Source organism: Phaseolus vulgaris, chromosome 4 (assembly GCF_051622355.1).
Source record: "Phaseolus vulgaris cultivar YP4 chromosome 4, ASM5162235v1, whole genome shotgun sequence".
Classification (NCBI taxonomy): domain Eukaryota; kingdom Viridiplantae; phylum Streptophyta; class Magnoliopsida; order Fabales; family Fabaceae; genus Phaseolus; species Phaseolus vulgaris.
The window spans coordinates 6,862,163-6,917,560 of NC_143501.1; the positions used below are offsets into that span (position 1 = coordinate 6,862,163).

Sequence of the window (55,398 nt, forward strand, 5' to 3'; positions counted from 1 at the left end):
AAGCTCGTTAAACAAACAAAGGTATCCGAACAGCTCTGATACCATATTATCCGAACAGCTCTGATATAATATTGAAGGTTGAAGGTTGAAGGTGTACCATATTGAAGGTTGAAGGTTGAAGGTGCAGAGCAGAAAGAAAAACAAAGGGAAGAAAAAAGGTAAGAAACTGTGTGTGCAAAAAATGGTTAATGGCAAACCCTATGCATTGTGAACACAAAGAGCAGGGAAAGAGATAGAGCATAACACAAAGAGCAGAGAAAGAGATAGAGATAGAGTATAAGGGAAAGATAGAAAGTTTAATTAGGAAAACCTAATAGGCTCGTGTGTATTCATTAATCAATTGCAAGAGTACATATATAGAAAATGAAGAGCCTAGAAGCAAAACTGAAAGAGAATACAAAATGGGTCAAGCCCAACATTAAAATAAAAGCCTTTAACATCCACTTCCTAATCAAATAAGGCAAATGCTTCCTACACCCAACACTTTTGAACCACCCAATATAATTTCAAAAATTCCGAAAATACCCTTTATTCTGGAAATAAAAATCCGGAATTAAAAATAATGCATTCTGGAAAATAAATCCAGAATAACTTTTTGTGTTTCGGATATAAAAATCCAGAAAAAGAAAATCAAAATCCCATTCTGGATAAAAAAAATCCAGAACTGAAAATAATATATTCCAAAAAAAATTATCCGAAAGAGATTATTGTGTTCCAGAAAAGGGATCCGGAATACAATTTTATATGTACCCTATTTTTTTAAGAATATTTTCGGTTTTTTCCCCTGTGGGTGCAATGATATGGTGCAAGTAGCAATTGCCATCAAATAAGTGTCAAGATTAAGGCTTTTCAATTTTATTTTTATAAAACACGCTCTTATACAAAACTTGACTATGAGAATCTAATCAATAATATTTTTAAAAATCTAAAAGCCTTTAACTTTAAATTGTTTCATAGCAACATTTTATGCATTAAAAAATCATTAATGGTCTACATTATACATTAGATATACATAACAAATTAGTTATAAGTTTGAACTTAATATCATCTTTTAAGAATAGTCAAATATTTGAACATTTAATTAATGTTTTTTATGTTTTTAGTAAATAATAAATATGTCAGATTATTATTATTAATTAATTAATATGCAATGATTTAAAACACTAACTGCCCATTTTCTTCTTTTATATTATTTTCTAATTGCATGATCATGTTTTACAATATAAATAAATACATATACAAATGAAAGACACTCATTTAAACATTAATAAAGAGATGTGTCTTTTATATTTTATGTATATAGTTATGTTTTATATTTTAAAAGTTTAATATGTTGGTTTGTAATTTATATATATATATAAAATATGTTTTATTTATTGCAAACAGATAATAGGTTTACTAACATTTATTTAAAATTTAATTTTAACTTTTACAAAGAAAAATATTTTTTATGGTTTTTATAATTTTTAAATATATCACTTTTTATATTTTAAATTTTTTAAATAGTACTTTATAAAATAAAATAAAATAATAGTTTAAAAAGTGTTTAGATTTAAAAAAAAATATATATGACGCATTTTAGAAATAAATAAAAAATTGGACAACTTTTTTTTCTGAAATAACTAAACTAATGGGCAAACGAGTGTTTTTATCATTATAATTGTAAACTAGTATTGATTTAGTTATTGAAAAACAAAAACTAATTTAATCTTTAAATGTGTAAATAAATAAAAATTGGTTTCTAAACTTTATTATTACATAATATCCAATTATAATCCTTAAAAAATATAAGTTAGTATCAAATTGATTCTTAAGTTTTTTTAAATAAAAGTTTTCATATTAGGCATCACTATGAAACTTGACGTCTCAGTTATTTTGACACCTCAAGTAACAACAATCATTTGTTATCAGATAAAAAAATATATTATTAAAAAAGAAAAAAAAATACAAAAATATGGGGGACTAAACCAAAACTCATATATTAACAAAAACGATACATAGGTAGATTATATTTATTCATAAAGAATTCTAATAACAGACTATACCAATTAAAAGATTCTCTATGAATAAATCCAAAATTAGCCAATTTATCAGCACACACATCCCTTCACGGAAAATATGAGTAACCCTAAACCTGATTTTCCCACAGTAATTAAGACAAGTACTCTATCGATTACGAAGCAACATTTGTCCTAGCAACAAACGCAACACAAACCAAAGCAGAATCACATTCTAGCCAGACATTAGAAAACTCCATCTTTTGAGCTTCCTCCATAACATGTATAACCCCATAAAACACAGTAATCAGTCTGAACTTCAAAAAACACAGAGAAAGTTCCAATAAATTCTCTCATACTCTCATGAAAAATACCTCCACAAGTAGCAAGACCATGATATCTCCTAGCAGCTCCATCAGTGTTAGTTTTAACCCAGCCTAGTGAAGGAAACTCCCATATAATAGGAAGAGGACGAAGAACTTTACCAGTACGAGTATTAATACAAAAAAAACTTGATCACATTGAAATCCAACATATCATTCTTCATTTCATTGAAGCTTTAGATGAATTACCCACTAGACAAGTTAAATCTTTAATAACTGAAATTGTCGTATAAACCTCAATCTTATCCTGAAAACAAGCATAATTCCTCATACGCCATGTCATCCAAATAGAAAAAGTTATCACAGCAAACTTAGTCAATTTAATCAAAGGACTATCATCACTCTTAATAAAAGAGAGAAGATCATCCTTATTAAAGAAATGAGAAGTAGGAAAAATCTGTCGAACCCAACTCCAAATACGCAAAGCATTAGAACATTCAAAAAATAAATGTTGAATAGATTCTTCGTGCTATTCACAAAGCGTACACATAGAACAAATATGTTAACATTTATTTTTAATATGTTGATCTGTAGTAAGTCACCCACGAAAAACTTTCCAAAGAACCAGAGTTTTGGAAGGCGGAAGATATGAAGATAAAATAAATTTGCCCCAACCACATGGAACTCCTGGATCCAAGAAAAAAGTCCTAGCTGATTTCAGCGTAAAACGACCAGACTCATTTAAAATCGAGTTAGAAATATATGATTCCGACCTAACCTGATATGACTAATACTTAAGTTTAATTTTAATGATAAATATTGTTACAAAAAGTCAGTTTTTATTTTTGTACACATTGAAATGCTATTTTTTTATGTTTTCAGGAATTAAATTCACAGCATATTATGGTTTTTAAAAATCAAAATGATTAAATAAAACCGAAATTTAAATATATAGAAAAATAAATATATTTTTTCTTATAAAAATAAGAAAAATAACTTATAATGTTATGGATTGACTTTGATATGTTTTTAGTTTGGATTTTCTTTGCAAACTGTGTTTGGTCATGTCGGTACAACACGTTACAGCCCAACTTAAAATGTGCAACAAAATTATTAAAGTAAAAAAAGGAAACAAACAAAGTTTCATTCAAATTCCACTGCAAAACTACAAACAAAACAAGACATGAAGTGACAACTTTTCTTAGATTAGTTAATAAAAAAAACAGAAAAATAATTATTAATTAAAAAAACAGAGTGTTTCCATTTTCAATCCGACCAACAATGAAAACCTCCAAATATGAACACATAAATTAACTCTTACATTATTCAAACACATTCTACACACCACATATAAATATTCATTATAATATCATATATAATATAATTTTTATTTTTACTTTAAACACATTATAATTTATTTTCCTATAGAAACGTATTTTCTTCTCTTGTCCGGTTTAGCGGATAAAATCAGAATATTGATATTGAATGTCGGTCGATCCACATAATCTATAAATTGCACAACAAATTAAATAAATATATATTATTATTATAATATTAATTGTGCAGAATATCAAATATTTATTATAATATTAGAGAATTTTTTACAAATAGATTATTGATCATAAACCTGAAATCGAACATTAGGAGAAAAAGAAAAAAAATTAAAATAAAAAAAACCCAATTATTCAGTTGACAATTACTTTCTCAATCTTAAATGAAATATAGATTTATATGTATCTGTATATACGAGAGACACATAGAGCATGCGAGTCATATTATTAAGTTTTAAGAGATTTGAGAAATATGAGAAATAAAGTGAGAAAGAACGAAGAGAGAAAGAATACTGCTAAAATCCCAAAAATTCAAATTGAAAAACAGCTTGAAAAACAGCAACAGTTTGAAAATAGAAGAAATGTAATATATTTCAGAAAATTAAACTAAAAAAAACTACTCTACATTCAAAATTACTAACGGTTTTAATATATTTTAGAAAAAATAAAAAATAACACAATAACCATAATATAATAATAAAATTAAATATTAATATAAAAATAAACTAGAAAAAGAATTCATATCAATTAAAAAGAATCATCATATAAATTATATATTATATATAGGTATAGATAATTATAAGATATCTAATAATTAATTTTTCTTTATTTTTAAAAAATGATTTATATATATATATATATATTATAAATGATTATATTTGAAATAAATTGATATCACATACAATTTAAACATATATTCTCTTACATTATGTTTCAGAGAGAAATCTTAGAAGATAATAATTGTTATGATTTATTTTGTTTAACGAAAAGAAGAGAAATCTTAAAAGATATTAATTATTATGATTTATTTTGTTTAATGAAAAGAAGAGAGCAGTTGAATTTTAAAATTAAAAATTTAAATTTACCCTTTTATTTTATTTTTAGTTATAATTTTGGAAAAAAAAACTTTTTTTAATCTGACATAGGTAGAGGATTAATTTCATGCTTTGTATTGTTTAAATAATTAAAAAATATTTTTATATATTTTAACTTTGAAAACCTTCTTTATATTTAAAGTAATCTAACATAATGTAATTAATTATTGTATTTAATTTCATATAATAGTATGTTTTATTATCTTTATAAGAAAGAAAAGCTAGATAAAATTCATTCAACCAATTTATCTATCATTTGTTTCATATGAATAAATAAGTAAGAATTATATAATCTTAAGTTTTTAACTAAAAATATTATGTATATCAACAACAGCTATTACTTTTTATATTAATTTTAAGTGAACTTAGATATATTCTAATTGGGCATTAGAGATGAACTTTTAAAATATTTTTTTTTAAAGGAGTAATACTTTTTATTAGATATTTATTAAAATTATATATATATATATATATATATATATATAATTTGGAGAAAAACTCTCTCTTATTTTGAATTTTGAATTATATTAATAATATTATTCCCCCCTTTATTTGTATTAAAAAAAACAGAGGTGAATGTTGCCTGTGTTGATTTTTTTTAAACTTAAAAAATATTATAATTTTTTTATTAAATATTGTAACTAAAAAAGTGATTAAATAATTTTATTTTAGTATATTTTAATTTATCTTTTGTGTTTATTCAATGTAAAAATATTTAAAAATAAAATTTTAATAAAGTAATTGAAGAATAGTTAATTTTATGTCTCTTGTAGTTAGAAAATATAATTCCATATAAGAGTAATTTAGAGAAAAAGTTGTATTATAAATTATCTGACCATTTTAATGATGCTGTCAAAATTTATGTTTTATTGACTAGTTTCTTTTTTATATTTTGTATTTCTTTAGCTTAAAGATATTTTAGTTTTTATTTATCTTGACATTTCATTATATTTTACATTTTTGTGTATAAATAATAATAATCTTATCAAAACTATGCTCAGAAACCCCTGAATGAATAATGGTCAAAACATCACTTTAGAGATTGTATATAACTATTTTTTTTTCAAAATAATTACTAATTTTATTTTAGTTTAATTACTCATAAGATTGTACAGTTGTATATATTTTGTCTTTTAATTTCCATACTAAGAATTAATTTCTAGTTCTTATATATTATTTATTATTTTTTAATCTTTATAAATTAAAAAAACAAAGATTAAAACTATTGTATACATTTATATATGTATAACTTTATTTTGTCTCATTGGATAAACTTCCGCAGAATTTTTTAAAAGAACAATAAAAAAGTTTAAATTAACTTACATATAAGTTAATATATAAAAAATATCTGATATAATTTTTTAAAACTTTTATTTTAACTCACATAAATTTATTTTAATTTATGGAAAACTAATTATTATTTTTAATTTAAAAAATGTTGGTCTAAAAACAAACACATATATATATATATATAATATAAACCTAAAGAAAAAAAAATATACAAATTTTAATATGGACTGAAAAATAAATTTTTTAAAAAGGGAGAAATTAAGTTACTTATTTAAATCTTTAATTTATACATAAGAAAAGTAAAAATTAAAGGTATGTGTTATCAGGTAGTAATGATTTAAGTAAAAGGTGCAGAATCTTTTGTTCGATTCAACTTCCAAAAACAACCCAATTTAAAAATGGACACGTGGCGAACATAGAGAGACTGTGACCATGAGTCGCGTTGCACGCAATCATTCCCTCCTCTCGCACGTGCCACCTTCTTTATCAGCGCCAGAAATCCCTCCTCTCAAAATCCACGCTCCCCAACACAGCTCATTCACACCAAAATCCAAAAAATATATATATAAAAATTGATTTCTTGAAGAATATTTTATCTACAATTTTAATTTTAAAATTTAAACTTAACAAATTAAAAATATATTTGAGAATTAGTTTAGGGATTTGAAATATATGTTTCTCATATTTATTTATTTTTAATCAATAAAAATAAATAAATAAATAAATAAATATATATGAACCATTTCAGGATAGTCAAATTTTTATACATAAATTATACACTTCTTGAACATAAGAATATAATTTTAAAATAAGAAGAACATCTAAATATCTATAATTTTAAATTAGAAACAATATCTTAATTCTTTTATATGAAATATTTATGTTTTATCAAATCTTATAATGTTTTTTTTTTTAGAGAAAATTGATTAAATTTAGAATTAGAGTATTACAAAAAATATGTTATGCAAATGTGAACATTAAACATATACTTAAATACATTCTTATAAGTATTTTTAGGAAAAAAAGAAAAGTAAGATAATTTTTTCTACAAGTAAAAGTTAATTTATATATAAGGTCTTTTACATTGATTTATTTCGAAAATGAATATTTGAGATTGTTTTTGAGTTTTGATACTTTTAAGAAAGAATGAATAGACTTTGGAAAAGAAGAGAAGTGAGTGATTATCCAAAAAGAAAAACCCTAAAATAAGACGTTAAAACGCTACTTTCCTTTTGTGTTTGTCTCTGGAACCAAACACTCCCTAGGCCACCACATGAATATAATCACTCACCTCCACTCACACTCCAAAACCTTCCATTATTAATTCATTCTCAACAATCAGCTTCAGTGTTTCAAAATTAGCCTAAAGTTTAATTTTTAATTTTACTTTTTAATTTTTAAAATATTCTGTTTCTTTCCTTTTTTTTCTCCGTGTTTCGATGGGAGCGGTCACGTCGTCCATGGCGGCCAAGTTTGCGTTCTTTCCGCCGGATCCGCCGTCGTACACGGTGGCGGAGGAGGCGGAGGGGAGGGCGAAGATGGTGGAGGTGGCGACGAGGGAAAACGTCGACGTTTTGAAGGTGCGCACGGAGAGAGGGAACAGCGTTGTGGCGATGTATATTAAGAACCCGACAGCGTCGTTGACTTTGCTTTACTCGCACGGTAACGCCGCTGATCTGGGTCAGATGTACGAGTTGTTCAGCGAACTGAGTCTCCACCTCCGAGTTAACCTCATGGGGTTATTTTCTCAAACCTTTCATTTTTTTTTTCCTTTATCCATTTGTTCATTCAGTTATAAAGCAATTTTGGTTATTTGTTATCTTATTTATGTAATTTTGCTTCCATATTTAGATTATCTTTACCATTTTAGACTTTTTATTTGTTTCTTAATTACTTCGTAGTGCAAACAATTAAAGTTTTTTTCATCCACATGGTTCTGAATGAAATTTTAAGGAAACTGAAGCTAGTTTTGGGGGGAAAGAACTTCTACTTTTCATGTTTCAAGTCAAATTTGTTCCTCTTTCACTATATTGGCAAAAGACCGAATAATTTCTTAAATGGCAAAATTAGGTCGTGAATTGTGAGAGAGATAGCATAGTTTTCTTAAATTTTTGGAAAATTGAAATTGTCACATGGTTTCCTGAAATAGCATTTGTTGATCGAATTATACCTTTGATTAATTGTATTTGGGGACCTGATTTTCTTCTTTAAGGATTGAATTTTAGACTACACCCATTCCTCTTTTTAGAGAGGTGGCTGAAATGGGGTTTTGTTTGTTCTATTTCTGCACCTAACCGGAAGCCTATGGCAATTTCTGAAAAAATGTCTGTTGTTTTCCTCTCTGTAGTTATGACTATTCTGGATATGGACAGTCATCTGGGAAGGTATGCATACTTGTATTATATATTTGTATTAGTAAGTTTAATATGTAAGAATCTATTAGTTATTCTTAAATATATAAAACAATATTTTATATTTAGAATAACTAATTTAATTTTTAAACTATGATATAAGGTTATTTTAACTGTTGGTAGTTTTTCTGTAAAAAAGTATTGAAATTTAATTTAGAATTAGGTACATGTAATTCAAAAATTAATATATAAATACATTAATATTAATTAATAAAATAAAAGAAAAACTGTTTTGTATGGGGGAAAAAGGAAACTAGGTTGAGATGATTTAGTTTGAGAGTTTTTTTGTTTAGGTGCTGGCATTCAAAAGAAAGAATATTGAAAATATCTCATTGAGAGTGAGAGTATTGCTTTCCAAGTTGTGTATTTTTATTTATAATTTATTTATAATATAAGAATTTTTTTCAGGCAGATTTTCTGAATTTTAAAAATACTATACTCCTTAGTGTGTGTTGGATAATAGTTAGGAACTTGACATGAGTTGAACTTAATGAGAGTTAAGAGAAAGTAACTCATTGTAGCGTTTAATTAAATTAAAGTTCGGGTCAATTTTGCTTTTTGTTTCTAATATGATGGAGAAAAAAAAATGTCAAATATGTTTGACATAACGTGCGATGGAAGATTAAAGTTGGTTTGGAACTGTCAACTGGTATTCAAACACATTATTTCATTTAAACTTCAAATACTAACCGTTATTTTGACTATCATTTTAATTTAATAGTAAGCTTTAATTTAAATAAGTGCAATAAATTATTGTATTAACACAGAGATTTTCATGACTGTTTAATGAAATCTTTATAATAATAAAATTTTACTCAGATTTTACTTAAGTAACTTCAACGGAAACTGTATTCCCCTCCCTTAAAGATGTTTGTATTACATCCTCTTCCCGTTATATTTTAGAATACACAGCTCTCATGAAATACAAATATTTGAGTTCATTTTAATGTAAGTAAGTTTTAGAGAGATTTCCCCACCTAATGTTGATTCCTGACTCGATTAATTATAATTAGTCTTGAACAGCTACCATCAATTTTGTGATTGTAGACAAATTTCAAAGTCGATGTTAAATGTATTTAAAACTTTATTATATCTTCTAAAATAGTAAAATCAGTAATATGGTGTTTAGAACTAGTTGTTGATGGCACTGAAAGTTGAAACAAGATCAAATGTCATTAGGAGAAATATTATTCACTTCCTTTTAAGAAGCTCGTATGTATTGAAAAGGATTAAAGTGTAACTCATTCATCTCTTAGGGGGACAGTATATTTAAAGGAAAAGGAGGGAGAGTATAATTTTAGAATCTCTTAGGAAAAAGATAAGTAATTTGTTTTAAATTTAATAAAGTTTTTTGACTGAAAAAATTTAATAATGACAGAAGAGGAAAAATGAAGAAAGAAATTGGGTATATAAATCAATGAGAGATTGGTTCCTGCATGGTAGCATAGCATGGGTTAACAATTTGATACTTTTTCTTCTGGGCAGCCTAGTGAGCAGAACACTTATGCAGATATAGAAGCTGTTTATAAATGCCTGCAGGAGAAGTATGGTGCAAAAGAGGAAGATATTGTTTTGTATGGGCAATCTGTTGGTAGTGGACCAACTATAGATTTGGCTTCTCGTTTACCAAACCTTAGGGCAGTGATTCTCCACAGTCCAATCTTATCTGGTCTTCGTGTTATGTATCCTGTGAAGCGCACATACTGGTTTGACATTTATAAGGTTTAACCTATTTCAATGCTAATCGGTTTGACATAATCGACAATGTTCAATTTTCGTCCATTTTAATATTATTGATCTGCTTTTGATGCAGAACATCGATAAAATTCCCTTGGTGAGTTGTCCCGTTCTTGTGATTCACGTGAGTATTCTTCTCATTTCTGACGGTACTTATATTTATAGTTAGAAAGTAGATATACCATTGCATAGAAGATGCTGCAATATTGGAGTAATTATATGACTTCTTTTCTATAGTTTCTTGTTAAATACTTCTTTGGTCAGTGTGTATTTTGCTTACGTCTACTCTCCCCAGACCCCAATATGAAGGAGCCTTGTGCACTAGGTCACTTTCTCCTCCTACTTCTCCCTAACTTATATTTGTAGCTGGTGTTTATAATTTTGGTTTGGTTTCTGTACATGCTCTTATCATTCCCACTTAATAAATTCATTGGACCATATGAACTTGCTAATGTTATTTTAGATATTCTGATTATAAATTAGGTGGTCAATTGCTGATTCTTGACCATTGTTGTTGCTGATCACTGATTGAGCTTCCTATATGCATTTTCCAGCCACAATTAACTTGTCTGTCTCAAATAGGCCAAAGTATTTGAAATTCATGCTCCAATTAGTATGATGGTATCATGTTATTGGTCAGCGTTTCAGCCAGTCTTTGTATTTATATATTTTGGAAATATTTATGGGTTAGAATGTTCTTTTGAGTGATCAACTGTGATGTGAGTACACCAATTGCGTGCATATGGTCAGTATTTATTTAGATATTTGGTAACATATTTATGGGTTAGATTGTTTCTTTCCTTGCTCAACTATGTAAGTGTGCATACGAATTGTGAGATGCAACTAAAGGTTGTGTTTCAACTTCACTTGTGTTTATAGAGTGTGATGGTTCTTTGTATTGCCTTTTATATTTTAGGGAACAGCTGATGATGTAGTGGATTGCTCCCATGGGAAGCAACTTTGGGAAAATTGTAAACAAAAGTATGAGCCCTTGTGGATTAAAGGAGGAAATCACTGTGATTTGGAACTTTACCCTCAATATATAAAGCACCTCAAGAAATTCGTTACAGTCATCGAGAAGTCACTACATCAAAAAACTGGATCTGGTCATATTCCTGATCCACAGGACAAACCTAGGAACAGCATAGATTTTCGGGAGAAATCCAGACCGAGCATGGATCTTAGGGAGAATTTGAGGAGTATTGATCACAAAGAAAAGCCTGGTGCAAGCACAGTCACAGACCATAAAGAGAAGTCAAGAGCCAGCATAGACCGGAGAGATAAATCAAGGAAGAGTATAGATCGCCCTGAGAAGGCATATCATGGAGCAGATATACCTGAAAAAGCTAGAAATAGTATTGACCGGTCAGATACAAACCTTGTTCAATGTAGTTTAGCGAGTTAAATTGATGCAGTGATGATGTTTTTTTTTTTTTACTTTTCTGTTTTGTGGTTGCAGCTTTGGGGAGATGGTGAGATCTGTTGGATTGTGCAACATCGATTGTTTCAGGCCCACAGCCACTCATGCATAAAGAAGATGGTGGAGCGTATGCAGAGCTTGTATTTTTCTCATTAATTATTTGATTGGTTGCCTTTGCCAAGGCTTTGTGCCCTTACCTTGGAAAGAGGTAGCCTACCCTTTAACTTTTTCTCTTTCCCAATATATATATGATTGGTTGGTGGGTTGTCTGGGGTTAGGTATATGTTTCATTGTGTCTGATTGATAGGAAAGTAATTTAACCAAGTAGATCATGTAGCCCAAAAATCACCTTCGAGTTCAAGCTAATAATCTAACCTTTGTGGTCATGCTAACATATATGCATTGAGTTTGATTCTATTCTTGGGTTAAATTAGCTTTACATAAGTTCATTTTTTGTTTTTTCAATTGAAACGAGCTTTGCCAAACATTCTAGTCTTAGTAGTTTACCACGATGATTTTGGCTGTCTGACCAACCGAATGTGGGATCAAAATCTTATAGCAAGGGGTTGCCTCTACCCAGGTGCTTTTCGTTTATTGGGTTAATTTTGGTTAAAGAAAAATTTATAATCTTATGTTGTAGACTTAATGTTTGTTGCCATAAAGAAGGAATATGTTCTTGAGCCAAAAACAGAAAGAAAGGAGTATGTTTCAATATATATTATCAGCAAATTCAACAAATTAAAAATGTGAACCCTCTCAACAGGTGAAACCTGCACTGGTCAAGCACTATGGTGTTTTATCCTCTATAGAATATCTAATATTATGAACTTGTGCAAAGATGTTGATATTTTGGTTTGGTGAAGCACTATATTTCCATGCACACAGTGTAGTACAAATCTATGATATCCTCAATTGCCAAGAGTCAAAGATGACCCGTTTATTATATCAACTCAACAATAAATGAACTGAGAAAACTAGCAGATGGTGTAAAATTGTGTTTGTACTGATGTGACCACTGACATATAAACTACAACTACAAGTTCTTGTTCTTCATTGCCTTTGGCGATAAGGACAACGAAAGTTGTGTCTATTTCAATTGGTACAAGTTAGTTTGTACAACAAAGCTTGTTGTATTAACCTGGCTTGAGCACTTTGGAATAGCCTTCTATTTCTCTGTTTTTTATGTTTTTAATTACAATCATAGTGCAAAGTGTTTTTTCAATTTATTAATAATTGATCTAGGTTTAAACATGCTTTTAGCCTTTAAATTTAGGTCACCTTTTCTTTTAGTCATTCATATTAGAAATTATCTTTTTTAGTTCTTAATTTCTTAAAATACTCACATTGGCCCCTTGGCACTGTAGGTGTTGCTCTTGTTGTTGGTGAGACTAACCATTTCCACATTAATAATGATAGATATAACTAAAATAATAACATGAAAATTCACTTTTTCATTTGTTGGTTAAAATATTTTTTTAATTCACTGAATTTAGGTAAAATTTTATTTTAATCTCTCAAATTTAAAAATGATTTTCTTAGTTCTTCAAACTTTAAATTTGATTTTTTTAGTCCACGAAAATTAAAATTGAAGTTGTATTCCCTCAAATTAAAAACAAAAATGATTTTTCAAAGAGAGACGTAATAAAGATATTTCGAACACGATTATAATAATCTTTTTCAAATAAAAAAACGTTTTAGCTAAGTGAACAACAATACTAACTTTAAAAATTAAAATGAATTGTTTTCAAATTAGAAAACTCTAAAAGCCACTCATAAATTTGAGAAGTATAACTTTATAATTTGGAGGACTAAAAAAATCACTCTAAATTTGATCGACTTAAAATATCAATTTTAAAATACGAAGGACTAAAAACACCAGTAGCAAATTTGGGTAACTAAAATAAAAGTTAATCTAAATTTTGGGTACTAAATATTTAGTAAAAGAAGATTTTTACTCATCAACAAGTGTAACGTGAATAGAGATTGAAAAGTGTATTTTATTTTTTAAATTCAATGAAAAAAAAATTAATTAGATGACAAAGAAAAAGAAAAACGTATAAAAAACAATTACAAAAGTTTGTATCTCTTTTATGGATTCAAATATGTTGTTTCATCGTTGTTCTTATGTTAACATGTTGTAAATAAGTATGGTGGAAGCTGAGCAGGAGAAGAAGAAGGAATCTAGTTTCAGAATAGGGTTTAAGAGCCCTAATAACAAATGCATTAAGTTAGCGTACTAAGACATCAAAATGATATGTCTTATTAGGATCTCTTCACTAGTTTTAACTCTATCTCTAACAAACATCTTAAACTAAAACAAAGTTTAAATTTTTAACTTTAGAAAATGAAAAGCTCAAAAGAGATCAAGCTACATCTAGTGAGAAGATATTATCTTTTGTGTAGACTAAAAAAACAGATTCTAAGAAATATTGAGTAACTTTTTTTCTTTCTTTATTGAATAAGTTATTTTGTTGTTTAACGGACTAAAAGAAGGAAGGAAGAATTTAAACTAATTCTTACAAGATTTCTCAAATCTTCTACTTATATGTTTATCGCTTGACAACATTTTAACAAACGATATTAACGAAAAATGGTAAAATTTTCAAAACACAATTCAACTCTTCCTTCTTGTGTTATTTCTTGTTTTTCACATTTGGTATTAGAGCTCGACCTCTAAAAAGGTTGAGTCGAGGAAAAAGATCCTTTTTGTAATCATGAAACCACAACTAATTAAAGAAGGAACTTCACTATCCATACCTCCTACATTCCTTGAAGAGGACTTTCCACATTGAAAAGATAGAATGGAAATGTACATAAGATTCACATATCAACTGTGGTGTGGTAGATCATTATAAAAGGAAATATAAAAATCACAACTTCAAAAGAGGATTGGGATGAAGAAGACTACAATAAGATGCAACTTAACAATAAAGATAAGTATACACTTATTTGTGTGCTTTGCAAAAAACGAATACAAGAAAGTGTGTAGATTGAAAACTACAAAGGAGATATGAGAGTCCTTAGTGGTCAACTATGAAGGAAATGAAGACTCGACAATATGAATCCTTCACCAAGAAGGAAGAAGAAAGTGTGGATGACATGTTTAGAAGAATCTAGATTCTTCTAAATGGTTTGGAAGCCCTTGGACATAACTATTTCAAGGTTTAGATAAATCTGAAATTGTGTACTACCGGATAGCCGAGAAGACCGACATGGTCAAATGACTCTCTTAATCCAAACACATCCCGTAAACCTACAGTTAACCATAATTAAGTCAATTTAGTTGTAAATGGTGATTAAGGCACGATTGAACCCTCTTTTGGACCCACGAGCAGACCTATGACAGCTAAAGCCCATCCAAAAGGTATAAATATCATAAGAAGCCAAGCGACTAAGGTAATTTTTTCTCTCGACTCACCTGCACATTGTACTTGGACTAACTTGATCATCAGAGTGCCTTTTCAGGTTTCACCCAACTCATTCGGTGAAGGGAAGAACCAATCAAATATCATTGCACTTGTATGCCGTGAAGACCGAAAGCAAAAGACAAAAAGAGTCACTATAGGAGAACAAGACAACAACCATTGTTGAGGCTATACTTTAAGAAGCTTAAATAGGACGAACTTATTTGCATTTTGAGAGTTCATGAAATCCACATACAAGACAAAGAATAGAAGGAGACTATGACCATTATAGAGAAATGACTACAAGAAAAATCCTTCTCAAAACATACAATCACCAATCGAAAGGAAAACAAGGGACTTATATGAAAAGGAGTTAAATTATTCAACATTTGACAAAGTCTCTCTCATATACAAAAGGTTTAAGCAATCGCTTAAAAGAAGGGAACAAAGAAACAAAATATTTCCTATTAAAAGAAAATAATACTTTTATAGGCAAAAGGATGAAGACTCGTTAGAAGACATTTTCTACTTCAAATTCAATTAGCCTGGATACATGAAACATGAATGTCTCTAGATAAGAAGAAAGCATGGGCCAAGTAAGCAAAGTCTAATGACTACGTAGGAAAACTTTGACTCACACAAATGAATATGCCAACATTTGTCTTATGGCAAACAAATAAAAGACGTCGTCTAAAACTGATTTGTACCTTGATATTACATATGATACATCATGTTTATCGTTTAATGATATTTCTTTTGATGATCTCCTCACTAATTATAACTCTCTTCGTGAACAATATTTAAGCTCAAACAAAAATTGATATTTATACCAATTTTACAAATGAAAGAAAATATAATAAAAAATAAATTTTAATTCTAAAAGTTACAATCAAAAGTGTTGTCTACTTTACAAATAAACAATTTTATTTTTTTAAAACTAATAAAAGTTCTTCCAATATATGTATTCTAAAAATAGTTACCAAGCTATTTTTTTTAAAATACTTGATCCTAACATTAAGGTACAAAATTTCTAATAAACTATGTAAAACATATACCTACCTATAGATTTCTTATCACTTTATTTTATGGAATTCAGAAATTGATTCGAAGTTGCCATTGGAAATGGTTGATAAAAAAATTAGAAACTTTCATCCATATGTGTGCTTCTTCTTATCATGAAGAATGTATTCATTCATGGTCACATTACCCTTCTACCATAGCTTCCATTATGCTTAGTGAAATAAGTGTAGTCACTCACATTAGCTCTTTAGTCTCTCTTTATTCTATTTTTTCCTTTCAGTTGTATAAAAGAATTTAATTAGAATATATGAATATATTTTATTTTTAAAATATGGTAATTTTACTTAAAAATATATGAATAAAGATAGATTTTAAAGATTTATTTAATCAATTAATGTTTAACCTGATTTTAGTTTTATTACAATAAACTGTTATAAAATTGTGATATAAATATTGTCTTAATCATAAAATCAATATCTGTTTATTATTTAAAAAATTCAACTGATTAACTTAATTAGGCATACATTTATTATAAATGTTTTTCATTATAGTTATATTTTCAGAATTAAAAGAATGTTAAGATATAGATAGAATAAATAAATTTGAAAATGATGCATGAGACCATTTTTTGTGTGATAAATATATACTTCTATCCATTGATAAAATTAAGTGGAAAAAGAACAAATATGATAATGATAAGCAAAGCGACATTTATTTTAATAAAACATAATAGGTTTTTGTTTTCAATAGAAGAACCCTAGCAAAGGGCAGAGAAGAAGAATTTGCAGAGCTAAATCAAAATCTCAACAATGGGTGAAAGTAAGAAACGAAAGAGACGCGGAAGCCAAAAGGGTAAGGAGGAGAAGCAGACTATTCCTTCTCCTTCTGCTAAGCGCACAAAGTCGAAGGAATCCTCCACCTTTTTGGAAAAGGTACTGCATAACCAAAACACAACCTTTTATTTGATAAATTTGTGTTTTTTTTTCTGGGTTTGATGAGAATGGGTTCTTTGTCGCAGATGAGAGCGAGGTTGTCTGGTGGGCACTTCAGGATGATTAACGAGAAGCTCTACACTTGCACGTATGTTCTTTTCTGTTGTTTGTACGCCGGTTTTATTTTCTTCTTTGATTTCTGCATTTTCAATGCTTTTGTGAACCCTGAAATTTAGATTATTTGTCATATGTTGTTTGTTGTGTTGTGTCATGTCTTTTCAGTGGGAAGGAGGCTCTAGATTATTTCCAGGAAGAACCATCGCTATTTAACATGGTAAGGGCTGTTTTAGTTTACCTTCTTTAGATAAAAAAAAAGCTCACTATTTCTTGTCTGATTGAACGTATCACCTTGTTGAATCTAAGGCCATGCCCTAGCCTTCAAAATGGATAATGTAGTTCGATCAATGGAAGAACATTAAACTGAAAGGTTGTGACAATTTTAGACTCCAAAAATATAATGACCTGTATTTGTTGTTTAAAGTGCAAAAATGTATGTTGTTATTGATATAAAGGGCTAATTAAACTCACTTTCCTTGAGGTTTATTCAAACTTTGACCGATTACATTACATTGGCCTAGCACAGTCCTTGTAGTTCTTGAGAATAAGGAGAGGTTTCTGTTACTGGGAGCAGTATGATTTGCTTTTTATTATATAAATTAAAAGAGGTTTGTGTAGAGTGAAAGAAGGGAGGGGTTTTGGTTGAAGTTTCATTAAACTGGATTTGAAATTCACAGATGAATTAATTTTTTGGGTCAGATTTGTTTTGTCTTGCTAGACTAGTGATTGAACTGCATAACCTCTTCTTTGTTAGTCTTATCCTTGAAACTTGCTTCAATTTTTCTGGCATGGATTTTAATGTTTTTTATACAGTCCATTCTTATTGTCTGTCTCAATTTGTCTTTCATTTATCTGGCTAGTATCATGCAGGATACCAATCTCAGATGTCCAACTGGCCTGAACAGCCGGTTAATGTAATTATCAAGTGGCTGAAAAAACAGAGCCCTTCTTTTGTTATTGCTGATTTTGGTTGTGGTGAGAAGTTACTCTGATCTTATTGCAAATTTTAACTTTTACCAAATGCCTAAGTTCTTTTGCTCATATTTAGTACCGTCATGTTTCTGTTCTAGGGGATGCACTCATTGCTAAAAGTGTGAAGAATAAAGTCTTCTCTCTGGATCTTGTCTCCAATGATCCAAATGTAATTGCTTGTGACATGGCAAATGTATGTTTTCCTTCTTGTAAGGCTTCAGGTTTGCATATTTTGTGAGTTTCAAAATATGTGAAGTAGAACTGTCTCTAAGCATTTATTTGAATACTTTATGGTTATAACCAGATTACTTACTAGTGCTTCTGTGAAATATTGGCAGACTCCCCTTGTCTCCAAATCTGTTAATGTTGCGGTCTTCTGTCTTTCATTGATGGGAACCAACTATCAAACTTACATTGAAGAATCAAATAGGGTGTTAAAACCAGGGTTTGTTTTCTTTTGTCTGATCTTAACTTCTCTTGGTGGACATTGCTTCTCCACTGAGGATCTGACTTGTGTAGTTTTTTTAACAGTGGCTGGCTTTTGATAGCAGAAGTAAAGAGTAGGTTTGATCCAAATACTGGAGGAGCAGACCCTGAAAAGTTTTCAAATGCCATTTCTGAGCTTGGTTTCAACTCTGTAAAGAAGGTGTGGATATGTTCATTTCCTTACAATTAACTTGGATTTGAGTTGTGCTAACTGGTATTTGCTATGCAGGACTTCTCAAATAAAATGTTTATTTTGTTCTACTTTACAAAAAAGGTATGCAGAAAATTGCACTGAATATGATTTCATTGTTTTTTTCTCTCTTCTGTTATATATATTTGCAGCATGTAATCCTCGAACTGATTCAGCTCACTGTTATGTGTGTAGGAAAAGCAAATTCCTAATAGGAAGGAGATTGAATGGCCATCACTTAAACCTTGTTTGTATAAGCGTCGATGATACTTCAATAATTTTTTTTCCTTTTCTCTGATGTACTCAAGTGTTACCTGGATCAGTTAAATGGTTCATCTTTTTTTAACGTTAGAATACTATATAAATTAAAACGTAATAAACAATTATTTTTACAATTTTTTAACTTGTGTTTGTATAAATGTATAAATTAATTATTTGTTAACAATGAATATAGTTTGTATATATTGTTGTGTTTAGTATCAAATTGTTATTTAAAATGGTTATTTCTTACATAAAAATATATATTTAGGTGTGAGCAGGGAAAGGAATATTTAAAATTAAGCAAAACTATAATTTAAAAAAGCAAATTTTAGTATGAAAAGGCTTAGTTATAATATTCATAACAAACCATTTTACATGATATAGGGCTAAAAGTAACACTTAGTAAAGTAATTTAATTTAACTCAATAAAAAAATTATTTGTGAGAAACGTATAAAATATAATTTAATAATAATAATAAAAAAAAATATTTAGTAATAATATTTATCAATATTTTTACCTTTAATATTGACATGACAAATTGAATAATAGAAGTACATTTAGCTTAATAATAATAACTTTATAAATTAGTTTAAATTAATAACAGCAAAATTGCTAATTCTTTATTTAAGTATAAATTCAAAATTCTTCAAGTATATTAAAAATTTTATTTTTTATTTTTTAATTGAACGTTTTATACTTTTTATTTGATACTTACATAACTTTTATTATAATAAATATTTAAAAAAAATATTTGTTATGGTCATAAAAATGATTTGAATCAATAATTATGTCAATAATCTAAAAATGGTTAAATAAAATAATTCGGATTCAACATCAATAATTACTTTATAAATACATTTTGATAATAATAATAATAACATTATAAAATGTTTTAAATTCTGAATAACTTTATATCAAAATATAAATTAAAAAATGTGCTAGTACTTTCTTAATGTGAATTAAATTAAATTATTTTTCATTGTACACATTAATGATGGATTCTAAAAATTGGAAGTGTACTTGAAGTTAAGCGAGTTTTAAATGTAGTTGAAAAAAAAGAAAGAGGTGAATTGGGTAAAAATCTGGGTTGGGAAAACTTTTTGAAGAAAAGGTTTATCTGGGAGAAAAATTGGAGGGTTTAATGTGGTAGATGGCTAAGTGGCGATTTCGCAAGATCTAATCATCTCTTCTCCCTCCGCCGCATTTCGCCTCCGCCGCCCTCCCTCCGTCGCGCCGAGTCCTATTCTCTAGGTTTGTTACCTTATCGGTCTGTTTCTGTAATTCCCCAATAAACATGGATTATTTATTTGCCCTAGTTGGGATGATTTGAGTTCCAGTTGTTTAATTTTAATTTCGTTTTCCCATTTTGTGTGCGAGTCTAGCGTCCTTGTTGTTAATGACACAACTTACTTAGGTCAGTGGTCGTGAGTTTGTGATCCATCTTGTTTATGTTCCACCATCCCTTTGAAATTACATGTTATCAGCACAATTGTTCTGGATATTGAATATTGAACTTAGAACTCAATGTATTGTGCTCTCCGTTTTGTTGAGGCCTTTGTTACCTAGATTTTTATATCTTGATTATTTTCGTTGCATTCACAATACTTAATTGTTTCGTAAACAGGAAAGGTATTCACAGAAGAAGTTCACATTAACGGTATGGTGGTCTCTAGTACAAATCCCCACAACAAGGAGATAGCCATCAGGAGGAGGATTTGTAGCATGTAATTGTTTTCTTTTTATTTATCTTCTATTGCATTGTAATGATTGTTCTTTGCTTGTTTAGTATATCTGACATGCGAAATTAATAATGCATCGGATGTGATGTGTCTCTTTGGTTTTCATCCTGTAGAACGAAAATAATGCAAACACATTTAATTTAGACTAAAATATTTCTGCAGAATTTTCACGGTAAATTGTTACTTTCTTATGAAAAATATTGAAGTTGCAGTTGTTGGAGAAGTTGATATAGCGTATATTAGAATAATGTCATTTATTGGTAGGTAGTATTGCATTAGTTATTGCTTTCGTTTCTTTCTTTATTTCATGTTATAATATGCTGCACTGATTCCCCACCAATTTTCACATAAAAAAATTCCAATTAAATTAATCAATTCAAATAGAAAAACCTATACAAATTTGCAGAATGTGTTTACTCATTGCTGAAGGGTCCAATTGTGCAGGGCATAGGACCATATGCTTGGTTACTTTGGTTGGTTTTGTGTCTTGGAAATGAAGAGCTGGGATATTGGCATGAAATGTAGAGTTTTTTTTTTTGTTTCGAGAGCCATGCCTTCTAACTTATTTTCTCAATCATATTTAGAGGTCTTAATGAATAGATATACTAAATTACACATATTTTGTACTATAGAAATAAGTATCATGATCTTGTTATGGCACTATATTCAGCATTTTAATTCTTACTGTGTTTGGCCATTTTAATTCAAATTCATTCAATTGTCTAATTGTGCTAACTAAACTCTAAATTTATAGATTTAATAAACGTGAAGATGATTTCCCATCTTTGAAAGAATATAATGATTACTTGGAGGAAGTAGAGGACATGAGTAAGCTTCTATTGTCTTGTTAACATCTGTTTCACTTGATAACTTTTGCTTTCTTTTCATGATTTTTCGCACTTTTTCCCCATTGCAGCATTTAACTTGATTGAAGGAATAGATGTTTCAACCATTGAAGAAAAAATTGCTAAATACCAGGAAGAAAATGCAGAACAAATAATGATTAATCGAGCTCGGAAGGTACATTTAAGATTAGACTCTTCATTTATGGTCTCTTTCATACATGCTCTTTATACATCTCAGTAAAATGTAGAATCATACGAATCTTTTCCTCAATCACAAAAAGAGTGCAATTTAAGTTTGTTATGCAAGTATAGTTTCCTGTCATTATTTTTAATATGTTGTTAATGTGATATTACTTAATCAGGCTGAAGAGTTGGCTGCAGCTCTGACAGCAAGTAAGGGACAACCTGCACTAACTGATAACGATGTGGTGAGCATTGAACTTCTATAAATTGATTAGTATTGCTTTTTGGCACAGTATTCAAACTTTCTTTAGCTTAGACTGTTATATGGGATTGGGCTTTAGTTTTATCATGTTACTTCCTCTATATATATGTGTGTGTGTGTGTGTGTGTGTGTGTATATATATATATATTTGCACTAACTGATTCTTAATACAACTACTTCCTCTGTTTCATTTGTGAAAATTGTTGTTTGTGTTTCCTTAAGTCAGCATTTGGTGTCTTTTTGATCCACATTTGACAGGAAAAAAGTATGAATCCTCGAAATCCCATACAACACAATCAGATTCCCTTAAAAAGAAAAACATATGGTTGTTAAAAAAGATAAAATGAGCCAAATTATCACTACATAACAAGCTCTGGGGCATAAATTGGCCAACAGTTACATAAAAAACTCTAGGACATTTAATGGTTGATGGGTTGCTCGTGTCTATATATGAAGCAACTGTGAAAATTTGGATTCATTGTAGATGCAAGTGTGTATAACGATAACATATATTATTATTGTGGTTTGCTAGCATACCCCAGCTGTGAGATTTTTAATTTGAAACTTTTATAATAACCAGTATAATTAAATTTTTTATCACTGTGGCCTTCAATACCAGTAAAACTTTTGCTTGAAGCCTTTTCTTTCTTTTAGCAGTTTTATTTTGGTTAACTATGTTTGAATTAGCCAATATGATTTGCACGTTAAAGTGTTTTCTCTGTTTTGTTCCAATATCTAGTTTGCTACACAATCATGGAGCACATTTGCGAAATTTAATATTAATATGTGAGATTTCAAAAGTGTTGTGTTGCAGCTATGTTGAAGGTAAACCTCATCTAACACTCTCGCCTTAACACTTTTGCATTGAAAAGTGGAAATTGTCCTTTCAACTGGATTTCAACAGTTTTAAGAACACACCTAACTTACTCTATTCTCTAACTTGAAAGGAATAATCTGAATGAAAGATTTTTTTTATTCAATTGAAATAGTACACTGTTAGGTTCCCAGACAGCCTAACATACACCAGCCTCTATATGTAGAGAACTTGAATCCTAAAGTAATTATTACAAAGAGATCTCTAAAATATACAGCTTCTAACAACATCTAGTAGTATATTTAATATCCTACTAACAACACTCCCCTAGGCTAGTGAATGGATATCTATCAAATCATTCAATGGAAAGACCTTTTGTAAACAAGTCTGCTAACTTAAGCCTAGATGGGTCATAAGAAGTAGTGATAAGGCCACTATCCTTTTCCTCGTTACTAAAGTGCTGATCTATCTCTATAAGCTTGGTCCTATACGTAGAACTAGATTGTGAGCAATGCTAATAGCTGACTTATTTTGACAATGAAGAATCATAAACTCTTCACATGCCACTTTAAGATCTTTCAGAATAATTCTCAACGATTACAATTCACACACCCCATGTGCCATAGCTCGGAATTCAGCCTCTGTACTATCTATACCTAGCAACAACATTTTGTTTCTTGCTTCTCCAAGTCACCAAATTTCCACCCAATAACATGCAATATTCTTAGGTGGATTTCCTATCTGTGATAGACCATGCATAATCCGCATCAGTATATACTTCCATTCTTAAATTTTCATTCCTCTTGTACAATAATCCCTTTCCTGGACTTGTTTTCAAATATTGAAGGATTATGTTCACAACTTGTAAGTGTCTCTCCCTTGGATCATGCATAAATTGACTAACTACACTCATTTCAAGCTTAGTAGCAAGCTTTTCTTTCAAGATTTGTTTCTCATGTTCATCTTCTCCTGCAACAATCATATCATCAACATAGACCTAGAGTAAAGTGAGTTTACCTTACGGGGAATGCTTGATGAACAGGGTATGGCACCTTGATTTTGTCGATACCCTAAGGAGATAATAACCTAAGTGAGTTGACCAAACCAAGCACGGGGAGACTGCTTGAGTCTGTACAAGGCTTTCTTCAACCTGTACACTTTATTCCCTTCTTCTGAAGACCTAAAACATGGAGAGATTTCCCTGTAGACTTCTTCCTCTAATTGTCCATGCAGGAAAGCATTTTTCACATCAAATTGTAGTAATTCCCAACCAAAATAGGCTGATAATGAGAGAATGATTCTAATATTATTCGTCTTTGCCACTAGAGCAAATTTTTCTTCATAATCAACACCATAAGTTCAAGTATATCCTTTAGCAACTAACCTTGCTTTGTAACGGTCTAATGAGTCATCATTTTTATATTTTGCATTATAAACTCATCTGCATTTGACTGCATTTTTCTTCTGTGGCTTGTCAACAATTTCCCATGTCTAGTTCTTTTCTAAGGCACACATCTATTCATTTCTTGGCTTGAACCCAATCCTCATCCTTCAATGCTTCTTGAACTGATGTAGGGACTCTAATTGCATCAATGGCAGAAAGGAAACCCTGGTGTTGCGTAGAAAGGTGTTTAGTGGTCACAAAATAAGAAATGGGATACTTGGTACAAGACCGATTCCTTAGGTGCTTGTCTATTGATTCTATTCTTAGTTCCCAAGTTGTTAAAGCTGTACAACCTTCCTTGTTCCTTAACAGTTCCAATCGTCTTCCCCGTGACAAGTGTTTGAAAAACAGAATGAGTGGGAAAGAAGGTTCCAGAACGGTTTAGGTCATGAGTAAGTTTTTGAACGTAAATGAGGTTATTAGAATGTTTTGGAATATTGAGGACATCTTTAAGGTTGAGAGATGACATAAGAGAAATATTACCATGTCTAGCTATTGTGATACAAGTCCCATTGACAATAATAATGTGATTACCAATAAGGGAAACATGATGTTAGAAGAGATGAGTGAGGGGTCATATATGGTCTATAGCACTAGAGTCTAAAACCCCAGAGTCCTTATATAAGATTTTTGAAACATTAAAAGAGGAATTGGAGTTCTTACTAGTCATGGTTAGAGAGTGAGTACCAGAAGGTGGTTTACCGATAGACTTCAAGAGAGATTTTAGATGTTCAATGTCAGCACGTAATGCAGACATTTCATCTTCAATTGAAGAGGATGAAGGAAAATCAGCATTGCTTAGTGGAGTTGCGATGCTAAGATAAATAATATGGATTTCTTAGTCTCCCTCAGTAAATTGAAATAGTAAGACAAAAAAAAAAATACTCTGGTGCTGGTGACAGATCTTGCAGCAATGATGGCTGTGGGTGGTGATAGAACCACTAGTTGGGTGCACTTTAGGCAAGCCCAATAATCAAAGGAAATGGGTGCACTTCAAGCAACCCTAAAAAGAATAGTATCTAAAATGGTAAAGAAGAAATGTTCCCAAGATCGGGAGCTCTACTAACTTGAAAGGCAATAATTTGAATGAAAGAAGATTTTTTTTTATTCAATTGAATTAATTGAAATAGTACACCAGTCTTGATATATAGAGAACTCTAAACCTAAAGTAATTATTCCAAAGAGATCTTTAGAATCTTCTACAACTTCTATGAACTTCTACTATTACATTTAAGATCCTGATAGTTATTAGGACGCTTCTAGTAGTATATTTAATATCCTACTAACAACTCTCTATACTCTTGATGCAGGCCACAAACCAAAATTCTCAAACAGGATTTGGTGCTGTTCCTCAGGGACAGTATGCACCTACATTTGCAGGAGGACAGCCTAGACCCACAGGTATGGCTCCACAACCTTTACCACTGGGAGGTGACATGCTGGGATTTGCAGGTGATGAAAAGGAAGCAAAGAGGCTACAAGCTGAGAGAGGAGCAAGAGCTGGAGGATGGAGTGTAGAAATAAGTAGGAAACGGGCACATGAAGAAGCCCTTGGAAGCCTGTGGGTTTGTTGAGACAATAATAATAATATCCATATAAGGTAGGACATGCCAATTGGTGTTCATGCTAATTCCAGTGTCATGAAAGCTATTTGTTTGCATGGATATTTTGATGTATATGGTGTAGAATGTAAGATTTGTTGCATTTTTGTTTCGTCAAACAATAATTCATTATATTTCAAGAGGCATTGGCTATGATCGGCAAGAACTAGCTGCAAGGTTTGTTGAAAACTAAAACGTTGAATTAACTTGGCTTATCATATGGTAAGTAATTTGGTATATATAGATGTTATATATATGTTAATGTAGCTGAAAAATATAAAATGATGTAAATAAATATATTATTTTTAAAAATTTTAATTTTTAATTACGAATATATATATTTATCTTTTTTTTTATTCTACTATTCATATTAGACTGTATTACTATGTATAGAAACCTATTAAACCACACCTAAGTTGGGACCTCTAAAGCTAATGAGTTAGAAATTAAGGTGACTCATTTATCAAATAAAAAAAGTACAAGATATAATAGTTTTTTTTTTTCTAGTTCCTCAGTTGCTTCATTATGCTTTATTTTTTATATTAATATTTTTTATTGTGAATTTTGTATTATAACTATAAAATGTTATTAGATGTGAAAAAGAAAATCTGTATATATTATTAATTATTTTATTTATAGTTTCTCTTTAAGTAATAAGATAAATGTTAACAGATTCAACTTTGTTGATTGAATATGATGACTGGATTGTTATAAACTACTCTTCAATCTCTACAAATAGAAAAAAAATTACACGAATATGCGAAATAAAAGTAATGTATTTACTATGAAAGGAAAATTAATTTAATCAAATTGTTTCAATATATCTATTGATGATTTATATGAAAAAAATTCTTAAACTTTAATGATTTTGAAAATTATTCTTACGAGCAAGTATTGTTCTTTCCAAATGAAAAGAGTGAGGTCTTTGAGAATTTAAGTTTGATCTTTTGAGACGTCAACTTATAAGAAGATACTCTTTTTGACATTGTTATTTATTTATAGATTTTTAGATTCCTAAATTAAAAACTTAGATAACCAAAAAGTTATAGTTGACTATGTTTAGTATTTGGCAACATTTTGAATCTTTGAGTCTGGTATACTATTATTCATTTAAGTTGCATAAAATAATTATTTAACATACAGAATACTAAAATATAAGACTATATCAATTAACGTTTTCTTAAAGTAAAAGATACATATAAAAAAATGAAATTGAAATAACAAAAATGTAATTTGAAAAATTTAAAGAAATTTGAAAATATGATTGAAATTATATTTATAAATATTGACCTTTTTATCGTGTGTTTGTCAATGTATATTGTCTTTTAAGTCACGAAACATCTTCCTTTCTAAGTCATAAATCATCTTCTTAAGTCAATCTTTATAAATTTTTTATCTTCTTTTTTAAGTCATAAATCATCTTCTTAAGTTTTTTAAGTGTCAATCTTTATAAATTTTTTATTTGGATAAGTAATTTAATCTTGTCTCGTGATTCTTCACATTCTAAACTTTGGTGAAGAGCTTGTATTTTTTTTTATTAAATGTGTGACATTAATGTTAGTTTTGATTTCTATTGCGTCATGAATAATTTTTTTATTTGCAATTTGAATCCAATGTTGGTAGTTGATTTTTGTCACTTTTTTACAATTTTCATAGTTTAGTACTTGAGTGACTTTGTGAAACAATTGAGAGAAAGACTAAACCCTAAACTCCGAACCAGTACTAAATGGACTTCATTCTAAGGTTACAACATTTGTAAGTAAGGACATAATGATATAGTCGTCGAAGTAAACTATTATTACGGTAGAAGTGATATGTTGAGGTTTGTGGAAGAACTTGTTGTAGATTGGTTTAGAAGTATCATAATTTATGTAGTATACACCTTCGTGATTTTGATCATTTGCAAACACAATTACTTTCTATGTTATCCTGTCCCTGGTCGGTATTAAGGAGGTCCGAGACTTAAAAACCCTTATTCGAATAAAACCTAGGACATGAGTAGACAAAGGTCGATGATGAACAACACAAGGAAACGAAGGTTAGGCGATCAATATATTCTCAAAACAAAATAATATCAATCCCAATATCTTGTTTAAAAAAGCAGAAATACAAAAACATGATTTTCTTTATTGTTTAAATGCAATAATAACGAAAAAAAAAAGGATTGAATCAACTATGAAAGAAGAAAAGTAGTTTTCATCCATGATCCTAGTCGGTTAAAAAAGAAAAATGAAGAAATTTTTGGATGAAGAAAAAAATTATCTATAAAAGAAAAAATTGAAGAAGGAAGTAGGGATCGAAAAATTATTTAGGCATGGAAAAAAATAAACTCTAAAATTCAGAAACATCAACACTTTCGTTAATGCTTGATTTCACTTACCATTGTTTAGTAGTGAAAATAAATTTGAGATAATAAATGTTAAGATATAAATAGAATATTTTTTTTTAGAATAATTCATGGCAACCTTTTTAATGATAAATATATACTTCTATCCATTGATAGAATTAAGTGGAAAAAGAACAAATATGAGAATGATAAGTAAAACAACTTGTACTTTAATAAAAAATTATAGATTTTTATTTTCTATAAAAGAACCCTAGCATTAGTGTGGTGAGCAGAGCAAAATGCATAGAAGAAGAATTTGCACTATTTGATTTTATCAGAAATGATTTTAAATAATTTACCATTTAATTCAATTTTTTAAATTTGAGTTATTTAAAAAATATTAATAAATATTTAAAACTTCAAAAATTGATTTTCTTTCTCGTAACAAAAACAAAGGATAACATGGAACCCTCTATACATTTCACCAAACCAGTTGCAGGTGTAATAATATCACAACCGTTTATTATAATATATAAATATATCTAACGGTACCAGATCGTATTTCATCGGCGTGTCACACATTCTGGAGATTCTCCCTATGTTTAGAAGATCTGTTAAAATTAAGGGTGGTGTGAAGTGTGTGTTCTTCGCGCACCGCGTAACAACAATTTATCAAACAGCGTCGTAGAAGGTAAAGGTTTTTCAGTAGTTCGTTTCTTAAATCCGGTATCGTTGTTTTTTTCAATCGCTCATATTTCTTTCGAATCGGATTTGATTCGCAATTTTCGATTCAAATAATGGCAACTCCAAGTCGATTTTAGCTGGTTATTGAGAGATTGCTCTGTGTATTTCTTACGCTTCTGTGTTGAACTAAATTAACAATTTCTAGTCAATTGATCGGGTTTCACTTCCTGAATCGGGCTCAGACTTTAGCATTGGTGTTTGTGTGAATTGCGAGAGTGTCCGTAGCTGAATGTTGGATTTCAATTCTCTATCTTAGCGTTTAAAGAGTATTTTAGCAGAACTGCATAGGCCACTACCCTAAATCGTCGCTATTAATTTGTTTGAATTGCAATTATCTATTAGTGAATGAATTGTGCGTTATATGATATGATGTTATATGTTTTGATCCCTTTATTCTGTTAAATTTTTAGAAGCAGAATGGGGTTTTGGTGCAGTATGGAAACTCTTCATCCAATTTATGAGAAGATTGTTAGTGTTCGATTTCTGAGCTTGCAATTACATTGGGTTGTTGTTGTTTTCAAATTACTGCAGTTTGGACCTCAAAACCAACTCTTGGTTTGATTGTCGGCTTGTCAATTGGTCAAATATATGCTCTCCAACTATGGATAACATGAAGAAAGAAGAACCTCAAGATGGGAAGCAAGATCAACTTGCTGAATCACTCGATGATCTATTCTGTAGCATTTCCACCATGATCAAATCCGAGCTTCAGGTGAAACTCCAAATTCTTTCTTCCTTCCCTCTGACATCCTATTTTTCATATGTTCTCAATGAAACACTTGGTGAATTGAAATGTATCGTTGTTTGAAAAGTTTATTGTGATTTTTATTTACTTGTTTCGTTATAGTGTGATGAGATTTTATGTTAGGGGACAAATAATCACCTAGAGCTGTTGGAGAAGATGAATGTAAGGGTGGGAGAAGAGTACAAAGGGTTTGGTGACTTGGCTTCAGGGTTGAGGGTTTTTGTGGAGCAGTTGAAATGCAAGAGTGGTAACTTCAATGAATATGTTGAGCAGATTGATAACATAGAGAAGCAGGTGACTGAGTTTGAAGCTGTGGTGTCTATGCTTGACAAGTATGTCGCTTTGTTGGAATCAAAAGTGCAATCTGTGTACCTACCCAAAGTCCATCTTCCTAATCAACAATAATGTAAAACTTTTACTTTTCGTTATTAACATTTAAATTGTTTCCTAGTCTCAAGTGAATGAATTGCTAGATTTACAATCTTGTAGATTTCATATGTTCACCTTTGTCAAAACAAAATGTTTTGAAAGGCCTACCATGATTTATGTATTCAATAATCTTTCTCTTTCTTAAACTCATTCAAAGATCCGAACACTAGCATCCAACAGAATATATAATTAAATACATCAAGAAAATCATGTTTAAATATCAATCTTACTTTCCATATGTAAACACAAGACCAACATTGTACAATGGTTAATTAAAGCATGTATTGCAATCTTTCATCTTTTTTGTTCCTCCACTAGTGATCATCCTTGCAAAAATAGTTATAAACTCTTAGATGATGAATAAACTAACATATGTAGATTGACAAAAACAAAATTCACATCACATTATTAAATCTCTTAGATTATAATGAACTCACCAATATTTGTAAACTTTTGATTCAAAACTTTGTTGTGAACTTTTGTGATGTAAGGTTGATCCCATTTTGAACCTTTGTTTTTTCTTATAGAAAAGCTACTAAATTTTATAATGAAATTATAGCTCAAAATCAATTTTAAGGCTAAGTAAATTTAGGTAGATGTATGAAAGACGAATGAAATTGTGGGAAATGAAATTTATGTAATTCTTATAGTGGTCTAAGTTGTGTTAGAATCACAATCATTTCAGTAACTTCCACATTGGGGGGTGCAGGAAGCAATTTCCTATACACATTCCTGTATAGGTGTTATCCATTTTTAAAAAATTATCTTCTATTATTCATCCTCCTACTTTCATTGAAAAAAACTTATGATTTTTTTATATCCACGGTTAGATACTTGCAGATATTTTTATTTTTACCTTCTAATGTTTAATAAAATTATTCGAAAACAATTCTTTAAAATATAAACTTAGATAAAAATAATAATTTTAAAATATAATTCAAATGAAATTACATAAGAAAATATTGATATAGGTAGATTTGGTTTCTTTAAAAGATAAATTTAAACAAGCTGCACCATGAAAACAATCCTTTTAAAAACAACTTCAATTTCTTTAGTTTAAATTAAAAATATATAAATTATATTCTAAACAATTCATCGATATTTCACCAATAACTTTATTTTGATTATTTAATTTATTTTTAATATATTTCAATAAAATTTATTAACAACAATAATAGCAGTGAGCATGTAGTAAGTATCTGTGGGTAGGGTTGAATCCGAGCCGAGAGCCACCCTCTCAAGAAAAGAAGTGTGAATTGTAGCCATGAATATGGAAGTTTTTGTCAGCTTTTTGCTTTTGTATTGCAGAAAAGTCTTGTCCCTCAGCTCAAGTTTAGGTGACTATACTAATAAAGCAGATTTGGAAAATACTAGGAATATGGAGAGAACTTACACGTGAATCACCATTTTTCACTGACTTCTTGTCATCTTTTTCTCATTGCTGTCTATAAATCTCTTGCCCTCGCTACTTTTCACTTCATATTTCCTTCTTACATTCTTCACATTTGATATCCCAAAACATTTCAACAAAAGTTAGAGCTCATCACCATGTTTAGTAGCAGACTCTATCACTTTTGTGTGGCAACCATTTTATGCATCTTTTTATCTCATGCAAGTTTCCATGCAGAGATGTGTGCGGAGATAGAGAAGCAAGCTCTTCTCAAGTTGAAGGAAGGTTTTGTTCATGAAACGGAGCTTCTATCCTCCTGGAACGGTGATGATTGTTGCAAATGGAAAGGAGTTTCATGCAATAATTTAACAGGTCATGTAACCTCACTTCATCTCACATTTTCAAATTTTACAAAAGTTGAAGATTTAAACTATCTTGTGGACACAATGCCAGTGATGGAATTTTTCAGTGGCCCTAGAGCATTGGGAGGTAGGATAGATTCTTCAATATGTGAACTGCAGCATCTCAGTTTCTTAGATCTCAGTCATAATGACTTAGTGGGAGAGATCCCAAAATGCATTGGTTCACTTGGTCAATTGACACATCTAAAACTTGCATGGAATGGTCTTAATTCCGTTTCAGATGCTTTGTCAAATCTTTCCAATTTGCAATATCTTGACCTTGAGAAAAATGATTTTGTTGCAAGTGACCTTAATTGGCTTTCTCACCTTTCTACTTTGAGATACCTTGATCTTTCAAATAACAATCTTGGTGCAGTTATTGATTGGCCATCATCAATAAGTAAAATCCCTTTTCTATCTGAACTCTATTTAAATGATTGTAGACTCCCTCAAGTCAATCCTAAATCAATCTCCCACATCAATTCTTCCACTTTCCTCCAAATCCTCAGTCTATCAGGAAATAATTTTGACTCTTCAATTCTGTCATGGGTGTTGAATGTTAGCAAAGTCCTCACAGTTCTTGATCTCTCACATAATGAACTTGATGGTAGCATAATAATGTCCTTTAACTCTTTGTGTCAACTTAAGAAGTTGTACCTGGGTTCCAATAAATTGTCTGATCAACTCAGTGATTACTTACCAGAATTTTGTTCTGCAAAAGATTTAGAGGTGTTGAATCTCGACCACAACTCATTTGTTAATGGGTCACTTCCTGATTTTTCAATGTTTTCATCCTTGGAAAGACTATCACTTCAAAATACCAGTATTGTTGGGCCATTATCATTTGGTCACTTGCCTCGTCTTAAAGCTTTGGATCTTAGTTTAAACTATTTGAGTGGATCATTGCCTGTATTCGAGGTTACTAAATTTTCCTCATTGCATTTTTTGGATCTTTCACACAACAAATTGAGTGGGACACTTCCATATACTATTGGACAACTTTCTAATCTCTGGTTTTTGTCCATCTCCTCAAATGAGTTGAATGGGAACATTAGTGAAGAGCATTTATTGAAACTATCTGGATTGAAGATACTTGATGTGAGTCAAAATTCTCTTTCATTTAACTTGAATTCAGATTGGGTTCCACCTTTCCAACTGGTGGGATTGTATGCATCATCCTGCATTTTGGGGCCTCAATTTCCAATGTGGCTTAAACAGCAAAGGAAACTTCAGGTTCTGCAAATCTCTAATACCCACATTATGGATGTATTTCCTGAATGGTTTGGGGACATATCATCAAGTTTGTTATACATAAATGTTTCCCGTAATAAACTTAGTGGAGTCTTACCAAAATCATTATCTGGTATTAAAACAGGGATTCTGAGTACATGGGATTTTAGTTTCAACAATTTGTCTGGCCCATTGCCTCCTTTTCCTCCAAAAGTATATGAACTCTTTCTCTCAAATAATATGTTCAGAGGGTTTGTATCCTCCTTTTGTGAAACATCCCCACTGTCTGTAACTTATCTTGACCTCTCTAGTAACGCACTCACAGGCCCCCTTCCAAATTGTTGGCAGAAATTTCAAAATTTGGAGGTTCTGAATTTGGCAAATAACAGTTTATCAGGGAGAGTGCCAGAGTCATTGGGCAATTTACAAAGGATTTCGGCAATGCATCTAAATAGCAATAACTTCTCCGGTGAGATTCCATCTCTGACTCTTTGTAAAAGTAGCTTAAGATTCGTTGATTTTGGGGATAATAATCTTGAAGAAACATTGAAAACATTGTTAGAGTTGGATCATTTGGTTGTATTACGTCTACGAGGTAACAGGATCCGAGGAAGCATACCCACCAGTCTATGTAATATATTATCTCTTCAAGTATTGGATCTCTCATCAAACAACATTACAGGGGAAATACCACAATGCATCGGTGACATAAGTGCTATGTCAGATAATGGATTTGAAGATGAAACCATTTTCTATGGAACGTCTGCACCTTTAATATTTCATGACAGTGGAATTGGGTTTTTTAGTGATAAATTATCATTGACATGGAAAGGAAGAAACTCTGAATTTCGGAGATTTTTTGGATTTTTAAAAGCCATTGATATTTCTAATAACCATTTAACAGGAGAGATACCGCAAAGTATAACATCACTAGTGGGTTTATTCTTCTTAAATCTTTCAAGAAATAATCTTACAGCATTCATTCCCGACAGCTTTGGTCGTTTGGTGAACTTGGAATCACTTGACTTGTCAAGAAACCATCTTCATGGTAGAATTCCATCAAGCTTTTCACAATTGCATTTTCTCATGGTCTTGAACTTGTCTTTCAACAACTTAACAGGATTGGTTCCTGTAGGCCCCCAACTAGACACCTTTGATAACTCTTCGTATGTTGAGAACATCGGGCTTTGTGGCTTGCCACTCGAAAACCAATGCCCAGGAGATGTGATTCCACCAAGAGGAAGAGTTGAAAAAAATGAGGATAAAGTCTTAAGCTTTGAGTTTTATCTCAGTCTGGGGTTGGGATTTTGTGTTGGATTTTGTAGTGTTTGTGGAACTTTAATCGTAAAAAGTTCATGGAGACGTGCTTATTTTCAGTTGTTCATCACCGTAAGCGATTGGATGTATGTGATTGTTGTTGTCTTTATAGCCAGAATGAAAAGAAGATTCCGAATTTGACTCCAAAAGGTAAAGATTTTGGCATCTCTTTGTTATAATACCATATCCTTTTTTAATTCTTGTAGTACACGATGAAATTTGTTGAAAAGCTTGAAATCTGGTAGTAAACTTGCACCCTTTGAGTAATGCTTGTTTATAATTTGAAATGATTGAGATTCCATTTTTTTAATATTTGGTAGGGAAAGCATGGTGAGAGGGATATGAAGCAATGTTTTGGTTGATTTTCAAGGAAGACATAAATTCCATTTCAACTTCACAGGAATCACAAATAAGTTTCTAGTTGTGCCTAATCTCCCAAACTGTTTCATCGTTAAGACATTATGAGTGTGTCTCTCTCTATATAGTTTATGTGGTATTATTATATTTTAAATGTGCTATTGGGTATGTGTATTTCTATTTTTATTATATTAAAATTTAATTTTATAATTTTATAGTTTATTATTTTTATAAATAATTAATTTTAAAAAGTAGGATATTTCAATATATATAATTTTGTAAAAATAGTATTAAAAATTTATATAGCTATTATTTTAAATAAAAAAATAATTATTTTAAAATAAAGAAAAGCTATTCAATATTATTAATTTTATTAAACAAATAAATAAAAAGTTCATGGAGACGTGCTTAATTTTGTCTACATGGCAAGGAATTTCTTTGGCCAATGAAAACACCTTATGTAAAATAAACTGCGATCTTTAAACAAGCAACAATTATATGTTTTTGGATTCAATGACCATATATTTTAATTTAGAACTTGTATAAATTACTCGAATATACATCAATCTATCAATCTACCAGCCAAAACTAAATGTTATATATATATATATATATATATATATATATATCTTTGTTAATTTTAAAAACCTGCTTAGATAATTAAAATTTATATTTTTAATTAAAATGACTTAATTATATCTTTATTTCCATAAATTAATGAAATTCAACTTTGGTTCTTATAAAAAAATTATTTGTTTTTATCCCTCAAAGGTTGGAATTCTACTTTGCCGTACAATGTAGAAATGAGGTATAAAAGGTATATTTCTTGGTATCATTTGGTTGCCTAGATTTAACTGATCTTCGATTTGATTAGGTTATCAAATAAAAAATAGAAAAAAAAACATTTGATCATATTTATTGATAATGCATAGATGAATTTTGTCATAATTAGATATACCGTATATATAACACTCATATTTTGATATGATGACAATTTTTTTTTTATCAGCTTGATATGATGATAATAAATAAGATAAAAAAAAATTATGTTTATCCAAAATCATTTAGTATGGAACAAGTATGAGACTTGATTAAATAAGCATAATCATAACAAGTATTGATTAGGTGAAATATGAATTCAAATTTCTACACACAAATTTGTTGATTGGACGATATTTTTTAAGCCAAAATGGCACAAGTAAAGTCTAGACGATGTCTCACAAGTGTTGGATGTATTTCTAATTTTAGACACATATTTATGAAGATTGTATATATTTAGTATAAATATCAGACGAAAGTGTTGCAAGAAGCAAGAATCGTTAAAATTGAGTACAAAAGATCATATATGAGTCTTACATATGAGTCTTGTACTTGTACTGTATAGAAAAAGTGGGGATAGTACCTATAATTGTTGATGTGTCAATTGTTTCTTCGTTCTTCGTTCCAAGTCTTCTCCTTAAATTGTTGATGCTCGGTCAGGGTTGACCCTCCGACGATCAAGTAAGTACTATGTGTTAAGAGTATATAGTGAAAAACTAATTAAAATGTACCTTACACCTCTGTGGAAGGTTTATTTATAGTGTTTAATTATGGGCCTATGCTGTGATGGAATCAAATCTGTCAAATATCAGTGTTGCCTGATTTCTAGCAATATTCCCTGATTTATAGGGAGGTATATTTTGATAATATCTTTAATAAATCAATATCTTCCACTAAATCAGTGTTTGCTGACTTTTCGAGAATATCATCCGGATTTGGTGGAACATGATCTCGATTCATATGGAATTTCCATAATTGTCATTGATGTCATTTATTAAGCATCTTAAATGTACCCTGATGCAGTCAGTTGGTCACTGAGGTCGAGTGACTGGCTCGATCGGTACCAACCGAGACACTTGTCCCCTGGCTTGAGGAATGATTATTTTTGAAGAGTCAAGATATGACTTTTGGATGCTCGAGGTGAGACGTGACTAGGACCCATTAAATGCAGCACTGTCAGAGACGTGAAGTGCGTCTTTTCAACACGTCGTTTGAGCGTGCACTGTTTGATCAAAGAGATCTAACGGTGGTGAAGTCATGTCATTTCGAATGTCGAGTATTGTGTGCCCTTGGATGAAAAGCAATCTAACGGTGCCGAGAGGCGAGCGTCTCACTCTCTTTCTTCATTGCTTCTTTATAAATAGAAACGTTTGGTGAACTTGCAATGTTTACTGTCACTTTCACGATGATTGAGTTATCAAGAGTTTGTCCAAGTGTCGAGTCTTTGTTCAACTTTCTTCCTTTCGCACTTTCATTCAAAAAGGTTAGTAATGTCTTTTCTCGCTGGGTCTGCTAGTATTGTTTCAAGTTCTTCTTCGTCTTCCGAGTGTACTCACTCCGCATCTGGCGGTTTGAGAGATGTAAGCGGTTCAGATCAGGTGGTCAACCTTGATAGCTGACCGTCTGATGGTCCGAACTATGAGTGAGTTAACCCACACGTTTTGGACATCCCTACTTGTTGTAGGGATCCTAATGCTTTAGACGGGTTTTTTTTTGTCTAAAGTGTCGATTTTGAAGCTCGACTCCCCCTCGAACGTGGTTGCAGCTGATAGTTGTAATCACACCGATCAGGTCTGTCATGGTCGGGAAAACGCCCCACAAGATTTCTTCTTTGTATATGTTTGTCTTTTTAATGATTTGCATGTCACGCTACCTTTTGATTCAAAGAAGAAACTTGGATTTTTTCTTGATCATCTGTAGCCGCTTCCTCCAGACCATCTACAAAAGTGCCTAATCTTCATAATTTGCATCAGACTCGTTCTACACCTTTATCTTATTACACTTGATGATTCTAAGGTGTTTTCTTTGCTTGAACTCTCGTAGATGTGTTGTTAAACCATTTACTATGTGTAACCTCTAGACTGTTTAGTCAGACCTTCTATCTAGTGAAATATTAGACCATTTACTGTGTATAAAAATAAAAGATTAGGATAAATAACAATTTAGACCTAAATAAACTCAATTAGATTAATCTTAGTTAAAACACCAAATTTATTCATAATTAGACTCATAAAAATTTATGATTAAAGTTTGAAAGTATGAGTTAAATTATGCTCATGATAAGATAAATGTTATCATGTTCATCGAAAATGATGACTCAATTGTTAAAAACTCCTTATAGAAAAAGAAATACACGAATAAGCAAAATAAAAGTAATATATTTATTATGAAAGAAAAATTAATTTAATCAAATTGTTTCAGCATTCTATTGATGATTTATCTATTGATTATTCTTATGGTCAAGTATTGTTCTTTCCGGTCGAAAAGAGTGAGATCTTTGAGAATTTAAGTTTGATATTTTGAAACGTGAACACTTATAAGAAGATACTCTTTTTAACATTAGTATGTATTTATAGATATTTAGATTCCTAAATTAAAAACTTAGCATAACCAAAAAATTATATATGTTTAGTATTTGAAAACAGTTTTGAATCTTTGAGTTTGGTACCGGTTTGGTTAAGATACTATTATTCATTTAAGTTTCATAATATAATTCACTACAAGGAAAATTACATTTAGCTGAAAAAAAAAGTGATGGTGTCATTTGTGGACACTAAATAGTGTCAGCTTAACCTTCACAATTAAAGAAAATAAAATAAAGTGTGGGAAAGTGTGGGTTATCCTCACACAAACTTAAAAAAAAATAAAAAAATTAATAATAATAAAATTGAAGGTTAAGCCACGCTATACCTACTTAAATTTGAAGTTTAAGTCCACACTATCTCCATTTTAATTTTTGAAGGTTTAGCCCTATGCATTTTAAAATTAAATTTAAATAAACAATTTGTGAAAATCAAAGTACGCAACAAACGGTTCCATTTTTGAGGGCGTAAACTCATTTTGAATTTGAGCTTCAACATTTGAGCAACTGAGTAGTGGACGTGACTGAGAGCATTTGAGTGAATGAGAGCATTTGAGCAATGGAGCGTAATTGAGCAGTGGAGCATTTGAGCGAGAGTAGTGAAACGTGACCGTGAACGTGATTGAGCAGTGGACCGTGAGCATTTGAGCGAGAGCGATTGAGCGATTGTACTCATAGTGAGTTTTCCTTCTCCTTTCTTAATCTTTCGCACTAACCCTAGCTTCTTGATTTCAGATTGTGTCTACTTATACAATCCAGTGATGTAGTGATTGTTGCTAGAAGTCTGAGGACAAATACCTGACATCAGAGGGCCAAGATAGCAGGTTAGTGCTGAATTTTATTCTGTGTTTGATGTTGATCATATTTTTTTAGACTAAAATGTAAAATAGAAAATGGCTTGTGAGTATTTAATTACATGAGGGTATATGAATAAGATTAGGTTAGCTTTCACAAATGTCCACAGCTTCCAACCCATATCCACTAGGATACTGAGGAGCCACTTGCTTCTCATTCTCATAACCCTGCTCTCCACTGTATCCTTCACCAAACCCACTTCCAACACCAGACTCAACATAGTAATCATCTTCATGGTCACTTTCCTCGGTCTCATTGTCTTCATCTTCATGCTTGTTGTCTTCAACTTTCCTTGGCTTCTGTAAAAGCATATTCTTCATGATGGAAAATAAAATAGAAGAAAGAGTAGAAAAAAAAAAGGAACAGAAAGTTCAGAGAAATTTTATTTTTCTTTTTCTTTTTTTATTTCACAAAAATTAATGCAATATACTTCCTAATTTATCTTTCACTATACCTGAAATATAAAGTAGAATAGGAGGAAAGGTAGGTATATAATGAGTTCTCTTCTTTGTATAAAAAAAATTAACAGCACGTTTTCTATTTTTTTTGTTCTTCTCGTTTTTCTTTCCTCTTATTTATATATTGAAAAAATAACTATAGAGAATGAATCAACAAGTAATATTCTTGTTCAGTAAATAATCACCCTTTAGAGCACAATGTTTGTAATGTTATTGTAAGGCCACGTCACCAAGATCAGGGCAACTATTTAAGCATGCATGTCTCTCAACAATTTCACTACTGTCAGTTTGTTATTGCAATTCATGATTTGTTACGAAATTTAATATACTAAAGCTATGACTCTTTAATCACGAGTTCAGTTATATTATGCTAAAGAAGATGAAAAATATATATTTTATGATCATTATATCAAAATATTTTTATTTGATCTGATATTAGAAAATTTATTTCAAGCAACTCAAAGAGGCAACTAGCTCCAATGAGCTACATGCTTGAGATTTTGTTCAGTGGAGGAGTTTGAAAATTATGAGGTTCCTTTTTTTTCTTGTTTTCTTTTATCCATCTCTTAAGTCTATCTTTTGTATCAAAGTTTGACTATGTTTGGTAAAAGAATTTGATGCATGCAACAAGTGCAAGTGCATGGTTATTGTACAAGTAACACATGGTTGTTGATCAGGTCTAACTTTAGTTTTTAGAGGAATGCATAAATACATAAGGACTTCAACTCCTTCAATGAATTTTTTATATCTTGTTTATACTTACAGGTTAGCAGGTGCAAATTTGAAGTGACTGTCGAGTCTCTTAAACACATAAGGACTTCAACTCCTTCAAAAATCACTTATAAGATTCCTCCAGTGGTAAGCCCTTCAGGTCAATTTTGTAGTTTTTCTATTGAGATAAGTATTTAGGTTTTGTTTATTCCATCTAATATATTATTGAAGCAAACACACAAATCTTGTGGCTTCACAAGACCCTCCAATTAAAAAAAACCGGATTACAACCAATTTATTACCAATATTTTGAGTTGAAAATCACTTTACAAGTCAAAACTGATTTCACACCATTGTGACATGGTATGATAGTTTTGTTTGATAATTCTTATATATCATTACTCATAGAGCAGTGTTATATTGGCTAATAGTTTCATCAATACTATATACATATATTCCATGCAGAAAAATGGATCGAAGTTGGATGTATGAATGACTTGATCCTTCAAGGAGACTTAGCAAACCATTCATTATTGGAGTGAGTGAATTTGTTTCAAAGGCAATGGATCAAACTTTTTTTACTTTGGAATGAGGGATAAGGTGTCCTTGCATAAAGTGTGTCTGTGAGAAAATTCTTCCACCATCTCATGTGAGGGCTCATTTGCTACAATATGGTTTTAAGCCTAACTACACAATATGGGTTTAACATGGAGAAGAGATGTCAAGTGAGGACAATGTTAGTTATGCATCCAATGGCCATGGAAGAATGAAACCTTTCTCTTGATCAAAACCTCTTACAACAAATCTTGCTTTATTCCTTGTACTCTCAACCAGGGATCCCTTCTTTTCTCTTAAAGATCCACTTGCAACTAATGACTCATTTTCCTTTTGGTAACTTCACCAATTCCCATGTTTCGTTTTTGAGAAGACTCTCAACTTCTTCTTGCATAGCAGCAATCCACTTTGTTGAGTCGTCACTAGAGATAGCTTCAAAGTAATTCTTGGGTTCACCTTCTTCACCCATCTCTTGTGCAAGAGTTAAAAAATAAGCAATGTTGGTAGATTCTGCAATTAATCTTTGAGTTGGTTTTCTTGGTCTCTGTTGTGGAAGTTCTTGAGCCACAGACCATGACTGTGGTAACCCTCGTCGTTTAGGTGGACATTGCTCATGTGGACTCAAATGTTCATTTGTACCATCAATAGCAGTGACTTGATCACCTTGAGTACTGGAGGAATTGGGAACGTCTTCCTCATGAGCGGGTGTTTTAATCTCAAACTCCACCTTCTCTCAAGCATCTTCCTGGTCACCTGTATCAATTGAGGAAATGACAGTATCTTTTACAGAAGAAAGCATAACATTTTCATTAAAGGTCTCATTCCGACTGTGAATTACTTTATGAGATTCTGGGTCATATAAACGATAGCCTTTAACCCCTGAGCCATAACCCAAGAAAATGCACTTCTTAGCACGAGGTTCTAATTTTCCCTCGTTTACATGAGAATAAGCAGGGCAACCAAATATTTTAAGATTAGAATAATCAACAGGGTTACCTAACCAAACTTCTTCTAGAATGTTGCAATCAATTGATCTGTTAGGAGAACGATTTATCAGATAACATGTCGTTGAATTCGCTTCAGCCCAAAAAGATTTGTTCAAACCAGAATGGGAGAGCATGCAACAAACTCTCTCTAGGATAGTTCTATTCATTCTTTCTGCAACCCCGTTTTGTTGTGGAGTCTCTGGGATGGTGAGGTGTCTGGAAATGTCTTCTTTCTTGCAGAAGTCATTAAATTCATTCGAACAGAACTCAAGGCCATTGTCTGCCCTTAGCCTTTTTATCTTCTTGCCAGTCTAATTCTCAATCAATAATTTTCACTCTTTAAAAGTGGAAAATGCTTCATTCTTATGTTTGAGAAAATACACCCACAGTTTTCGTGAGAAATCATCAATAATTGTTATCATATAACGACATTTACCTCTGGAAGGAACTTTTGACGGACCTCAAAGATCCGATTGAATATAATCCAAAGTACTTTTGGTTATGTGTATGGCTTTAGAAAAACTAACCTTTTTCTGCTTACCAAAAAGGCAATGTTCACAGAAATCAACCTTTCCAGTACAGTGGTTACCAAGGTGACCTTTCTTCTTGAGGATTAGAATTCCCTTCTCACTCATGTTGCCTAATCTCATATGCCACAACTTGGTGTTATCTTTGTTGGGTGAGGCAACAGCTGCAGAACCTGTAACTGTTGAACCCTGCAGCACATACAAACTATCACATCGAATTGCCTTTAGTAACACAAGAGCTCCTTTAGACACTTTTAAAACTCCACCTTCAGCTGAGTATCTACACCCATGAGATTCAAGGGTGCCTAAGGAAATGAGATTTCGTTTCAACTCAGGGACATATCTGACACCTGTTAAAGTTCTAACAATTCCATCATGTGTCTTGATTTTGATTGTTCCTTCACCAACAACTTTGCATTGAGCATAGTTTCCCATCAAAAAAAGACCATTATAATCTGGTTCATATGTGGTAAACCAATCTCTATAGTGAGGCATGTGAAAAGTACAACCAAAATCAAGAATCCATTCATTTTTATACCTTTGTTTAATGTTGGAAGCTACAAAACAATCCCCATCAGATTCAGTTTCAACAATACTAGCTTCGACAAATTTTTCTGGTTGTTTACCATTTCCCTTATCTTCTCTATCTTGCTTATTTTTCAATTTATAACATTCAGAGATCTCGTGTCCCTTTTTCTTGCAATAACGACAATATTTGGAGTTCTTGCCTCTAGATTTTGACCTAGATTTATACTTATTGTTCCTATCTTTCTCTTGGTTTCTCCCTCTAACTACTAATCCTTCACCAGAACTCTCATAATGAAAGTGAGTATCAAATTTTTCTTTGGCTAGTAAATTAGTCTTGACATCATCAAAGCTTAAGGTAAGATAATTACCGTATAACATAATTTCTTTGAATTGTCGATGTGAGGGTGGTAGAGAAACAATAAGTAGAACGACTTTATCCTCATCATCAATTTTAACATCCAAATTTTCCAAATCAATTATGATGGAATTAAATTCGTCAAGGTGAGATTGGATGGGAGTACCTTCAGACATTCGGAGTGTAAAGAGTCGCTCCTTTAACCGGAGTTTGTTTGCAAGACTTTTGGTCATGTATAGAGACTCCAATTTACTCCATATGCCTGTTGTAGTTTTCTCGTTGATGACCTCACGCAACACCTCACGGGACAAGCATAACTGGATTGCAGACAATGCCTTTTCATCCATCTCATCCCACTGCTCCTTCGTCATAGTGGTTGGTCTCATCATTTTACCTGTTAAAACTTTCTTTAAACCATTCTTGGTGAGAACAGCTAGCATCTGGACTCGCCAGATAGCAAAGCTGATTTTACCATCAAATTTCTCAATATCCAATTTTGACATTATTGAACAACAGATTTGGTTGAATTATCGAAAAGCTCTGATGCCAATTTGTAGGGATATCGTGTGCGGAAGCGTGATAATTTCAACCAAAAGATTATGTGAAATTAAAGTAACAAGGAAAAATGAGAATGATACCAGAAATTTTTAGGTGGAAAACCCCTTTGAATAGAGGTAAAAAACCATCGACGAGAGAGCCAAAACTTCCACTATAATGGTATTGGGAGTACAATGAATTCCTCTAAGGCTAATAGATAAATAGCCCCAAAACAAATTCTCTCTATATGGGTTATACACTTACACCCAAGAGAAGAAATAGAGAGTATAGGAAAAGAGAGAGAAAACAAATGTGTGTTGTTGTGTGTGTTACATTGCTAGAAGGAAGTCACTATATATAGTGGTTCTAGGAGACAACAATAATAAAGACAATTAATGGTAATTAACCTCCCTTTGATGACAATTAATTGTAGTAAGAAACCTTCATTTGATTACAATTAATTGTGGCAAGTAACCTCCCAATTATGCCAAAAAAACGAAAAGGTGAGTCATAACCCACAAACATAACGATGGTACGTTGGATAAGGTCGTCAAAATAAACTATTACTTTTTTTAATTCCAGAATTTTTTTTCTAAAATGTTTTTTCAGATTTTTGTTTTGCATTTTTTTCTTCAAAATGTATTTTTGGCATTTTGGATTTCATTTTCCAAATCTAAATTTTGACTTGTGATTTTTTTTGTTTTTGAACTTCAGATTTTCAAATCCAGGTGATTTAAAAAAAAATTTAATGATGATAGTGTGGGTTATGACTCACATTTTTTGTTTTCTTGGCATAATTGGGAGGTTACTTACCACAATTCATTGTTATCAAAGAGAGGTTACTTACCATTAATTGTTTTTATTATTGTTGTCTCCTAGAACCACTATATATAGTGGCTTCTTTCAATTAATGTAACACAACAAATAGAAACATAAACTTGTTTCCTCTATTTAAAGGAGTTTCCACCTAAAAATTCTGGTATCATTCTCTTTTTCTTGTTACTTTAATTCCTCACACTCTTTGGTTGAAATTATCATGCTTCCAGACACAATATCCCTACAAATAGGGTCTAGGAATATCTTGCTTGCTTACTATTTATCTGTCATCCATTCCATTTAAAAAATTATCTTCTACCATTGAAAAAATACTTGAAATTTTGTTTATATCACGCTTAGATACTTGCATATATCTTTATTTTTACCTTATAATTTTAAATAAAATTATTTGAAAACAATTCTTTAAAATATAAATTTGGATAAAAAATTAATTTTGAAATATAATTAAAATAAAATTACATAATAAAATATTGATATAGATAAATTTGGTTTCTTTAAAAGATAAATGTAAATAAGTTGCACCATGAAATATAAATTTTAAAAAATTAATCCTTTTAAAAACAACTTCAATTTCTTAAGTTTAAATAATATTAAATAATTCTTCAATACTTCATGGATACCTTCATTTTGATTACTTAATTTGTTTTAAAATATCTAAATAAAATTTATTAATAATGATAAACGGATATGGATTTTTGGTCAGCTATTGGTGTCGTATTGCAGAAAAGTCTTGCCCCGAGCAGCACATGTTTAGGTGACTGATTAAGTAGACTTGGAAAATACTAGGAATATAGGGAGAACTTACACAACACCCTAAAATCAAACATCTTCCAACTGTAACATAAATGAGCATTTTTCATGCATTTTTTCTCAGCTTCTTCTAATTGCTGTCTATAAATCTCTTGCCCTCACTACTTTCTCTTCATATCTACTTCTTACAATCTTCACAAAAGTTAGAGCTCATCACCATGTTTAGTAGCAGACTCTATCAGTTTTGTGTGGCCACCATTTTATGCATCTTTTTATCTCATGCAAGTTTCCATGCAGAGATGTGTGCGGAGACAGAGAAGCAAGCTCTTCTCAAGTTGAAGGAAGGTTTTGTTCATCAAACGGAGCTTCTATCCTCCTGGAACGGTGATGATTGTTGCAAATGGAAAGGAGTTTCATGCAATAATTTAACAGGTCATGTAACCTCACTTCATCTCACATTTTCAAATTTTACAAAAGTTGAAGATTTAAACTATCTTCTAGACACAATGCCAGTGATGGAATTTTTCAGTGGCACTACAGCATTGGGAGGTAGGATAGATTCTTCAATATGTGAACTGCAGCATCTCAGTTTCTTAGATCTCAGTCATAATGACTTAGTGGGAGAGATCCCAAAATGCATTGGTTCACTTGGTCAATTGACACATCTAAAACTTGCATGGAATGGTCTTAATTCCGTTTCAGATGCTTTGTCAAATCTTTCTAATTTGCAATATCTTGACCTTAGGAAAAATGATTTTGTTGCAAGTGACCTTAATTGGCTTTCTCACCTTTCTACTTTGAGATACCTTGATCTTTCAAATAACAATCTTGGTGCAGTTATTGATTGGCCATCATCAATAAGTAAAATCCCTTTTCTATCTGAACTCTATTTAAATGACTGTGGACTCCCTCAAGTCAATCCTAAATCAATCTCCCACGTCAATTCTTCCACTTTCCTCCAAATCCTCAGTCTATCAGGAAATAATTTTGACTCTTCAATTCTGTCATGGGTGTTGAATGTTAGCAAAGTCCTCACAGTTCTTGATCTCTCACATAATGAACTTGATGGTGGCATAATAAAGTCCTTTAACTCTTTGTGTCAACTGAAGAAGTTGTACCTGGGTTCCAACAAATTGTCTGATCTACTCAGTGATTACTTACCAGAATTTTGTTCTGCAAAAGATTTAGAGGTGTTGAATCTCGACCACAACCCATTTGGTAATGGGTCGCTTCCTGATTTTTCAATGTTTTCATCCTTGGAAAGACTATCACTTGAAAATACCAGTATTGTTGGGCCATTATCATTTGGTCACTTGCCTCGTCTTAAAGCTTTGGATCTTAGTTTAAACAATTTGAGTGGATCATTGCCTGTATTCGAGGTTACCAAATTTTCCTCATTGCATTTTTTGGATCTTTCACACAACAAATTGAGTGGGACACTTCCGTATACTATTGGACAACTTTCTAATCTCTGGTTTTTGTCCATCTCCTCAAATGAGTTTAATGGGAACATTAGTGAAGAGCATTTATTGAAACTATCTGGATTGAAGATATTTGATGTGAGTCAAAATTCTCTTTCATTTAACTTGAGTTCAGATTGGGTTCCACCTTTCCAATTGGTGGCATTGTATGCATCATCCTGCATTTTGGGGCCTCAATTTCCAATGTGGCTTAAACAGCAAAGGAAACTTCAGGTGCTGCAAATCTCTAATACCCACATTATGGATGTATTTCCTGAATGGTTTGGGGACATATCATCAAGTTTGTTATACATAAATGTTTCCCATAATAAACTTAGTGGAGTCTTACCAAAATCACTATCAGGTATTAAAACAGGGATTATGTGTACATGGGATTTTAGTTTCAACAATTTGTCTGGCCCATTACCTCCTTTTCCTCCAAAAGTATATAAACTCTTTCTCTCAAATAATATGTTCACGGGGTTTGAATCCTCCTTTTGTGAAACATCCCCACTGTTTGTAACTTATCTTGAACTCTATAGTAACGCACTCACGGGCCCCCTTCCAAATTGTTGGCAGAAATTTCAAAATTTGGAGATTCTGAATTTGGCAAATAACAGTTTATCAGGGACAGTGCCAGAGTCATTTGGCAATTTACAAAGTATTTTGTGGATGCAGCTAAATAGCAATAACTTCTCTGGTGAGATTCCGTCTCTGAGTCTTTGTAAAAGAATAAGATTCATTGATTTTGGGGATAATAATCTTGAAGGAACATTACAAACACTGTTAGAGTTGGATCATTTGGAAGTATTGCTTCTAGGAGGTAACAGGATCCGAGGAAGCATACCCACAAGTCTATGCAATATATTATCTCTTAAATTATTGGATTTCTCATCAAACAATATTACAGGGGAAATACCACAATGCATCGGTGACATAAATGAGATGTCATATGTGGAATTTGGAGTAGATTACACTTTCTTTGGAACGTCTGCACCTTTAATATTTCATGATAGTGGAATTGGGAAATTTTATGATCTTCCAATAATTTTTAAAAGCATTGATATTTCTGATAACCATTTAACAGGAGAGATACCGCAAAGTATAACATCACTAGTGGGTTTAATAGCCTTAAATCTTTCAAGAAATAATCTTACAGGATTCATTCCCGACAGCTTTGGTCGTTTGGTGAACTTGGAATCACTTGACTTGTCAAGAAACCATCTTCATGGTAGAATTCCATCAAGCTTTTCACAATTGCATTTTCTCACGGTCTTGAACTTGTCTTTCAACAACTTAACAGGATTGGTTCCTGTAGGCCCCCAACTAGACACCTTTGATAACTCTTCGTATGTTGAGAACATCGGGCTTTGTGGCTTGCCACTCGAAAACCAATGCCCAGGAGATGTGATTCCACCAAGAGGAAGAGTTGAAAAAAATGAGGATCAAGTCTTAAGCTTTGAGTTTTATCTCAGTCTGGGATTGGGATTTTGTGTTGGATTTTGGAGTGTTTGTGGAACTCTAATGGTAAAAAGTTCATGGAGACGTGCTTATTTTCAGTTGTTCATCACCGTAAGCGATTGGATGTATGCGACAGTTGTTATCTTTACAGCCAGAGTGAAAACAAGATTCCGAATTTAACACCTAAAGGTAAAGATTTTGGCATCTCTTATTCCTCCACCTCCATTCCTTCTTGCGCCACTCCCATATGTTTTTTATATTTCAAAACTATCATTTTTCAATATATCAGATTACATAATTTTGAAGTCTTTTTCTAGATCCAGAATTAGTTTTCGGATTATATAATCGGAAGCCTTTTTTGATTAGCTTCCGGATTACATAATTGGAAGTCTTTTCTATACATAAAATTAGCTTCCGGATTATGTATTCCAGAAGTCTTTTTTTCAGATGTGTGATTAGCTTCCTGATTACATAATTCATAGGCTTATTTCAAATGCAAAAAAAAGTTCCAGATTTTATAAATCTCAAGAACACTTCTGAATTATGTATGGAGGTGACAAAAAAAAAAGGAGAAAATGGTATTTTTACATTTAGTATGGGGTGACAAAAGAAGATTTGTTGATAAGCTTGAAATCTACTAGTAAACTTGCACTCAATGAGTAATGCTTGTTTATAATTTGAAATGATGAGATTCCATTTTTTTAATATTTGGTAGGGAAAGCATGGTGAGAGGGATATAAAGCAATGTTTGGGTTGATTTGAAGGAAGACATCCGAAGTATTGTACATTTTGAAGTGCAGTGTTCCGTCACGATTTTATGTTTAAAAGACGCATCAGATGATTAAAGAAGACAAATGTATATAAATTGTTTTTGAACTCTTTTCCTATGTGATATGAGACTATATTGTTCTGGTATGTTTGATAGTCCCACATAGTTTAAGAATCAAAGTCAATGATAATTTATATACACATTTCTTCTTAACTTCATTATGATGCTTTTTAAGGATAAAACCAGTACTCTCTGAACTTCAAAGTGGTCAACACCTCAGATGTGATGATTAATATCATTTCAACTTATTTGATATCGGAATAAAATGCATATTTTTTTATCATTATAATTTTTATAATATGTTTTCTTTGAAAGTGGTTATTATTTTAAAAAAAATACGAGTATAAAAAGAGATGATACTCAAAGAGAACAAGATGAAATATAAAGTCCATACTCATTAAATTGAAAAAAATGGTGATGAATATAAGTTTTTATATTAATAACTAAAATGAAAATAAATATTGTGAAACTCACATATGTTACATACTCTTATAATCGGTTTCATAAATAAAAAACTAATAAATTTATTTTATTATTAAAATATATTGTATATCGTTAAAAATAGTGTAGTGACATTTTATCTAATATGCTTTGAGAAAATAATATATCTTGTTGGTGGCATTCTTTTTTAAAAGGTATCAATATATATCACAGACACCGATACAACACAAACATGAACACAGAGATACATATAGTATAAACTCAAAAATGTAGGACACGAGGACACAAATCTATATATTATATAATTATGAATCATATAAATTAATAATAAAGATTTATGCGCACAAGTATGTTTTAGTTTTCTTTTTTTAGCAGAAAGATGTTTCTCATGACTGGTTCAAAAAGATTTATTCCTTATTTTTATAATCATAATAAAAATTTATACAATAAGTTTGAGTTTTTATAAAATTAATGTATTTCTTCTTTTTAAAATTGTGTTAAAACCGTGCTAAAATTGTCAGAAATTCAACAAATATTTTTTAAATTTGACACTTCATCCTATGCGTATCCTATAAATGTTGTACGAGTGTCAGTGTCTGATACGTGTGTCCGACACATTTAAGATGGGTGTCTGAGCCTCATAGGTATCAATTACAAATTTGATTCTAGTTTGTTATTTATTATAGGTTTTTATTTTTAGTTCTAACTTATTTGAAATTATTAATCTGTTAGTCTATTTAAAGATTTATATCATATGAAACCTGTTATACAGGTTTTAATTTTCTGTACATGAACAAAGAATTTATTTGGCTAATGAAAAAACCTTATGTAAAATAAACTGTGATTTTTAAGCAATTATATGTTATTGGATTCAATAACCATATATTTTAATTTATAACTTGTATAAATTACTCAAATTATACATCAATCGACTCGCCATAACTAAATGCTTTATATATATATTTTGTTAATTTGAAAAACCTGCTTAGAAACTTTTGTTTGAATAATTAAAATTTATATTTTTAATTAAAAAGGAGGTGATAGGAAGAGTTTCAATTTTCTAAAATGTCATATGTCTTCTCACACATAATTATAATAGGTGATCAAATTGAAACAAATGTCTAGTGATACATTTTTGTATCTAACTTATCTGTGAGTATATTTGTGAAACGTAACTAATCAAACAAGAGATTAACTAAAACTAAACGAACAAACAAACATATCTAATTAAAGAAAATAACTAAATTATCAATAAGCGATAAAAAAAACAAATTTTGTAACATAAATCAGATTTTAGAAAGACTAAATTGAAGAACAAAACTTTATTGAATAGTAATCTCAAAATTCATTGTGAAATCACAGGAGAATCAACTCAAAAGATTTAGTCTTCCATACGAAGAAGGCAAAACAAAATAATTACAACGAAGAAAATTAAGAAAACTATTATGCTAAGTTTTTCGAACGTGTTCCGCTATGGAGACTTTTCTTCTTCTTCTTGGGGATTGAATCATTTTTAAAGTTTTCTTCTCCAAGGATCTAGAAAATATAGTCTTAGTTTTCAATTTTCTAGAAAATTCATTTTTTTTTGTCTTGTATTGCGATTTTTTTTCTTCGTATTTTCGCAGATGACTTGCTTCTAATTCTATTTCTGAGATATTATGGATTTTGTTCTTTTATTCTCCTACTTAGATTTTGCTTTTCATTTTGATTCAAAGAAGAAACTTGATCTTTTACTTTATCAGTGGTAGACATTTCCTTTAGACCATCTAACAAATTGTCTAATCTTCATAATTTGCATCAAACTCTTTTTATCTTTATTACACTTGATGTTTCTAAGGTGTTTTCTTTACTTGAACCTTGGTAGATGTGTCATTGAACCATCTACTATGTGTAACCACTAGACCGTCTAGTCATACCTTTTATCTAGTGAAATATTAGACGATTTATTGCGTCTAAAAACAAAAAATTAGGATAAATAACGATTTAGGTCTAAATAAACCCAATTAGATGAATATTAGTTAAAAGATCAAATTTATTCATGATTAGAGTCATAAAAATCTATGATTAAAACTTGAAAGTGTGAGTAAAACTATGTTCATCAATGACCTTTAAATGATACACTTTTAGATTTGATTGAAATATGATAGTTTTTGAAGACCGAGTTCTAGAGAGGTATGAATTGAACTAACACCAATTTCTAAAAATATATGATGAAACTATTATTGAATTGATTGAACAAATTATCTTGAATAAGATTAAATGTAGATTTATAGATTAAGAAATATCAATATACAAGATACTTTATGCAATACAAGGAGAGAAAGAGAGAAGAATACACCAAAAGTTATATTGGTTCACTCTTTCATAAGAGTTAGATCTAGTTGCTCAACCACACCGGTCAGGTATCACATTATATACTTTCTTACATACACTCAACAAAACATAGAAAGAAAAGCACACAAGAACCTAAGTCTTGAACGTTACAAGACTTAATTTAACGTCTCGTAACACCCTATCACAAGATCAACCTGGAAACTTTATCCAAGTTACACAACCTAACATAGATACCTAGTAGAAAAAAATTTAGAAAAAAGTGAACTAGATAAGAGATAAGCATAATGATGAAAAATGATGCTTTCTTGCTTCGTCCAACATATCAATCACAATTTGTCTAAATAAAAATCTAAAGCCAAAGTAATTTTGCTCAACAATGATTCTCTCTAAGAAAAATGTACTTTTAAAAAAAATCTTAAAATGATTTTCGCACTTCTTTGTGTTTTGTTTCGAATGGCAGAAAGACATATACAAAATCTCAATCTGAGTTATTTTGACTGATTAAACTACTTTAATCATCATAAAATAAAAGCTTAGAGTTTTAACAAACTAAATCATCAAATCAATATGTTAGAATTATTTGTAAGTGAATTTTAATTAATCAATTTATCATTTTAATAAATTAAAATAGAAATAATAAAAGACAAATGAAGTCATTAGAAAGAAGATGAAATCTTGAAGATAGAAGAAGTGTTTAAGATAAGCATACTTTATAACATAAATGAAGTGGAGCATTAGTAGAAAAACAAGATCAAATCAAGGTGCCAAAAACTAACAATATTCATCCTAGTCAGTACAAACTAAATAAAATATACTCTATGTCCTCATAAAACATTTCTCCTCACGATATTTATAATTATCTTCATTGAACAGTTGAGTTCATCAAATAATACGATTTGACACAATACATAGTGAGTATTGAATGATTATGCATGAGCCGATAATAATATCTTGCACAAATAAGACTTTTTTGCATACATAAATATTTCTCCCCTTTGAATTTACCAAATTATATATGAGAGGGAAATAAATATATGGTACGAAATATTTAAATTGTTTGGCAGTTGTAGAAAAAAATTGTATGAAATAAAAATGATTTAGAAAATGATACAAATAAAGTTATTAGTTTCCCTTATTAAATTGAAGCTTAACAAGTCCATTATAAATTTCTTCAATTTTATTGTCCATATGCTGAAATCGAGTTGCACAAAATTCATGACAGGATTGTTGTTCAGTAGCAACAAATTCATGACGAGATTGTTGTTCAGTAGCAAGTCTATCTAAACGTGTAAGCAACATTTGCTCATATTAGGAGAGGGGATTACCCCTATTTATTGGTGGAAGATAGTCATTAATATTTGTGATAATTGGATCTCTTCTTTATGGCTTGGTCCAACTTTAGGTGTAATAGAATAATGTACTAGATCATCTGGTGCGTTAGTACATACTTTTTTATCTTTAGGAATCCAACATGCATTGGCCTTCACAAAACCCATTTTGTTTATGGAGGCATTTGCTATTATATTTATGTTTGTGATGATGTCAAAAAACTCATCATCAATATTTATAAGATGAATACAAGGTTTAGGTTTCACTCTTTTAAGTTGCTAAAGAACACTTAAGTGTTATATCAACATGCTAGATTGTAAGTTTTTTGATATTTTTGATATCTATAAAGTTGGTAGTTCATTTGTGAGCTAAAAGGAATAAGTCCAAGAACTTCTTCAAGGTCACTTATATTTATAAAGGTTTTGAAAGATAGTCATTACAAATCTTTACTAGTGATTGTGAGTTTTAAGAAGTTCTTCGTTCTTCAAGTTGCGTAACATATACAATGAGGGTTACAATAAATGTTTCTTACTACAACATTTAATGCAAACTTCTTCTTGAAGAAATATTTTGATACTCATCATGATTTATTAAGCTTAGTTTAGATAACTTTGATCTCATCTTGAGTAAAAGTTAGGATTGTACAAGATGGATGGTCCATGTAGATGTGACATATAGTTCTTTCAGAGAGGTCATTGGCATAAAGTAGCCTTGACACATTCTTTGAGAGATTTTTTATGTTGACATTTCTTGTACGATTCTCTTAGTGGTAAGATGAGAGAACATTCTTTGCAAAACATAGTAGAAACATTAATAAGTTTTTGCGTAGTCCTATGAAATACCAAAATCATTCTTTCATATTTTTTACTTTGTTGGAAAACATTTAATCAAAATCTCTGAAAATAATGTTAAGGTTTTTTATTTTTTCCTACCAACATAAGTTGTTGACTTTTAATCAAGTAAACAATAATAATAATTGTTATTTTTTTTATTAACATAGTTATTGTAATGTTTCCAAATGAAAACTTATACTATTGATAAGTATTTAAAAAATAAGTATAACTTATTGACAATAGAATGCACAAGTTACTTACTAGGATGTTTATGGCAGATTTGGTTTGGTTAAAATTATTTATTCAATCTAAATCATAACAAACAAAACTTCTATTGTTTGAGTTGTTTTTGTTTTTTATCATTTTAAAATAATTTTGCTACATATTTAAAAACATTACTAATAAGAGAATTTTAAAACAGAATGGCCGAGACCATAGGTCGAAATCAAGGTCTTGGATGATTAGTTCCCAAACATAGTTAAAGTCAAGATCATATTCAGTAATTAATCTTTATTTCCAGTAATTAACCTAAAAAGATGAGATAATCTGGCTGAGTATGAACAATGCTCTGCAAGGACTCTATAAATACATGAACATCATATGAGAAAAAGTACATTTTCTTTTTCGAACAATTATTACTCCGAATATTGAACAGACTTAAACATTAAAGAATATTTTGCAGGTACACTCCCTCTTTTGACTGAAGATAATCATAATTACCAAGAACTCGAGAAGTGTTAGGATAAAATTTGGAGTATACTTAAAAGTAATAAAAACCCCTCCTAATTCTATATGTAAAGAAAATAATATTGCATATTAGTTATTTTCAAACATTACTCGATTACATTTACAATAAAATAGTCATACTTAAAAGCCAATTTGTACTACATTAATTAAAAATTTAGAGAATGGAAAAGTAAAAAAACACATAATACTATATTTTTGAAAGGAACAACATATCAAATATTTCTAATTAACAAATATCAAAATATGTTTAATATATACATTGAATCATAACCAACTTCAAATAACTAAATAAATTATATTTAATAATAAGTATTATTATTATTATTATTATTACTATTATTATGTATTATGGAGTTTGATTTTGATAAAAAAAGTCAATCAAACTGAATTACATGATTTTTGAAAAAAAAAACACAATTTAACAAAGTTTGATTTCTTATAGTTTGAGTTTTCATTCAACTTTTAAGCTCTAGAGGTTCTCTTTGAAAACTGAATTACTTACTAGTTTTCATTAAAAAGAAAAAACTCTTATAAATAATGACTTCTCACATAAGAAAAACTCTATTTTAAGAGATCTAACAATTTTAAAAATTTAAAGAACTAAATTAAACTTTTAAAATTTTAAAAACCAAAAGAAATATAAAAAGCAAAT

At 30.6% G+C, this 55,398-nt stretch overlaps 6 protein-coding genes across 10 annotated transcripts; all 6 read left to right on the forward strand.

Annotated features, from left to right (window-relative positions):
• Positions 1-7,183: 7,183 nt before the first annotated feature.
• Positions 7,184-12,020, forward strand: LOC137837037 (uncharacterized). Of its 2 annotated transcripts, none has more exons than XM_068645862.1 (6): positions 7,184-7,773; positions 8,383-8,419; positions 9,932-10,168; positions 10,260-10,307; positions 11,100-11,548; positions 11,643-12,020. In XM_068645862.1, exons 1-6 carry the CDS (start codon positions 7,475-7,477, stop codon positions 11,713-11,715), a joined length of 1,143 nt encoding a protein of 380 aa, XP_068501963.1. In that variant the 5' UTR covers positions 7,184-7,474; the 3' UTR covers positions 11,716-12,020. The 2 variants fall into 2 exon arrangements, 1 of the variants encoding a protein (XP_068501963.1); XR_011085357.2 differs by having other exon boundaries at positions 7,248-7,773; positions 10,260-10,508.
• Positions 12,021-16,698: 4,678 nt separating this feature from the next.
• LOC137837048 (S-adenosyl-L-methionine-dependent methyltransferases superfamily protein) lies at positions 16,699-19,119 on the forward strand. 2 transcript variants are annotated; one of them, XM_068645903.2, is made up of 9 exons: positions 16,699-16,959; positions 17,046-17,107; positions 17,242-17,293; positions 17,937-18,051; positions 18,147-18,241; positions 18,387-18,493; positions 18,580-18,694; positions 18,764-18,808; positions 18,920-19,119. In XM_068645903.2, exons 1-9 carry the CDS (start codon positions 16,837-16,839, stop codon positions 18,989-18,991), a joined length of 786 nt encoding a protein of 261 aa, XP_068502004.1. In that variant the 5' UTR covers positions 16,699-16,836; the 3' UTR covers positions 18,992-19,119. The 2 variants fall into 2 exon arrangements, with proteins under 2 accessions (XP_068502004.1, XP_090157568.1); XM_090301442.1 differs by having other exon boundaries at positions 17,947-18,051.
• Positions 19,120-20,018: 899 nt separating this feature from the next.
• On the forward strand, positions 20,019-26,014 carry LOC137837049 (cyclin-dependent kinase-activating kinase assembly factor-related / CDK-activating kinase assembly factor-like protein). Of its 2 annotated transcripts, XM_090301443.1 has the most exons (7): positions 20,040-20,237; positions 20,611-20,710; positions 21,480-21,553; positions 21,642-21,745; positions 21,933-21,998; positions 22,755-22,840; positions 25,584-25,729. In XM_090301443.1, exons 2-6 carry the CDS (start codon positions 20,646-20,648, stop codon positions 22,803-22,805), a joined length of 360 nt encoding a protein of 119 aa, XP_090157569.1. In that variant the 5' UTR covers positions 20,040-20,237; positions 20,611-20,645; the 3' UTR covers positions 22,806-22,840; positions 25,584-25,729. The 2 variants fall into 2 exon arrangements, with proteins under 2 accessions (XP_068502005.1, XP_090157569.1); XM_068645904.2 differs by lacking the exon at positions 22,755-22,840 and having other exon boundaries at positions 20,019-20,237; positions 25,584-26,014.
• Positions 26,015-28,707: 2,693 nt separating this feature from the next.
• On the forward strand, positions 28,708-30,268 carry BLOS2 (biogenesis of lysosome organelles complex 1 subunit-like protein). Of its 2 annotated transcripts, none has more exons than XM_068645863.2 (3): positions 28,708-28,891; positions 29,476-29,656; positions 29,813-30,268. In XM_068645863.2, the coding sequence occupies exons 2-3, from the start codon at positions 29,546-29,548 to the stop codon at positions 30,092-30,094; spliced, it is 393 nt and encodes a 130-aa protein (XP_068501964.1). In that variant the 5' UTR covers positions 28,708-28,891; positions 29,476-29,545; the 3' UTR covers positions 30,095-30,268. The 2 variants fall into 2 exon arrangements, with proteins under 2 accessions (XP_068501964.1, XP_068501965.1); XM_068645864.2 differs by having other exon boundaries at positions 28,761-28,891; positions 29,355-29,656.
• Positions 30,269-31,301: 1,033 nt separating this feature from the next.
• LOC137837040 (receptor-like protein EIX2) lies at positions 31,302-34,979 on the forward strand. The gene is made up of 2 exons (XM_068645865.2): positions 31,302-34,606; positions 34,777-34,979. Exon 1 carries the CDS (start codon positions 31,667-31,669, stop codon positions 34,595-34,597), a length of 2,931 nt encoding a protein of 976 aa, XP_068501966.1. The 5' UTR covers positions 31,302-31,666; the 3' UTR covers positions 34,598-34,606; positions 34,777-34,979.
• Positions 34,980-45,410: 10,431 nt separating this feature from the next.
• Positions 45,411-49,221, forward strand: LOC137837041 (receptor-like protein EIX2). The gene is made up of 2 exons (XM_068645867.2): positions 45,411-48,422; positions 48,949-49,221. The coding sequence occupies exon 1, from the start codon at positions 45,531-45,533 to the stop codon at positions 48,411-48,413; it is 2,883 nt and encodes a 960-aa protein (XP_068501968.1). The 5' UTR covers positions 45,411-45,530; the 3' UTR covers positions 48,414-48,422; positions 48,949-49,221.
• Positions 49,222-55,398: the final 6,177 nt, after the last annotated feature.

What these genes read in the sequence shown, in the direction of transcription:
- LOC137837037 (XM_068645862.1), top strand. Translation starts at nt 7,475, where the DNA reads ATGGGAGCGGTCACGTCGTCCATGGCGGCCAAGTTTGCGTTCTTTCCG. An exon ending in GTCCCGTTCTTGTGATTCAC is followed by an intron (nt 10,308 to 11,099) that starts GTGAGTATTCTT and finishes TTTATATTTTAG; the next exon opens with GGAACAGCTGATGATGTAGT. An exon ending in GCTAGAAATAGTATTGACCG is followed by an intron (nt 11,549 to 11,642) that starts GTCAGATACAAA and finishes TTGTGGTTGCAG; the next exon opens with CTTTGGGGAGATGGTGAGAT.
- LOC137837048 (XM_068645903.2), top strand. Translation starts at nt 16,837, where the DNA reads ATGGGTGAAAGTAAGAAACGAAAGAGACGCGGAAGCCAAAAGGGTAAG. An exon ending in AACCATCGCTATTTAACATG is followed by an intron (nt 17,294 to 17,936) that starts GTAAGGGCTGTT and finishes TTATCTGGCTAG; the next exon opens with TATCATGCAGGATACCAATC. An exon ending in AATAGGGTGTTAAAACCAGG is followed by an intron (nt 18,494 to 18,579) that starts GTTTGTTTTCTT and finishes TTTTTTTAACAG; the next exon opens with TGGCTGGCTTTTGATAGCAG.
- LOC137837049 (XM_068645904.2), top strand. Translation starts at nt 20,646, where the DNA reads ATGGTGGTCTCTAGTACAAATCCCCACAACAAGGAGATAGCCATCAGG. An exon ending in GGAGGAAGTAGAGGACATGA is followed by an intron (nt 21,554 to 21,641) that starts GTAAGCTTCTAT and finishes TCCCCATTGCAG; the next exon opens with CATTTAACTTGATTGAAGGA. An exon ending in CACTAACTGATAACGATGTG is followed by an intron (nt 21,999 to 25,583) that starts GTGAGCATTGAA and finishes CTCTTGATGCAG; the next exon opens with GCCACAAACCAAAATTCTCA.
- BLOS2 (XM_068645863.2), top strand. Translation starts at nt 29,546, where the DNA reads ATGGATAACATGAAGAAAGAAGAACCTCAAGATGGGAAGCAAGATCAA. An exon ending in TGATCAAATCCGAGCTTCAG is followed by an intron (nt 29,657 to 29,812) that starts GTGAAACTCCAA and finishes ATTTTATGTTAG; the next exon opens with GGGACAAATAATCACCTAGA.
- LOC137837040 (XM_068645865.2), top strand. Translation starts at nt 31,667, where the DNA reads ATGTTTAGTAGCAGACTCTATCACTTTTGTGTGGCAACCATTTTATGC.
- LOC137837041 (XM_068645867.2), top strand. Translation starts at nt 45,531, where the DNA reads ATGTTTAGTAGCAGACTCTATCAGTTTTGTGTGGCCACCATTTTATGC.